The 71,015-nt window shown below is 39.5% G+C and overlaps 7 protein-coding genes and 1 long non-coding RNA gene across 10 annotated transcripts in view; 5 read left to right on the top strand and 3 right to left on the bottom strand.

Moving 5' to 3' along the window:
- The window catches only part of LOC126584003 (probable polyol transporter 4), a 3,408-nt gene extending 1,607 nt beyond the window's left edge, over positions 1 to 1,801 (top strand). The window contains exon 2 of the mRNA XM_050248572.1: positions 88 to 1,801. Within this exon, the coding sequence (XP_050104529.1) occupies positions 88 to 1,451 (1,364 nt within the window). The 3' untranslated portion in view covers positions 1,452 to 1,801. The remainder of the gene's footprint in view (positions 1 to 87) is intronic.
- A 3,636-nt stretch (positions 1,802 to 5,437) lies between these two features.
- On the top strand, positions 5,438 to 7,801 carry LOC126634657 (uncharacterized). Its single transcript, XM_050305192.1, has 5 exons — positions 5,438 to 5,605; positions 5,845 to 6,059; positions 6,434 to 6,604; positions 6,757 to 6,992; positions 7,334 to 7,801. Exons 1-5 carry the CDS (start codon positions 5,536 to 5,538, stop codon positions 7,581 to 7,583), a joined length of 942 nt encoding a protein of 313 aa, XP_050161149.1. The 5' UTR covers positions 5,438 to 5,535; the 3' UTR covers positions 7,584 to 7,801.
- A 2,738-nt stretch (positions 7,802 to 10,539) lies between these two features.
- LOC126634658 (uncharacterized) lies at positions 10,540 to 14,039 on the bottom strand. Of its 2 annotated transcripts, none has more exons than XM_050305193.1 (2): positions 13,923 to 13,940; positions 10,540 to 12,790 (listed from the first exon to the last, which is right to left on the bottom strand). In XM_050305193.1, the coding sequence occupies exon 2, from the start codon at positions 11,988 to 11,990 to the stop codon at positions 11,316 to 11,318; it is 675 nt and encodes a 224-aa protein (XP_050161150.1). In that variant the 5' UTR covers positions 11,991 to 12,790; positions 13,923 to 13,940; the 3' UTR covers positions 10,540 to 11,315. The 2 variants fall into 2 exon arrangements, 1 of the variants encoding a protein (XP_050161150.1); XR_007627413.1 differs by lacking the exon at positions 10,540 to 12,790 and adding an exon at positions 13,499 to 13,705 and having other exon boundaries at positions 13,923 to 14,039.
- Positions 14,040 to 22,206: 8,167 nt separating this feature from the next.
- LOC126634659 (uncharacterized) lies at positions 22,207 to 24,013 on the top strand. The gene is made up of 2 exons (XR_007627414.1): positions 22,207 to 22,646; positions 23,009 to 24,013. It is a non-coding gene; the product is annotated as an uncharacterized LOC126634659 (long non-coding RNA).
- Positions 24,014 to 28,463: 4,450 nt separating this feature from the next.
- LOC126633957 (uncharacterized mitochondrial protein AtMg00810-like) lies at positions 28,464 to 29,479 on the top strand. The gene is made up of 2 exons (XM_050304469.1): positions 28,464 to 28,589; positions 28,841 to 29,479. Exons 1-2 carry the CDS (start codon positions 28,464 to 28,466, stop codon positions 29,477 to 29,479), a joined length of 765 nt encoding a protein of 254 aa, XP_050160426.1.
- A 9,609-nt stretch (positions 29,480 to 39,088) lies between these two features.
- LOC126634656 (lanC-like protein GCL2) lies at positions 39,089 to 41,345 on the bottom strand. The gene is made up of 3 exons (XM_050305191.1): positions 40,645 to 41,345; positions 40,049 to 40,366; positions 39,089 to 39,625 (listed from the first exon to the last, which is right to left on the bottom strand). Exons 1-3 carry the CDS (start codon positions 41,230 to 41,232, stop codon positions 39,287 to 39,289), a joined length of 1,245 nt encoding a protein of 414 aa, XP_050161148.1. The 5' UTR covers positions 41,233 to 41,345; the 3' UTR covers positions 39,089 to 39,286.
- Positions 41,346 to 63,741: 22,396 nt separating this feature from the next.
- Positions 63,742 to 67,161, top strand: LOC126583449 (uncharacterized). Of its 2 annotated transcripts, none has more exons than XM_050247802.1 (5): positions 63,742 to 64,046; positions 64,145 to 64,317; positions 65,075 to 65,173; positions 65,261 to 65,412; positions 66,563 to 67,161. In XM_050247802.1, exons 2-5 carry the CDS (start codon positions 64,147 to 64,149, stop codon positions 66,948 to 66,950), a joined length of 810 nt encoding a protein of 269 aa, XP_050103759.1. In that variant the 5' UTR covers positions 63,742 to 64,046; positions 64,145 to 64,146; the 3' UTR covers positions 66,951 to 67,161. The 2 variants fall into 2 exon arrangements, with proteins under 2 accessions (XP_050103759.1, XP_050103758.1); XM_050247801.1 differs by having other exon boundaries at positions 63,744 to 64,000.
- A 3,038-nt stretch (positions 67,162 to 70,199) lies between these two features.
- Positions 70,200 to 71,015, bottom strand: part of LOC126583147 (B-box zinc finger protein 24-like) — a 2,113-nt gene continuing 1,297 nt past the window's right edge. Inside the window, exons 2-3 of the mRNA XM_050247442.1 lie at positions 70,765 to 71,015; positions 70,200 to 70,647 (exon numbers count right to left, since the gene is read on the bottom strand). The exon at positions 70,765 to 71,015 is cut by the window's right edge and continues 55 nt beyond it. Of these exons, the coding sequence (XP_050103399.1) occupies positions 70,411 to 70,647; positions 70,765 to 71,015 (488 nt within the window). The 3' untranslated portion in view covers positions 70,200 to 70,410. The remainder of the gene's footprint in view (positions 70,648 to 70,764) is intronic.

Here is a 71,015-nt window from a genome sequence, read left to right as displayed (position 1 = left end):
TCAACGTACCCCATTTTTTAAAGTGTTTGAACAAGGTGACTCTGAAGATATGTGATTGAATATATATATATTTTTTTGAATCGGCAGATGTTGGTGTCATGAGTGGAGCTATCATATTCATTCAGGAAGATTTAAAGATAACCGAGGTACAAGAAGAAGTTCTTGTTGGGATTTTGAGCATTGTTTCGCTTTTTGGTAGTTTAGGTGGTGGTAAAACATCAGATATCATTGGTAGGAAGTGGACCATGGCCTTGGCTGCTGTTGTCTTTCAAGCAGGTGCAGCTACAATGACCCTTGCACCTTCATTTGAAATATTGATGGTCGGAAGACTGTTGGCGGGCATTGGAATTGGCTTCGGTGGCATGGTTGCCCCTGTTTATATTGCTGAGATATCACCCACTATTGACAGAGGCTCACTCACCTCATTCCCCGAAATATTTATAAATCTGGGAATTTTACTCGGCTACGTCTCAAACTATGCATTTTCTGGTCTCCCAGCACATATAAACTGGAGGATAATGCTTGCAGTAGGAATTACGCCGTCAATTTTCACTGGTTTTGCACTTTTCGTAATCCCCGAGTCTCCAAGGTGGTTGGTCCTTCAGAACCGTGTTGATGAGGCAAGATCAGTGTTGATGAAAACAAATGAGAATGAAAGTGAGGTGGAGGACAGACTGAATGAAATACTAGCAGCCGCTGACAATTCCAGTGCGGGGAAGTATGAGGAGAAAAGTGTGACGAGTGAACTAATGAGTCCATCTCCTTCACTTCGTTGGATGCTTATCACAGGTTTTGGAATTCAATGTTTTCAACAGATAACAGGAATAGATGCGACTGTGTATTACAGCCCTGAAATCTTCCAAGAAGCAGGAGTTAAAGATAAACAAAATGTACTTGCTGCAACTGTTGCAGTGGGTGTTACAAAGACTGTTTTCATAATGGTCGCTATTCTCCTTATAGACAAGCTCGGAAGAAAGCCCTTGCTCTATATAAGCACGATTGGAATGACGATTTGTTTGTTCAGTTTAGCATTTACTCTATCTGTTCTTGGGAAAGGACAGTTTGGTGTTGTGATGGCAATTCTATCAGTTTGCGGAAATGTAGCTTTCTTCTCTGTTGGAATTGGACCTGTTTGCTGGGTTTTGACATCCGAAATATTCCCTCTAAGGTTGCGTGCACAAGCAGCAGCACTTGGAGCAGTGGGTAATAGGGTGTGCAGTGGCCTAGTTGCCATGTCTTTTCTCTCAGTTTCCAATGCAATTTCATTTGGTGGAACTTTCTTTATCTTTTCTGCAGTTTCTGCTCTTTCTGTTGCATTCGTCTACACCTTTGTTCCAGAAACCAAAGGAAAGTCATTGGAACAGATTGAGTTGCTTTTTCAAACTGATATTGATCGGAAAGGAGGTCAAGTGGAACTAGGAGATGTCGAGCACCTTGTGCAGAAAGGATGATTGATCGGGAAAGCTCATTCGATGAACAGATATATCTTCCACGTCTTACCATCCTTCAACCGGTTTTAAAAAGGGTACAGCGTTCACACCCCTGATGGAACTGTTGTGAGTATGAAGTTGCAGGATGTGAATTTCGAAAGAGAACCTCGAGCTTGTATAAATAGTTCTCTGCAACCAAATAAGATAGCTACCAGAGGGAGGCACATTACATGTTTGAATTGTATTGCGGTTTACAACTATTAGACTTTTCGGAATCAAATTCGTTCACGGTAGTATTCACTGTTCTTACTTATCTTTGTATGCAATTTTACATCAATGAAAAATATTAACATTTGAAAGTTTAGCACAAATATTTTATATGTTTTTAGTGCTTCTGAATTACGAACATCCTTGTTGACCCTAAAGCAAATTACAAAACCTACGTGACGCACAGGCTGGGTAACTATACGTTCTTCTATGGTTTGTTGATGCTGGCGTGCCAACTAGCTCATTATTGAGCTCGGTCGGGCAAGTGAGATGGATGTGGTGGTGTGGCGATGAAACACGTTGCTGACTTTTACATTGAGTAATTTTGGCCAAGGAAGGAACACTCTCGGCCTAATTCTGCTAACCTAAAGACATGAAGTTTAATAATGATCCAGCTTTCAATGTACAATGTGCCGAACACAAAGTAACTTGGGTAACATCTTGCTTCGTCAAGAAAGCTAATCAATTGACCTTGTTCAACAAAAGGTCAAAGATCCGACTAATTCTACGGCTCCAATGATGTTTAACTAAATGGAATGTGTCGTCGGTTGTTAACATAAATATGTATCCAAACTGAATATGTGCTGACGAATGTTAGAGCAGTTAATGTATTCTCAAAGTGTTAAGAAAGTTTCGCATAGAGTGTTGTGGGTTGAAAGTCCTTTTCATGTTGCACAGAGCTTTGTATTTATATGACTAAATCAGTACTGATGTTTGTCTGTTTGTACCGACGACGCAACTTTATTGGAAGACTTATCGACTAGATTTAGGGTGCGTTTGTTGCACTGGACTAAATCAGACTGTACTAGCTTTAGGAACTAAGCTGGATTAGCTTAGACTAGACTAAGATGGACTGATTTAGTGAAGCGTTTGGTAGAATGCCGGACTAAAAAAAAAGAATAGTTAACAACTATAATTTTATATCATTAAATACACATTTTATTATTAACTCAATAATATTTTATTTTTTATTCAAACTTTTTCTTTGTGTTTGTGTTTGGAACACTCTCCTCTCCCCGGGAGTTCATTCTTTTCTTCCTCGTTAGTGTCGTTCCCCAACACTCATTTTTTCTTGCAAAACAATATCCTTCAAAGCGATTTTTCCTACAAAATCGTCCCTAAAGCTACTCTCTCCTCTGCCTCTCCATTTTTCTTTGTACCAAAGCTACTCTCTCCCTTTCTCTATCCATTTCTCAGGAATTTTCTAGGAAAATAAATTTTTTTTTTTGGGAATTTTCTGGGAATTATTGGGAATAAGGAAGAATTTTTATATGGGGATTGTTGTTGTTTTGGTTTTGAATTTTTTTTTTTTAATTTTGGTGTTGAGATTTAGGCAGTGGGTGGGCTGGGTTTCAGATTTGGGAAAGAGAGAAGTAGATAGATGAGCAAGGGAGAGAGAAGCAGACGAAGCAGAGCAAGGGAAAGAAGTGGACGAAGAGAAGCCGATGGAGTGAAGCAGTGAAGGTCTTAGCAATCCGATGCCTTTCGATGAGACTCGCTAAGACGGTCTAGCGAAGTCCTTTGTCGAGGCAAGTCCCAGCTAGTCCCACTAAAGGTTGTCCTGCTGCGTAACAAACACGGTATTGTTCTGAGTTTTAGTCCAGTCCAGTCCAATCCCACCTAGTGAGGGCAAACAAACGCCCTTTTGGGTAATGCTAGGAATATCAAATTTTGAGACTAAATTTGCAAACTAAATGATGTGTCACCAATAAGAATAAGCACGTTTGTTAACGTGTAAGTAATATACTAATCATCAACTTCCATGTTTTTGAGTTTTTAAAATTTTGTCTACAAATTTAGTCTCCTAGCTTTATCACGATAAAGCCATCACACCCGCCCATCGGCCTTGAGATACCATCTTGCTTTCCAATGCCATCTTGCTTTTTCAAATACCATCTGTGGCGTGTGAACGTGCCGTGCCCATCAGGCTTGCTTTTTCAAATATGAGGATAAACCATCCCCAAAACTCATCATTATATCTATGCAATCCTTTTAGAATGATTAATTATCAAAAGGTCAAGATAAACTTCAACAAAATCTGGGAGATAACTACTGAGGTTATAAATAACGCAATAGTACCCGCGAAAATTATCTTGAAATTTTTTCAACCCAACGGCCTAAAACACATGAGCCGATGGCGGAAAAGCAGGTCGAAACAATCCTTTAGATGCTTGTTGGGCCTCCTATTGTACCACCCACTGCCATCGCCACTGCTACCTCCTGCCAAGACGGAAATAAGGCCAACAGAGGGGAGATAAGGAAGGTGTTAGGGGTGGGTTCGGTTTAATTCGGTTCGGTTTTTTGCCAAAACCGAAACCAAACCGAAATTTCGGTTCGGTTCGGTTCGGTTCATTTTTTTTTCGGTTTTTTTCGGTTCGGTTTTTTTTCGGTTCGTTTTTTTTCTGTTCGGTTTCGGTTCGGTTTCGGTTTTTTGTTTTTTTTTTCTTTCAAAAAATGAAAAACATTGAAATTTTAAATTTTAACGTATCCAACACAATCATAACACAAGCATTCTAACTATAATCAAAGACAATGAAAATAAACATTTAAAGTTGAACTAAAATCATCAATCAAGTCTTCCAAAGTCCAAACTAACAACATCACAACACAAAAATCGTACAAATGACTTAGAAAAGTTAAATTGTATGATGTTGTTCAAAGATCAGGGTTGTTTGCTTGTAACTGCATGTTGACAACTTGATTAGTAAAAGAAATGCGTGGGTGGATTTATTTAGTGTGTGTTGGATTCTTTTCCATCACAAATTCCCTAAGTAATCTACCCGAAATAAATGTTTATAGATTCTGTTACATGTTATATGAGAGTAGATTTGGAAAAGAAAGCTGAGACAAAAGTAGACAGTGCTATGGAGATGGATGTAGGTACTTCAGGATGAGGTTTGGCTCCGGAACCTTATATGGGGGATAAATAATAGGTTAGGGTTTAAAGTTTTTATAGGATTTTTTTTTAATATTTTGAGCTTAAAGTTTGGCAACACATTGGGTTTAGCATATTTTAACTTACAAATTGGGTTTAGAAAATAATATCCAAAACAAATAATTAAATAAAAAAATTAATTTAATTAATTCGGTTCGGTTCGGTTTGGTTCGGTTTCTAGATCACTAAAACCGAACCGAACCAAAAGAATTCGGTTCGGTTCGGTTTTTTCAATTCGGTTCGGTTTTTTTGTTCGGTTCGGTTTTTTCGGTTTCGGTTCGGTTTGGTTTTCGGTTTTTTTCGGTTTTCGGTTTTTTGAACCCACCCCTAGAAGGTGTACCGTCTCTTCCTTCCCTCCTCCCACTTCCACTTTTCTTCCTTTTTTATTTTTTATTTTGGGATGTTATTGAATCTAGTTCTATCCCGCATTTGAAGGAGCGCGATGCAATCTTCTCATCGATTTTGTTTGGTCATTGTTGTTAGATGCTTGTTTTGAGGTCATTGAGATGCCACACTCTAGATAGATAGACAACGAACTATCCCTTTTAAATTTAACACTTTGATAAAACAGAATGTAAAAACACTTTGATAGACAATGAGCTAACCCTTTAAAGTTGCCAACGTTATTTCATCCGTCTCCTTCCATTCTAGCTACAGTAAAGCGGGATCCCTTTAAGAAGAGTCTCGTACCAAAAAGTTTGTAACTCTGTTTTATTTATTATTATTTTACTTAGTGTGATTGAGGGTAAAATGACAGTAGTGTCACTCAACGTAAAGACAACACAACAAATGGTCTAAGCCCTGACATCATCTAACGACTTATTATTCCCTCTCCAAGTCTCTATCTTGTTCAATTTTCTCCTCACTCAAAGTCCACATTCTCCTTCTCCATCTCTCTCAATAATGGAAAATATCCAGCACAAACATGTGGAAGTAAGAGGACTCAAGCTTCACGTAGCCGAAATCGGAAGTGGTACGTATGATCCTTCCAAAAGTTGTGATTTGTTCTTAACATGACACCAGATGTTTTTGCGAACCTAGAACATAAGTATAATCATTCTTGTATTTGGTTTTATAATTTTCAACCGGAGGTCATACCTAGGGTTAGTTTTGATTTTATGGTTTAATTATCTGTTGAGGATCTTCTTTGTAATATTCTTTCTGTTGTCAAAAGGAAAAAGAAAACAATGAAATGATGATGGATTTATGCAGGTCCAAAGGCTGTGGTGTTCCTTCATGGATTTCCAGAAATATGGTACACGTGGAGGCATCAAATGGTTGCTGTAGCGGATAGAGGCTACCGGGCATTAACCATTGATTTCAGGGGCTATGGACTTTCCGAGCAGCCGGCTGACCCTGAGAAGGACACCTTCATCGACCTTGTCCACGATATCGTTGCCCTTTTGGATTTTTTGGTCATTAACAAGGTAATACTATTAACTGATTAATTAAACACTAATTCAGCTACGTGTTTGATAGAATATATACCATTAAAAAGGTAATACTATTACCAGTAATTGTTTCTGTTGATATAACTAATAAAGTAGACACATGAGTATCCCGTAATCGGAATCCAACTCGGTACTTTGATTCCAATTATTGATAAGTAAATATGCCATCAGTACAGATCTGCTCTCAGTTCTCTGCGGTATGCGATGTTACACTTTATTTTAGACAATACTTGCATCCACTTCGTAAGCGCACCGGCAAAGCGTCGTGTATATAGTAGATCTACCATACATAAGTCTTAACAAATTTGGTACATTTAGTCAAGAACTTGAAGTTAATTATATGGACACAGGCTTTTCTTATTGGGAAAGATTTTGGAGCATTTCCTGCATACATGGTAGCTGCTCTCCACCCAGAGCGGGTATCTGGCGTCGTTACACTAGGTGTTCCTTTCATGCTACCAGGTCCCTCTGCCATCCAAAATCATCTCCTTCCTGAAGGCTTCTACATGTCAAGGTGGCAGGTACGTAAATACATTCTTTTTTTCCATCAACACCTTCAGTTTTTGGCTGATAAAGTCCACACTGGCATGCTCCAATCATTCATAAGCTTAATTACTCGTCTATGACATATAATCGCAATGGTACTACTTAAGTTCTTATTACCTAATTTCAGGAGCCAGGGCGGGCAGAAGCAGATTTTGGCCGCTTTGATGTGAAGACGGTGATTAGGAACATCTACATTCTCTTCTCTAGAAGCGAGATCCCAATAGCTGCCCCTGATCAAGAAATCATGGACCTGTTTGACCCTGCAACTCCTCTGCCGCCAGGGTTTTCGGAAGAAGATCTTGATGTCTACGCATCTTTGTATGAGAAATCTGGATTCCGTTATCCATTGCGAGTTCCATACAGGTTGGTAACAAAAATTGATTCTGTTCTCACAAGAAATGATTTCTTTTCTTTAGTCTAGCAGTTAACTAAGATGCGATTATGTGTTGTGAAGTACTAAAGACATATTGTTCTCATATAATGTATGATGTTTATTTATCGAATGACGTAGCAGTATCTGATTGATCCAGTATCTCCCCACTTAAATTTTATTTATTAGTAACAAGATGCATGTTGTACGCATCATTTGGTGAATAAATTTGATGACTCTAGCGGTCCGACAGAGGCATGTATGATCTAGTTTTGTCTAAAAACAAAATCTCTCGCGAAATATCATCACATATATAGTACCCTTATTGATGCAGAACCTTGGCCGTGGATTGCGGTATAACCGATCCCAAAGTCTCGACTCCATCTCTGCTGATCGTGGGCGAGAAGGATTACGTCTTAAAGTTTCCGGGGATGGAGGACTACATCCGCACTGGGGCAGTGAAAAACTTTGTGCCGGATCTGGAGATTACATTCATCGAAGAAGGGAGCCATTTTGTGCATGAACAACTTGTGGAGAAAGTTAACCAGCTGATCCTCGCATTCCTTGACAAACATGCTATCTGATGAACATATGCTCAATGTTGCTAATGTGCCTGAGGAGTGAGGACCAATTGTCATGTGATGTAGTGATACATGCTTCTTCAACCAGAAAATATGTACGTTACAGGAGTACTTGAGAAGATATGTCCTTTTTTTGTTTTTGTATTTCCTTTTTCAAGAGGTGTAAGGTTTATGTCTTCTTACTCTATATATATATATATATTTTTTTTTAAGAAAGATAAGATTTATTTTCTTTTGTATTTTGTTTTTCTTGCTTTATGAGGGGGAGGGCGTCAGGTAGTCGACAGCCGGCACTCCATGATCACGTCGAATCCTTATGAAAATGAATCCAGAACAAAATCGCGCTAAAGCTAGGGCGTCACCCGTAAGTGGCGCGCTGTGTGGCCTGAGCACAGTGATAAGTGAGCAAGGGTCGCTGTATCTCCATCGGCACCCGGATGCAGTGTTAAATGAGCAAGGGGGCCATAGAAACTTCTTTTCGAACGACTCCACTCAAAGTTGTTTGGGAGCATATGCTCCTATCAACTTTACCCGGGACACACAAAAGAAGTACTTTGATCCTATTAGACGGGGGAGGGTGAAGAAGCTAGGACAGAAGGGTAGAGTTCAAGAGAGCAAAATGCGTTTAGGAACGTGGAATATAGGAACCTTAACGGGAAAATCTATGGAAGTAGTGGAAGTTATGGTGAGGAGAAGGATAAATATTATGTGCCTACAAGAAACTAAGTGGGTTGGTAGTAAGGCAAAGGATCTAGAAAACTCAGGGTTTAAACTTTGGTATTCGGGCACAAATAGAACGAGAAACGGTGTTGGCATCATCGTGGACAAGACCTTGGTACAAGATGTTGTAGATGTCAAGAGGGTAGGAGATAGAATCATGACAATCAAGATTGTAATAGGACAAGAACTTATCAATGTGATTAGTGCGTACGCACCTCAAGTAGGGTTGGATACGAGTTCGAAGGAGAAATTTTGGGAAGATCTTGGAGACTTGGTGCAAGGAATTGCTCAGACGGAGAAGTTATTTATAGGAGGAGATTTAAATGGACACGTGGGCAGGGAGACAGGCAACTATGGAGGTTTTCATGGTGGCCATGGTTTTGGGGAGAGAAACGAGGATGGGGAAGCTATCTTGGATTTTGCAATGGCATATGATCTCTTCTTAGCCAACACCTTCTTTAAGAAGAGAGAAGAACATGTGATCACCTACAAGAGTGGGTCGTCAAAAACACAAATAGATTTTCTTCTAATGAGGAAAGGGGATCGTATAACTTGTAAGGATTGCAAAGTTATACCAGGAGAGAGCGTGGCTAATCAACATCGCTTGTTGGTGATGGATGTACATATCAAAAGAGTAAGACAAAAGAACAAGACTTGGAAGTGCCCAAGGACTAGATGGTGGAATCTAAAAGAAGAAAAACAAGCCATTTTCAAAGAGAAGGTAATCACCCAATGTGTGTGGGATAGAGAGGGGGAAGCTAGCCAAATGTGGGATTCCATGGCTAGTTGTATCCGAAAAGTAGCAAAAGAGGTATTAGGAGAGTCCAAGGGCTTTGCCCCACACCAAAAGGAATCTTGGTGGTGGAATGAGGAGGTACAAACAAAGGTGAAGGCTAAGAAGGAATGTTGTAAAGCCTTATACAAGGAGAGGACTGATGAAAATGGTGAAAGGTATAGAAAAGCGAAGCAAGAGGCGAAGAAAGCTGTCAGAGAAGCTAAGTTAGCGGCTTACGACGATATGTATAAACGACTAGATACCAAAGAAGGAGAGTTGGATATCTATAAACTATCTAGAGCAAGGGAAAAGAAGACAAGGGACCTAAACCAAGTGAGGTGCATCAAGGATGAGGATGGAAAGGTTCTTGCTACAGAGAACGCGGTTAAAGACAGATGGAGAGGTTATTTTCATAATCTTTTCAATGAAGGACATGAAATGAGTGCTTCTTTAGGGGAGTTGAGTAACTCAGAAGAGTGTAGAAACTACTCTTTTTATCGTCGAATCCGGAAGGAAGAAGTGGTTGTAGCTTTGAAGAAGATGAAGCATAAAAAAGCAATAGGCCCAGACGATATACCAATCGAAGTGTGGAAACTTTTGGGAGAGACAGGTATAACATGGCTCACTGATCTTTTCAATAGGATTTTGAAAACGAAGAAGATGCCAAATGAGTGGCGAATGAGCACTTTGGTGCCTATCTACAAGAATAAGGGCGACGTACAAAATTGCATGAACTATAGGGGTATTAAGCTAATGCGTCATACAATGAAGCTCTGGGAGAGAGTCATTGAGCATAGATTAAGGCAAGAGACACGGGTTTCGGACAACCAATTCGGGTTCATGCCAGGGCGCTCAACCATGGAGGCAATCTATCTCTTACGAAGATTGATGGAAAGATATAGAGATGGGAAAAAGGATTTACACATGGTCTTTATAGATTTGGAAAAAGCGTATGATAGGGTCCCAAGAGACATTCTTTGGAGGATTTTAGAGAAGAAAGGAGTACGAGTAGCATATATCCAAGCTATAAAGGATATGTATGAAGGAGCAAAGACTGCCGTAAGAACTCATGAAGGACAAACCGAAAGCTTTCCCATAACTGTAGGATTACATCAAGGCTCATCCTTAAGTCCTTACCTTTTTGCGTTGGTAATGGATGAGTTAACACGACATATTCAAGATGATATTCCTTGGTGTATGCTTTTCGCAGACGATATAGTGTTGATAGATGAAACTCAGGAAGGGGTAAATGCAAAGCTTAACCTTTGGAGAGAAGTGTTGGAATCTAAAGGTCTTCGCCTAAGCCGATCAAAGACAGAATATATGGAGTGCAAGTTCAGTGCAAATGGAGGCCAAAACGAGTTAGGGGTGAGGATCGGAGATCAAGAAATACCAAAGAGCGACCGTTTTCGTTACCTAGGATCTATCTTGCAAAAGAACGGAGAATTAGATGGAGATCTCAACCATAGAATACAAGCTGGATGGATGAAGTGGAAGAGTGCATCCGGCGTGTTGTGTGACCGCCGTATGCCACTGAAGCTCAAGGGAAAATTTTATAGGACGGCAATAAGGCCGGCGATGCTGTATGGCACAGAATGTTGGGCGGTGAAACATCAACACGTACACAAAATGGGTGTAGCGGAGATGAGGATGCTTCGTTGGATGTGTGGGCACACGAGAAAGGATAAGATTAGGAATGAGGATATCCGGGGTAAAGTAGGAGTAGCCGAAATTGAAGGAAAGATGAGAGAAAATCGGTTACGGTGGTTTGGACATGTGCAAAGAAGGCCTACTGACGTTCCGATTAGAAGATGCGACTATGGGACAGAGGTGCAGGGCCGAAGGGGTAGAGGAAGACCTAGGAAAACTTTGGAAGAGACTCTAAGAAAAGACTTAGAGTACTTGGATCTAACGAAGGACATGACACAGGATCGAGCACAATGGCGTTCTAAGATTCATATAGCCGATCCCACTCAGTGACTTGGATTTTCCAAGTCTCCAACCGAGAAGTTTTCCTCATTCGGGAAATTAAGAGAACACTACCCCAACCTACATGCTCCACTCAGAAAGCTTCAACATACAAGCTTTAACAAAAGAAAATTCAAAGAACTTAGCGAAGAAGGCTTTGGTGTATTTAACACAATACGTTGAAATGAAGGAAAACTTATTTATTGATATCCCCGATAAGCTACAAATATGTACATATACATGAGTCAAAATAAGCACACAAGAGGGAGCCTTCACAAAGGTTGCTTAGGAGAAGTCTCAGCAGTCGGTAGAGCCCCAGAAAGAGAAGGCACCGGAGGGGGATCATTTGGAGCCTCAGTACTGGACAGAACCCTAGAAGGAGGAGGCATCAGAGGTTGATCATTTGGAGCTTCATTACGCGGTACAGCCCCAGAAGACGAAGGCAATAAATGCCTTTGGAACAAACCCACAAATCTCTGATGATCAAGTAAAACCTGACCATCAGTTTCCTTCATCTGGTCAAGCTTCCTCTTCATGTTTGTAGCATAGTCATGTGCGAGCCGGTGCAACTGTTTATTCTCATGCTTGAGCCCTCTAATCTCCTGTTTGAGACTCATCACTTCAGCCGCCAATGATTCAACTTGGCGGGTTCGAGCAAATAGGCGTTGGGCCATATTAGACACAGAACCTGCACACTGAACACTGAGAGCCAGCGAATCCTTAACAGCTAACTCATCAGACCGTTTGGAAAGTAGTCTGTTATCTTTGGGAGTGAGAAGGTTCCTGGCCACCACCGCAGCGGTCATATCATTCTTCATCACGGAATCCCCAACGGTAAGAGGACCAGTAGGGGAGACGAAGGATGGGCGCCATATGTTGTCTGGAGAAGGCGGGGCTGCCTCTTCAACAAGGTTCAAGTCAAAACGACGGTCGGAGGGGCCAGACATTTTCAAAGGTGTTGAAGAGAGAAGAGGTCGGACAAATCAAGATCTTAGAAGTGCAAGAATGAAGCTTCTACTGGTGGAGATTCAAGTGTGCTTTGGAACTTAATGCCAGCCCCTATAAAAATCTGCACTCGACGAAGCTTCAGAAATCGAAGAGGCGCCTGCTCAGAAATCGAAGAGGCGTTTGCTTTCTCAAAAGCTGGGCTGCTTAGAGATCACGAGGGTTGATCTCAGAAATCGAAGAGGCGTTTGCTTTCTCAAAAGTTGGGCTGCTCAAAGACCACGAAGGCCGATCTCAAAAATCGAAGAGGCGCTCGCTTTCTCAAAAGCTGGGCTCCCCAGAGACCACGAGGGCCGATATCAGAAATCGAAGAGGCACCTACTTTTCCAGCCTTTTCCAGCCTTGTCAGCACCTGTCACACGCACACTCAGTTTTGCGGAAATTATGGGCATTCTGTCAAAGACTTCTGGGGAAGTAGAAAACACATGAATCTTACTGTTCAATCACCCACTTCCCACACGCAACAATAGCTCATGGGTACCACATATAACTTTGCCAAAGTTCTCTGCCAAAGTTGAGCACGTGAAGCTTGCAGCTCCCACTACATCGCTCTGACCAAGAAGGGTAAAAGAATAGCAAAGAAACAGCACTAACAAAGTTTAGACCCATAAATTTTGAAGGTCTAGCTACCATATTATTACCCACAAGGGTAAAGGAACAGTACCACTGCTGGATAATTGGAAAGTCCCTGTGTGTCAACCTCTGTGCTTCGTGGCAAGGTAGACTAGCAAACATGCCCAACCTTTACTCACATTCGAGAAAACACTCCCAATAAGATTGCTTGCTCCAAAATCGAAGAGGCACCGTCCTCCGAATCTCGAGAGCCAGACTCCCAACATGACTACTTTCTTAAAAATCGAAGAGAGGGTAAAGGAACAGTACCATTGCTGGATAATTGGAAAGTTCCTGTGTGTCAACCTCTGTGCTTCGTGGCAAGGTAGACTAGCAAACATGCCCAACCTTTACTCACATTCGAGAAAACACTCCCAACAAGATTGCTTGCTCCAAAATCGAAGAGGCACCGCCCTCCGAATCTCGAGAGCCAGACTCCCAACATGATTACTTTCTCAAAAATCGAAGAGACACTGCTCCCCGAATCTCGAGAGCCAGACCCCCAGCATGATTGCTTTCTCAAAAATCGATGAGGCATCGTTCTCTGAATCAATCGAAGAGGCGCTCGCTTTCTCAAAAGCTAGGCTGCTCAGAGACCACGAGGGCCGATCTCAGAAATCGAAGAGGCACCTACTTTTCTAGCCTTGTCAACACCTGTCACACGCACACTCAGCTTTGCAGAAATTATGGGCATTCTGTCGAAGACTTCTGGTGAAGTAGAAAGCACATGAATCTTACTGTTCAATCACCCACTTCCCACACGCAACAATAGCTCATGGGTACCACAAATAACTTTGCCAAAGTTCTCTGCCAAAGTTGAGCACGTGAAGCTTGCAGCTCCCACTACATCGCTCTGACCAAGAAAGGTAAAAGAATAGCAAAGAAACAGCACTAACAAAAGTTTAGACACATAAATTTTGAAGGTCTAGCTACCATATTATTACCCACAAGGGTAAAGGAACAGTACCACTGCTGGATAATTGGAAAGTCCCTGTGTGTCAACCTCTGTGCTTCGTGGCAAGGTAGACTAGCAAACATGCCCAACCTTTACTCACATTCGAGAAAACACTCCCAATAAGATTGCTTGCTCCAAAATCGAAGAGGCACCGTCCTCCGAATCTCGAGAGCCAGACTCCCAACATGACTACTTTCTCAAAATCGAAGAGAGGGTAAAGGAACAGTACCATTGCTGGATAATTGGAAAGTCCCTGTGTGTCAACCTTTGTGCTTCGTGGCAAGGTAGACTAGCAAACATGCCCAACCTATACTCACATTCGAGACAACACTCCCAACAATATTGCTTGCTCCAAAATCGAAGAGGCACCACCCTCCGAATCTCGAGAGCCAGACTCCCAACATGATTACTTCCTCAAAAATCGAAGAGACACTGCTCTCCGAATCTCGAGAGTCATACCCCCAGCATGATTGTTTTCTCAAAAATCGAAGAGGCATCGTTCTCCGAATCTCGAGAGCCAGATACCACAGACCACTTTTTCAAAGTGCTCTGACAGAGTTAAAACATGTGAAACTGGCAGCTCCCATTACCGTGCTATGACCAAGCAGGGTAAAGGAATAGCATTACTACTTGTTGTTAGGGAGACTCCTATATATGTCGACCTCCATCCCCAACGGACAGGCAGACCTGCAAAAATGCTCAACCCTTCATCATATTTGAGAGGGCACTCCCAACGAAGCCTTTCGAAATATTCAGCTTTCTTTCCCCCCGATAATACCTCTGCAAACAAGCTATACTAGAGCAAGAATATCTCATATCATCAGGGTTAAAAGCAAGAGTATCCCATATCATGCTTTTTTCCTGTCTTTTCTTTTGGCCTTGTTTTTACCTGCAAGACAAGGAGAAAGAGAGCAATCAGTCAGCACTTGGAATCAAGCTTCCAGCCAGGAACTGACTGCCTGGAACCCCTTACCTGATTACTTACCTGGCATTGCTCTCGAGTACTCATCTTCAACATCTTATGTTTCCAGGGAAGATTCCGCATCTGCTTGAGGAACAGATAGGGCAAGTGCGAAGGATACAAGGAAGCATGTGGAGACAAGCGTAACAGCACACGTGCCGATACATTCATTACTCTGTCAAAAGCAAAAGTATCCCATATCAGCAGGGTGGAACGTACTCTAGATTTGATGGACTTGTTTTGACCCTCAAATTCTTCAGTCGGCCTTATACTCTGGAGGAAACCAGAAAACCCTCCAGCTCAGTTCAAGAATAAGCCTGTGGAAAGTTACTTCTTCAAAAGCAAAAGTATCTCATATCATCTCTTCTCATTTTTCTTCTCTTTATCCTTCATGCTGCTGCAAGATGGGGAGAAGGTGAACAATCAGTCGGAGCTCTGATTGCTTACCTTGTCTGTCACCTCTTTCAGCAGACCCCCTAGCTCGGCGACTTGGGGGACTCCTACTACATGGTTTGTATCGCGCTTGACCAAGCCTGAAACTACAAGTAAGCTTCAAGTGAAATTGATACATTACCTTGTGCATCTCCACCAGTTAAAGATACCACCCCTGGATGGAGGAAGAGTACTTCCAGAGAAGATGCCACATCTACCTATGAGACAGATAAGGCAAGTCAAGACGACACCACACTCCGATACTTAGAAGTTTCGTGATTACGAGATCATTCTCCCACAATATTTCCTAATGTCATTTGTACTAAATCATTCACTTGTACTCACTAAATGAGAGCTTGAACCTATGTACTTGTGTAAACCCTTCACAATTAATGAGAACTCTTCTATTCCGTGGACGTAGCCAATCTGGGTGAACCACGTACATCTTGTGTTTGCTTTCCTATCTCTATCCATTTATATACTTATCCACACTAATGACCGGAGCAATCTAGCGAAGATCACAAAAAGCGATCGTTTTCGCTACCTAGGATCTATCTTGCAAGAGAACGGAGAATTAGATGGAGATCTCAACCATAGAATACGAGCTGGATGGAAAGAGTGCATCCGGCGTGTTGTGTGACCGTCGTAGGCCACTGAAGCTCAAGGGAAAATTTTATAGGACGGCAATAAGGCTAGCGATGTTGTATGGCACAGAATGTTGGGTGGTGAAGCATCAACACGTACACAAAATGGGTGTAGCGGAGATGAGGATGCTTCGTGGGATGTGTGGGCACACGAGAAAGGATAAGATTGGGAATGAGGATATCCGAGGTAAAGTAGGAGTAGCCGAAATTGTAGGAAAGATGAGAGAAAATCGGCTCCGGTGATTTTGAACATGTGCAAAGAAGGCCGACTGACGCTCCGGTTCGAAGATGTGACTACGGGACAGAGGTTCAGGGCCGAAGGGGTAGAGGAAGACCTAGGACAACTTTGGAAGAGACTCTAAGAAAAGACTTAGAGTACTTGGATCTAACGGAGGACATGACACAAAACCGAGCGCAATGGCGTTCTAGGATTCATATAGCCGACCCCACTTAGTGGGAAAAGGCTTTGTTGTTGTTGTTGTTGTTGTTGTTGTATATCAATAAAATTTCCTCATACTGTCGAGGTTCTAAAAAATAACAATAAAGATAAGAAAAAAAATAAGAAGAAGAATTAATTAGATTTTAAAAAGAAAAACTGATGAAAAAGGACTTCAAAACTTTGAATTTTAACAAAAAAATCATCTGATAACTTTATTTAACGATAAAAACAAGAGAAAGAAGAAAAAAAATTATTACACCCGCACCAGGTGCGCCTCCTTTGCTGCTTTGTTCATCAAATGCCTGTGTTCATTATTATCAAATGCCTTTGTTCCTCAATATCAAATGCATGCTGCTTCTATATATTTATACTACACACACACACACACCTTATTATGTATTATATATTATGAACATATGAAACACTAAAGCGTACCTTGTGCAACTTTATTTATCAAGCCGCTACCTTTATACCTGTAATTTTGATTTGCATCATGAGCGCACGTACACCCACCCTCCTTCCACACTCCTTTTTTCTCTCATTGTCAGCTATTATTAAGAGATTTTTGTTTCTCTCTTCAAATTGAATTACATTTCCCAGTTTTATTTTGTAGTGTTGTTTTTCAATAGTAGTCAAGATGACGAGAGATTTTTCAATGTGCTCATAACACGGGATGGTACACCGCGTGTCTCTATACAAGTGATGAGATTCTCGTGTTAAAAAATTAATATCATAAAAAATAAAATTTCCCATCACTTACATAATGACACGTAGTGTATCACTTGTGTTACGGGAATAAGGAAAAATTTCCCACCACTTAAATAGTATCCATTATTTTAATTTAGTGATTGAAAACAGCTTTTTAGATATAATTACTAAGAACAAAAGGTTTTAATGTTACATCCCACATTACCCAGGGGAGTGGATCTTGTAAGCCTTATATGTATATTCCCATCTCTACCTAGCACGAGGCTTTTTAGCAACTCACTGGCTTCGGGTCCCATCGGAACTCTGAAGTTAAGCGAGTTCACGCGAGAGCAATCCCATGATGGGTGACCCATTGGGAAGATCTCGTGTGAATTCCCATAAACAAAACCGTGAGGGCGTGGTCGGGGCCCAAAACAGACAATATCGTGCTACGGTGGAGTCAAGCCCGGGATGTGGTGGGAGCCCGGGCGGGGATGTGACATTTGATTTAACGGATCACTTATGGGTTCATCGTTTTCGATGCAATGGGTGCTTTAACAAGACCAAACAGGGTCTAAGTTTCAAACATAGACACTATTTATGAAACGAAACCAAGAATTAGACACTATTTCTAAAACTAAACCCATAGGTGGACTATTTATGAAACTGGACTACACACTATTTATAAGATTGGACCAAGAACTAGACATTATTTATGAAACATAACCAAGAACTAGTTACTATTTATGAAAGTGGACTAATAACTAGGTACTATTTATTACATCAGACCAAAAAAGGAGACACTATTTATGAAACTGTACCATTACCATATACTATTTATGAAACTATACCATTACCATATACTATTTATGAAACTTGACCAAATAACTAGGCACTATTTATGAAACATGACCAAGAACTTGGCACTATTTATAAAATTGGACCAATAAATAGTGTAATATTGTTTTCATAAATAGTGTTTAGTTTCATAAATAGTACTTAGTTCTAATCCCTTTGTCATCTTCAGTTGTGCTAAAAAGATGGTAACCGCCACACAAACCCTTACAACCTCTTAGGTTCAATTCCTTGAGATGTGGGAGTTTTGAAAAGTTTGGTAATTCAGTCAGGTTATGACAGTCTCTAACCATGAGATACTTCAACTTCTTAGGCAACTGTAACTCAAAAAGAGAAAACAATAATAAAAATCAAAATAAATAAAAGAGAGAATGCATGATGATTACTGATGTTAATATTTACAAAGATATTGATAATTATATTGTACCAGGTCCAAATCCTCCCAAACTCACCATCTTGTTATGCCTTAGGTAAATATAAGCTAGGTTTTGTTGATCAAAATCTGCTGGTATGGCTTCGAGAGGAAATCCATTCCAATACAACAATCTTAACTCCTTGGAAAGATGTTTGTAGCTTCCAGTCAGCTTTACATTTACCAGCTTGAGAAATTTCAGACGTTACATTTTCTTAAATGCTTATGTACTGAAGCTTTGCTCGTCATCAGAATCTTCTAGCAAAACTAAGTCTAGTCCTTCAACTGCTTCTGTTCCTTGTTAGAGATTAAAAAATACAAGAAAAGGATAATATTTACACGAAGCAGAGCCTTTCAATTTACAGTGGATGAAAGCCCTTCCTTTTCTTCCTTTTCTTCAAATATACTATGTACGACATACATCATATATTTGCAGATATGCGTATATACTTCTCCTTCCTTGCATGTACTTAACATAACATCTTTTTATTGCAAAAGTACTTACAGATTCATTCCTTAGCACGCTTTTTGCATCTTCTGACATGCCCAACCTCGATATTCCGACTGCCACGTGGCCGTCTCTCCTTCTTCTCTCTCTCTCTCTCTCTCTCGCAGCTCACTTCCTTTCTTTCTCTCAAATTCCCCCGAGCCCTCTTTCTCATGGACCTCTCTGTACTCTCCCCTCTTCGACACCCACATCCACACACCCAACTAGACAAACAACGATGGAACCAACCTAGAACTGAGCCTAGAACCATCGGCCCAACATAGCTGACCAGGCCTGTTGACCCGGTTGACCTGACCTGGACCTGGACCCGTTGACTTTGACTTTGACTGTTGACTTTTTGGGTTTTGGACAAGACCCCTCCTAGACTAATTTCCATGTCCTGGATCTATTTTTGACATCTGTTTTCCCAAATTTAATCGCTTGAATAGAGTTTTATTAATTGGACACCTTTATGTGCTTAGGTGCATTTATTATGGCATTTCCATCTTCGCTAGTTTGCGTGGCTCTTCGGCAGCGAAGTATCTGTGAGTGTATCCCTTCTAAAATGCATGTTTTAATAGTAGAAATGTGTTGATGCACAAAACCGGAGGTTGGAACAACGTAAATCCGACCATGAATCTGCATGAAATGTAAATAACACAAGATGTATCGTGGTTCACCCCAAGGTTTGGGCTACGTCCACACTGATTATGTATTTATTTGAGGGAGAGAGAGCTTTGAGAGTGAGAGCTTTGAGAGGGTGAGGAGCCTTAGGAATTGGCCTCCTCTAATTGTGAGGGTGAGGGGTCTTTTTATAGAATAAGGACTCCTCACTTATTACATATTTGCCCCTTCCTTTATCACATAATTATATTTAAGTCCCCCGAGTATTTGTACGAGATCTAAATACGAGGCCCTAAATATGGTATAAACAAAATGCATACATGAAATGCATGATTTAATGATTACGTTTTATGAAATGTTTTATAAGATATTATGCTTACTAAGAATATTTTGGAATATCATATTTTATCAAACTGATGTTCCTTGTAGTATATATGATGGATGACTATATACTATTTGGAACATGCTTTACACGCTTCTTTGTAGTATATATGATGGATGACTATATGATATGAAGATTTTTTTAGATATATGTACCTATGTTTGGAAAGACTATGTTCAATGTTTTTGTGCGTATTTAGTGGTCACTGTTCTGCCTATGGGCGAGGGAGATATATGTCTGAGGGAGACATATGGCTGGCATGAGGTATATGTAGATGGCTTCGAGCCGAAAGATACTGATACTGATACCACTAGTTAGCACATTATATACGAGATATGTTTTATGAAGGTTTTATGGCATGCTAGGGTTTCGGAAACCTATTACATATTATGCTATGAGTTTTCATTAAACTTTGGGGGTTAGTATGTTGAATAACTATTTCAGTATTATATATATATATACATATATATATATATATATATATATATCAACTTGGTCTACTCATATTTGTTTTGCATCTTGTTCTTATGCATTCTATTATGACTTCGTCACCTTTGGGTGTTGGCCAGCACGTGCCTACCATGGTGTTTGAGAGAATATCTGGGTCGGGCATGACATCTTCACTATGCCACAATCGACTACGTTTTCTCAATTCCACATGAGATTCTGCCCGCACATCAAATCATGCATCCTCAATTTTATATCTACACCAATATCTAAGAGACATCGATCGCAGAGTGTGGTAATTTATGCTTCTACAGAAAAATGACTACAACCATGCAATATTGCCATGACAAAACTTGTATGCACACCAATAAAGAAACAAGATATGTCAACGAACACACCCTTCACATGATCATCACGTAGCCCATCGTAACTTAATTTAAGTGTTTCATGAATTTTTCCATCTGGAATATTTCTCAATTTACCAATGTACTTTTCCATATGCTTTTACTCTTTTTTGTAGCTGACAAACGACCAACAACTGTAAGAGCTAGGGGCAATCCTCCACAATAATCAACAATATCTCTTGCCAATTCAATATATTCTTTAACAGGATTATCATTTCCAAGGCATGCCAACTAAGGAGCTCAAGAGCTTTTTTTTTCTGTCATTGCTTATGCCTTATATTTTTTATCCACCTTTTTGTATATTCAGCACATGTTCATCTCTTGTTATTATAATAATTATGCTCCCTGGACCAAATGATTCATGTTCTATTGCCAATTCATCTAATTGGTCTGCATCATCTATGCCATCAACCACAACAAGTACCTTCATGCTTCCAAGTCTTTTCTTTACCTCTTTGGTCCCTTTGGCAACATTGCTTACCTTAATGTCAGGCTGTTTTAAAATATCTCAAAGAAGTTGTTCATGCAGACTAAACATCTTTTTCTTTTTACTCCTCACCTCTTCAAGGTAACATTCACGAATAAAACTATGCTGATAATTGCTACAAACTTCTCTGGCAAGCGTTGTTTTACCTATACTACCCATACCCCAAATTCCAATTATTTGAACATTAGGTGAACCTCCAACGTCTAAGTATTCAGTACTGCATTCTTGCATGCGAAAAGTCATCCAACTGAGTGCTTGGCTTCTAAGTATGTGGTTTTCAATAGTCCCTTGACGTCCCCAACAATTTTCTCGATAAACACTCCTTCACACCTACAAGTAGAAATTCCAAATTATGAGAGCCATACTAAATGCCTTATTCATAATGACTAGATATTTACATATTGAAACAAATTTGAATAAACTGGATTAATTGAGCTTAATTCAACCACGTATCTAATCTTTGATTATAATGTGAATACATTAGATCATTGGTGATTGGACTATTATGCAGTTGTAGATTTCAGTAATATAATTAAGAATCCAGTACAATTGGTATTTTAATTTGATAACGTGTGGAGCATTTGTCCTTCACACACCCATAAAAAAAAAGGGAACTTTAACGAAAAGCACCTGATACTGTTCACTTTAACGAAAAACCACATTTTTACACTAAAAAGTCAATCCTGGTACTATTCACTTTACCCTTTATTTTGTCCTTATCATTAAAACTCAAAGTTTTCAAGCCCTTTTCATTAGTTTTCCTAAAAAATAAAGCACGTACCTTGCGTTTCACTTCCTTAATTTTGACTGAAATTCTTATGCAAATGCTCTACCTTTATATATATCATTATTATTAAATTAATATTTTGCTTATCGTGTATCGGGCTACTCACGTGTATATTCGAACTAACATGTTATCTTAACAGGTACTTATCAGATTACTCAATAACGATCCGATTCGTTATTGGATCAACCCGATAGCCTATTAATTTCATGTCGGATTAACATATCGTGTCATAAATTGCCAAACTCACGTGTTATTCACACGGTAATGTAGTGACACGATCGACTTCAAAAGAATAATACTTACTACTCAAGTTGGTGACCCAATGATATTGATCAATAAGAATTTAACACGTAGTTTATAAAAAAAAAATTGCAAACCCACCCAAATTACACGCCGTTAAGTCGTTAACCTTTTAGCTTCTAAGTTACGCGTGCCGCTCACACTGAAATGATCAGAGGGTTTTGACTTTCTTTTCTTGAAAGCCAGCTGCACCAATTGGTCATCGATGGATACCAGCAGCACCGCCCGTGGAACCGCCATCGTAGCCTCTTTGTCTTCACCGTGCCGCTCAAACGGCTGGAAGTACGAGGTGTTTCTGAGCTTTAGAGGCGACGACACATGCACTAACCACACAGACAACCTCTCCTTTGCGTTACGCTATGCCGAAATCCACACGCTCATAGACTACTAGCTCAGAAGAGGGGAAAACATACAGAGTGAACTTGACCGATAAATCGAAGGGTCCATAATCGCCATCGTCGTCTTCTCCAAGGGGTACGCGGAGTCCCAGTGGTGCTTGAGGGAGCTGGCCAAGATCATGAGGTGCCGAGAAGATCAAGAGGGCAAAATAGTCTATCCAATATTCTATGCCGTCGAGAGGAAACAAAGTGGTGGTTTTGGGGAAGTTCGGAAGCATGAAAGCGATGAAAATCCAAACGAACAAGCAGCAGAGAAGGATCTTAAGGCTTCGTTCCGGCGGACGGGTATATTTCCTTCTTTAACTCCTTTTTACAATTTTTTTATGCTCAAATTTACTCACTTTACTCAAATCTTCTTTGCTCAGAAAATATCTGGTCATAATGAATGACGCATTTAGTTCATCTGAATCTTGAAGTTGCCTGATCAGTCTTATTTTTGTAAAATTTTGAAATTTAATTGCCCGGCGTGAAGGGTTGTTTATTGAGGAAATTGTTAAGGACATCAGATGACTACTGAAAACAACAGACTTAAAACAAGCCAAGTGCTCGGTTGGAATGGATTTTCTTGTGCAATAGTTCAGCACTGAATGCTTAGCTGTTGGAGATTTGCTTGATCTTCAAATAATTGCAATTTGTGGTATGTGCAGTATAGGTGAAACAACACTTGCGAGAGCTATGTGTAGCGAATATCATCATTGCTTTAGTGGTCAATGTTACCTTGAAAAGGTGAGGAGTAAAAAAGAAAAGTATCGTTGCTCTGCAAGAACAACTTCTTCGAGATGTTTTGAAACGGCTGGACATTAATGTGAGCAGTGTTGCCCAAGAACCAAAGAGATAGAGAAAAGACTTGGAAGCATGAAGGTGCTTGTCGTCGTTCTGGCATAGATGATGCTGGCCAATTAGATGAATTGGCGATAAAACATGAATCGACTACGTTTGTTAAGATTCAGCCCACCCAAATCTGCAGAAGCCTTAAGTGCTCAACCTCATTTGGATCTTCATCCCTTTCATGCTTCCAATATGCATTTCCAATAATACCACTATTTCCTCAAAGGGTCGACGTCGTACAATATTGGATAGACTATTTTCCCCTCTTGATCTTCTTGGCACCTCATGATCTTGGCCAGCTCCCTCAGGCACCATCCAGACTCCATGTACCTCTTTGAGAAGACAGACGACGGCCCTTTTATTTCTTGGTCAAGTTCACTCTGTATGTTTTCCCCTCTTCTGAGCTGGTAGTCTATGAGCGTGTGGATTCCGGCATTGTGTACCGCAATGGAGAGGTGGTCAGTGAAGGTAGTGCGTGTGTCGTCGCCTCTAAAGCCCAGAAACACCTCTTACTTCCAGGGGTTTGAGCGGCACGATGAAGACGAAGAGGCTGCGATGGCGGTTCCACGGGCGGTGCTGCTGGTATCCATCGATAATTAGTACTAGTGTTGAGAGACTAAAGGAAGTGCAGCAGGCTGTGCGGCTTGGCTTTCAGATAGCCAAAGTCAAGTCAAATGTCATCGCCTAAGTATTATAGAGAAACGAAATGCGTGGAGGGATATGAATATACATGTATATGGCATTGCATATATTTATGACAAAATATGGTAACACTTACTTTTTTACGTGTGACGTAAAATATATGAAATACTTACATTGCCTTACTTGTTTGTTTACACATTTTGTGAAATTTATATTGACATGGTACTATCAGTATTTGTCACTATCTGCTTGACAACATATGATTATGCGTTTCAATCAACGCTTAGGTTAGACTTTATCATGAATTCACAAAGGAGTGAGAATGAGGATCAACTAGCCCGCTTAGTTTATTTGATTCATTATATTCATTTGATTCATTAGTAAATACCGGAAAATCAAGAATCAACATAACGTATACATGGCTCCCCATATCGAAGAAAGAAAAAACATTGCACGTACTTAAAAGTAATTACACTCACAAATAACTGACTAATCAGAGCCAGACGTCATTAACCAGTAATGGGATTGTAATCCTTTCAATATTCAAATCAATTAACAAGCTCATAAGATGAGTTCAGGTTTAGGGTACCTCATCAGATGAGTGATGGCTAGCTTAGCTCCGTCTGCAACGTCAATAGTGTCGTCATCAGTGCATGTCTTCATCAGGCAGTATTCATGGTATAGTTTGATATCGTCACCAGACTAAATTTTTGGTACACGCTGATTGTGCACCTTCTTAAATTTTATAAATAAATGATCCATTTCCAGAATTCACACTTCTCCATCAGACAAATCCCATTTTGTGATATCCACTCCTGTTTTCTTCACCTTAATTTGATGATCATCCACTGCTCCATAAAATTTTGCTTGTACAAGAACCACGTCGTCCGCCTTTTAGATTGAGCTTCTTGTTTTGAAAAATGTCCCACCCAAAGGTAACATTCATAGGAAGCAGTTACAGTGGCCACAATTGACCAAATCAGAAAATGAGTTCGCTGGGTATGGTTAACAACACGAATGCATAGAGGCCCAGTACACTCAAAGTGGTACGCAGAATAAACTATGCAAATAGCCACCTCCTATATAAACATCAGTCCTTTGCGGCACTTCAAATTTGACAACTTTATGCTCGTTCGCGACACAGGCCAACCAGTAAGGAATATCATTTCCCGAGAGAAAAAGCTGGCCGAATGCGTTCATATTGGAAGAAGTATGTCAACTAGGGCTAGGTTGTATGTCCACTGTACAAAGTTGTTAACCTAGTTTTAGGGTGATAGTGTGATGTATCGTGTAGAGTGGCTAGTTTCTGCCACCTTCAGCATGGGTATCACCATTTGTCTCTTGTTGTCAGTCCCCTTAATTCAAGGGATGTGTATCTTACTTGTTTTGTTAGCTTTAGGCGTAAATCAATGAGGGGTAGGAAGTCTTGTTTCTTACCTCTAGCACATATATATTGGCTGTCTCTTGTACTTTGTTCTTTTATGATGAATATACAATTCATAAAATACAATATGGTATTAGAGCAGTGACCCTAACCGGCCTATCTCTGTGGATTTTCTTGAGAGTTTTGTGAGCTTCTTCTTGTCCTTCAAACATGGCTAAAGAGAGCTTAGTGAATTTGGAATGAGACAGCTACCATGTTGCTCCATCATCACCACATTCAGATGTTGATATCAACCCAAATCAACAACTTAGTTCTGTCTTGCTAAATGAGTTTAACTACCTTCCATGGGGGAGAGCAGTTACTCTTGCTCTGGGAGGACGATCAAAGCTTGGTTATGTCAATGGTGTTATCCCAATGCATGAGATTACCTCACCGGATTATGATGCTTGGCTATGTAAAGATCAGTTGGTTATGTCGTGGTTACTCAATTCCATGAATCGCAAGATTGCATAAATGTTCAGCTATGCTGAATCCTCCATGACTATTTGGAAAAATCTTAAGGAAATGTATGGAAATTAGAACAATGCGGCTTGTGTGTTTCAGTTGAAAAAGGATATTGCTGGCTTGCAACATGAAGGAAAGCCATTTGTGCAACATCTTGAAAAGTTGACCTCTACGTGGAACGAGTTGAATGTGTATCGACCATACTCCATCGACATTGCTGTGCTAATTAAGAGAGCCGAGGAAGACAATATATTCCAACTCCTAGCAAGCCTGAGCCCTGAATTCGAAGATCTTTGAAGCCATATCCTCATGAATCCCGACCTTCCTTTTTTTTCAAGTGTGTGTGCCATGATTCAAAGAGAAAAGGTTCAAAGGAAGGTCATGACCTTGGAAGTAAAGGAAAATATACTAGAAGCTAGGGCTTATTTCTCTAACCACAAACTTGATGAGGAGAGGGGCTACAAAGGAAAGAAAACTGGCTTAAAATATAGCCATTGTGATGCTGGTGGGCACTCAAGAGACCGATGCTGGATTCTTCATCCAGAGCTAAAACCAAAGTTTCCTAGGGATAAAAAGGGTGTCTTTAAAGGTTCGTACAACCCTTCTTACAAGGCAAATCATGTTGCCACAACTTCTTCCAAGGGAGCACTGAAGTTCACCACTAATCCAGCCGCACTGATCAACTAGTTTGTTGCGTTTCTTCACAAGAAACAAGGTATTGGAGATTGTGAATGACCACCAAATTAGTGTGACAACAATCAAACTGCACTACTAAGACAGTTTGCTGGCTTCCTGGCTGGAAATGAAGGCATGGTACAACGGGACATCCCATGTATCTTACACTCTTTCTCAACTGCTCTCAACATTGGTAATGTGCATGATTATTGGATTATAGATTCTAGAGCCACTGATCATATGACTAACAAGTCTACAAACTTGCATAATTTTGAAAAACTTTCAATTCCATCTCAAGTGTCAGTTGCCAATGGCAAAAATGTTGTGGTTGTAGGAAAAGGGAAAACGCATTTGATCTCAAGTGATGTCAAGTCTGAGGCTTTTTATGTTCCTTCATTCCCTTTTCAACTTTTATTTGTTGGCAAAATCACAAACTCATTAAATTGTCTAGCTATTTTCTCTTAAAAAAATGTGATTTTTCAAGATGTAGTCACCAAGAAGACGATTGGTGAATGATTTTTCTTAAATGGTTTCTACTATCTTTCCAAGCATATTCAAGTTCCCAAGGTTTTTCAAGTCACTTCAAGCTTAGCTCAAGAACAACTTTGGCACCAAAGACTAACACATCCTACTGAAAAAGTGCTATCCACCCTGTTCCCAAACCTATGCAAAGTTTCAAGTCCTTGTGATGTTTGTCACTTCTCCAAGTTTACTAGATTACCATTTACTCCCTCTTTGTCTAGGGCTAGTAATCATTTTGAAATCGTGCATTCCAATGTTGGGGACCAATCCTATAGTCTTTTGATGGATACAAATATTTTATAACCTTTGTGGATGATTTCACAAGGATCACTTGGTTGTACCTTTTGAAATTTAAAAGTGAAGTGATGGAAGTTTTTCAAGATTTTCATAGACTTGTAACCACACAATTTGCTTCAAAAATTCATGCTTTATGATCAGATAATGGCACCGAATATATGTCCCATAACATGTCACACTACTTGAGCACGCATGGTATATTACACCAAACAAGTTGTGTTGGAACACCCTAACAAAATGGGGTGGCCAAGAGGAAGAATAGAGATTTACTTGAGAAGACTAGAGCTCTTATGTTTCACATGAATGTGCCCATGAAATTTTGGTCCCAATGAGTTCTTATTGTGGCATATCTAATCAATTGATTGCCAAGTAAAGTGTTGAATTTTAAATCACCTTATGAGATCTTGAAAAGTCTTTGAGTGTACATGCTTTGTTCACATTCAAGCACAAAATCGTGACAAGCTAGACCCAAGGGCTGCCAAATGTGTCTTTCTAGGTTATTCATCCACCCAAAAAGGTTACAAGTGCTACAATCCAACAACTTAAAAAAAGGTTGTTTCAAGGGACGTTAAATTTGAAGAACATGTCCCTTACTTCCTACAATCACTGGATTACTCTAGACAGGGGGAGCATTTTCTAGATTTATTTCCAATTTCATATCCAAATGGAGAAGATACAACATGCATTCCTAGTGATCATGTGCCTGATGATGTTAATCTTCACTCGGTGGCACATGTTGAAGATGAAACCTCTTTTTCATCAGAGACTCAACCTGCACCCTTCAGTAATCCTTCCAACCAAGATATTGTTCAGTTACCTACAACTCAATCTCCTCCAGTTAGTCGCAATCTTGCCCGTGAGAGGAAACTTCCATCCAAGTTGCATAATTATGTGACCTACACTGCCAGGTATCCCATGACTGCTGTTATTGATTATAGCAAATTCTCACCTTCTTTTGCCACATTCCTAAGTGTCATTAATGAGGCTCGCGAACCACAAAGTTTTCAAGAAACCAATCTTCACAGTGAATGGAGAATTGCTATGGCAGAAGAGCTTCAAGCTCTCCATGAAAATAACAGACCATAGTGAAACTTCCAAAAGGGAAAAAGGCAGTAGGAAGTAATTGGGTGTACAAAACTAAGTTTCATTCAGATGTCACGATTGAAAGGAATAAGGCTCACTTGGTTGCTCGAGGTTTTACACAAACCTATGGGGTTGATTATAAGGAGACATTTGCTTCCGTGGCAAAAATGAACATTGTTACGGTGTTGTTGTCAGTTGCAATTAACAATGCATGGCCTCTTTTTCAAATGGATGTTAAAAATGTTTTTCTTCATGGTGAACTTGAAGAAGAGGTTTACATGAAGCTTCCCCAGGTCATCCTCAATCAAACAACCTAGAAATGGTGTGCAAACTTCTTAAATCCATTTATGGTCTCAAGCAAAGTCCAAGTGCATAGTATTCCGAGCTCAGTTATGTTCTAGAAAGGGTTGGCTTATGTCGAAGTACTTCGAATTCCTCCCTATTTGTTTGCTCTAGCTCAGCGGGTAAACTCGTTGTGCTCATTTATGTTGACGATCTAATTATGATAGGTGATAATATGTTAGAGATTAATGCTCTTAAACAGTATCTCAACAAGAAGTTTGCTATCAAGGATCTTGGCACTCTCAAATACTTTCTGGGCATTGAGATGGCACACTCACACAAGGGTTTCTTCCTCAACCAACGCAAGTATGTTATGGATCTTCTTCACGAAGCAAAAATGACAGATTGTAAGCCTGCTCGCACCCCCTTGGATAGCAACTTAAAGCTGAAAACTCAAGGTGATCCTATTCCCAATTTAAGCTACTATCAAAGAATGGTTGGCAAACTCATTTATCTGACTATCACACGTCCTGATATATCATATGTCGTTAGTCTTGTTAGCCAATTTATGCACTATCCAAGCATGGATCATTTGAAGATTGTTCATCATGTGCTTCGTTATCTTAAAGGTTCCATTGGTAGAGGAATTCTTATGCACAACAATAGTCACACTCACATCTCAGGCTATACCGATGCTGATCGGGTAGGAAATTCCCTCGATCGCAAGTCCACCACTGGGTTTTGTATGTTTATGGGAGGCAACCTAGTCACCTGGAAAAGCAAGAAACAAAGTATTGTTCTGCATGTGGCATATGCTATAGAGGTTGGACGCTACGTTACTTGTTTGGGGAATAAACAAACTTTTGCTCCTGTTCTTCTATCTTTATTTCCATATGAGTAACTTTTCCTTCTGCAAATATATTTTTATGACCCTTGATTTCCTGTACCCCAAGCATTTCGACGGCTGGATATGCATGCTCAGAATATGATTCACTACTTATAGTTTGTGTTCAGATCCTATCCGATAGAAGACAAAAAATAATCAGTTTGCAATATATAAGGTTTGACAACATTCGATATCAAGAAAAAAACCAACTTATGAGCATTATTTATGGTTTGATACAGACTCCTAAAATGAGTTGTTTATAACACAAAACAAGGCCGAGAAGAACTTATAGTGGCTCGTATCAAAAATGAGAATTAAGCCACACCCCCTTATTAGCTGAATTACCAGTGGAAGAAATTTAAATCAGTAGTACATACCAAAAGAGAAACGTTGAGCACGTCTGACACCAATTGCAGTTCATTCATTTTACTTGACAATCAATGCCAGACGCTTCAGGATTTTGGCATTATATTTCTACGCATGGGTTTCATGCTACCAACTCCGCCCATGTCTTACATGGCCGGTCCCAAGCCCGGATAAAGGAGGAGGGGGAGGGCGTCAGGTAGTCGACAGCCGGCACTCCATGATCACGTCGAATCCTTATGAAAATGAATCCAGAACAAAATCGCGCTAAAGCTAGGGCGTCACCCGTAAGTGACGCGCTGTGTGGCCCGAGCACAGTGATAAGTGAGCAAGGGTCGCTGTATCTCCATCGGCACCCGGATGCAGTGTTAAATGAGCAAGGGGGCCATAGAAACTTCTTTTCGAACGACTCCACTCAAAATTGTTTGGGAGCATATGCTCCTATCAACTTTACCCGGGACACACAAAAGAAGTACTTTGATCATATTAGACGGGGGAGGGTGAAGAAGCTAGGACAGAAGGGTAGAGTTCAAGAGAGCAAAATGCGTTTAGGAACGTGGAATATAGGAACCTTAACGGGAAAATCTATGGAAGTAGTGGAAGTTATGGTGAGGAGAAGGATAAATATTATGTGCCTACAAGAAACTAAGTGGGTTGGTAGTAAGGCAAAGGATCTAGAAAACTCAGGGTTTAAACTTTGGTATTCGGGCACAAATAGAACGAGAAACGGTGTTGGCATCATCGTGGACAAGACCTTGGTACAAGATGTTGTAGATGTCAAGAGGGTAGGAGATAGAATCATGGCAGTCAAGATTGTAATAGGACAAAAACTTATCAATGTGATTAGTGCGTACGCACCTCAAGTAGGGTTGGATACGAGTTCGAAGGAGAAATTTTGGGAAGATCTTGGAGACTTGGTGCAAGGAATTGCTCAGACGGAGAAGTTATTTATAGGAGGAGATTTAAATGGACACGTGGGCAGGGAGACAGGCAACTATGGAGGTTTTCATGGTGGCCATGGTTTTGGGGAGAGAAACGAGGATGGGGAAGCTATCTTGGATTTTGCAATGGCATATGATCTCTTCTTAGCCAACACCTTCTTTAAGAAGAGAGAAGAACATGTGATCACCTACAAGAGTGGGTCGTCAAAAACACAAATAGATTTTCTTCTAATGAGGAAAGGGGATCGTATAACTTGTAAGGATTGCAAAGTTATACCAGGAGAGAGCGTGGCTAATCAACATCGCTTGTTGGTGATGGATGTACATATCAAAAGAGTAAGACAAAAGAACAAGACTTGGAAGTGCCCAAGGACTAGATGGTGGAATCTAAAAGAAAAAAAACAAGTCATTTTCAAAGAGAAGGTAATCACCCAATGTGTGTGGGATAGAGAGGGGGAAGCTAGCCAAATGTGGGATTCCATGGCTAGTTGTATCCGAAAAGTAGCAAAAGAGGTATTAGGAGAGTCCAAGGGCTTTGCCCCACACCAAAAGGAATCTTGGTGGTGGAATGAGGAGGTATAAACAAAGGTGAAGGCTAAGAAGGAATGCTGTAAAGCCTTATACAAGGAGAGGACCGATGAAAATGGTGAAAGGTATAGAAAAGCGAAGCAAGAGGCGAAGAAAGCTGTCAGAGAAGCTAAGTTAGCGGCTTACGACGATATGTATAAACGACTAGATACCAAAGAAGGAGAGTTGGATATCTATAAACTATCTAGAGCAAGGGAAAAGAAGACAAGGGACTTAAACCAAGTGAGGTGCATCAAGGATGAGGATGGAAAGGTTCTTGCTACAGAGAACGCGGTTAAAGACAGATGGAGATGTTATTTTCATAATCTTTTCAATGAAGGACATGAAATGAGTGCTTCTTTAGGGGAGTTGAGTAACTCAGAAGAGTGTAGAAACTACTCTTTTTATCGTCGAATCCGGAAGGAAGAAGTGGTTGTAGCTTTGAAGAAGATGAAGCATAAAAAAGCAATAGGCCCAGGCAATATACCAATCGAAGTGTGGAAACTTTTGGGAGAGACAGGTATAACATGGCTCACTGACCTTTTCAATAGGATTTTGAAAACGAAGAAGATGCCAGATGAGTGGCGAACGAGCACTTTGGTGCCTATCTACAAGAATAAGGGCGACGTACAAAATTGCATGAACTATAGGGGTATTAAGCTAATGAGTCATACAATGAAGCTCTGGGAGAGAGTCATTGAGCATAGATTGAGGCAAGAGACACGGGTTTCGGACAACCAATTTGGGTTCATGCCAGGGCGCTCAACCATGGAGGCAATTTATCTCTTACGAAGATTGATGGAAAGATATAGAGATGGGAAAAAGGATTTACACATGGTCTTTATAGATTTGGAAAAAGCGTATGATAGGGTCCCAAGAGACATTCTTTGGAGGATTTTAGAGAAGAAAGGAGTACGAGTAGCATATATCCAAGCTATAAAGGATATGTATGAAGGAGCAAAGACTGCCGTAAGAATTCATAAAGGACAAACCGAAAGCTTTCCCATAACTGTAGGATTACATCAAGGCTCATCCTTAAGTCCTTACCTTTTTGCGTTGGTAATGGATGAGTTAACAGGACATATTCAAGATGATATTCCTTGGTGTATGCTTTTCGCAGACGATATAGTGTTGATAGATGAAACTCAGGAAGGGGTAAATGCAAAGCTTAACCTTTGGAGAGAAGTGTTGGAATCTAAAGGTCTTCGCCTAAGCCGATCAAAGACAGAATATATGGAGTGCAAGTTCAGTGCAAATGGAGGCCAAAACGAGTTAGGGGTGAAGATCGGAGATAAAGAAATACCAAAGAGCGACCGTTTTCGTTACCTAGGATCTATCTTGCAAAAGAACGGAGAATTAGATGGAGATCTCAACCATAGAATACAAGCTGGATGGATGAAGTGGAAGAGTGCATCCGGCGTGTTGTGTGACCGCCGTATGCCACTGAAGCTCAAGGGAAAATTTTATAGGACGGCAATAAGGCCGGCGATGCTGTATGGCACAGAATGTTGGGCGGTGAAACATCAACACGTACACAAAATGGGTGTAGCGGAGATGAGGATGCTTCGTTGGATGTGTGGGCACACGAGAAAGGATAAGATTAGGAATGAGGATATCCGGGGTAAAGTAGGAGTAGCCGAAATTGAAGGAAAGATGAGAGAAAATCGGTTACGGTGGTTTGGACATGTGCAAAGAAGGCCTACTGACGCTCCGATTAGAAGATGCGACTATGGGACAGAGGTTCAGGGCCGAAGGGGTAGAGGAAGACCTAGGAAAACTTTGGAAGAGACTCTAAGAAAAGACTTAGAGTACTTGGATCTAACGAAGGACATGACACAGGATCGAGCACAATGGCGTTCTAAGATTCATATAGCCGATCCCACTCAGTGACTTGGATTTTCCAAGTCTCCAACCGAGAAGTTTTCCTCACTCGGGAAATTAAGGGAACACTACCCCAACCTACATGCTCCACTCAGAAAGCTTCAACATACAAGCTTCAACAAAAGAAAATTCAAAGAACTTAGCGAAGAAGGCTTTGGTGTATTTAACACAATACGTTGAAATGAAGGAAAGCTTATTTATTGATATCCCCGATAAGCTACAAATATGTACATATGCATGAGTCAAAATAAACACACAAGAGGGAGCCTTCACAAAGGTTGCTTAGGAGAAGTCTTAGCAGTCGGTAGAGCCCCAGAAAGAGAAGGCACCGGAGGGGGATCATTTGGAGCCTCAGTATTGGACAGAACCCTAGAAGGAGGAGGCATCAGAGGTTGATCATTCGGAGCTTCATTATGCGGTACAGCCCCAGAAGACGAAGGCAATAAATGCCTTTGGAACAAACCCACAAATCTCTGATGATCAAGTAAAACCTGACCATCAGTTTCCTTCATCTGGTCAAGCTTCCTCTTCATGTTTGTAGCATAGTCATGTGCGAGCCGGTGCAACTGTTTATTCTCATGCTTGAGCCCCCTAATCTCCTGTTTGAGACTCATCACTTCAGCCGCCAATGACTCAACTTGGCGGGTTCGAGCAAATAGGCGTTGGGCCATATTAGACACAGAACCTGCACACTGAACACTGAGAGCCAGCGAATCCTTAACAGCTAACTCATCAGACCGTTTGGAAAGTAGTCTGTTATCTTTGGGAGTGAGAAGGTTCCTGGCCACCACCGCAGCGGTCATATCATTCTTCATCATGGAATCCCCAACGGTAAGAGGACCAGTAAGGGAGACGAAGGATGGGCGCCATATGTTGTCTGGAGAAGGCGGGGCTGCCTCTTCAACAAGGTTCAAGTCAAAACGACGGTCGGAGGGGCCAGACATTTTCAAAGGTGTTGAAGAGAGAAGAGGTCGGACAAATCAAGATCTTAGAAGTGCAAGAATGAAGCTTCTACTGGTGGAGATTCAAGTGTGCTTTGGAACTTAATGCCAGCCCCTATAAAAATCTGCACTCGACGGAGCTTCAGAAATCGAAGAGGCGCCTGCTCAGAAATCGAAGAGGCGTTTGCTTTCTCAAAAGTTGGGCTGCTTAGAGATCACGAGGGTTGATCTCAGAAATCGAAGAGGCGTTTGCTTTCTCAAAAGTTGGGCTGCTCAAAGACCACGAAGGCCGATCTCAGAAATCGAAGAGGCGCTCGCTTTCTCAAAAGCTGGGCTCCCCAGAGACCACGAGGGCCGATCTCAGAAATCGAAGAGGCACCTACTTTTCCAGCCTTGTCAGCACCTGTCACACGCACACTCAGCTTTGCAGAAATTATGGGCATTCTGTCGAAGACTTTTGGGGAAGTAGAAAACACATGAATCTTACTGTTCAATCACCCACTTCCCACACACAACAATAGCTCACGGGTACCACAGATAACTTTGCCAAAGTTCTCTGCCAAAGTTGAGCACGTGAAGCTTGCAGCTCCCACTACATCACTCTGACCAAGAAGGGTAAAAGAATAGCAAAAAAACAACACTAACAAAGTTTAGACCCATAAATTTTGAAGGTCTAGCTACCATATTATTACCCACAAGGGTAAAGGAACAGTACCACTGCTGGATAATTGGAAAGTCCCTGTGTGTCAACCTCTGTGCTTCGTGGCAAGGTAGACTAGCAAACATGCCCAACCTTTACTCACATTCGAGAAAACACTCCCAATAAGATTGCTTGCTCCAAAATCGAAGAGGCACCGTCCTCCAAATCTCGAGAGCCAGACTCCCAACATGACTACTTTCTTAAAAATCGAAGAGAGGGTAAAGGAACAGTACCATTGCTGGATAATTGGAAAGTCCCTGTGTGTCAACCTCTGTGCTTCGTGGCAAGGTAGACTAGCAAACATGCCCAACCTTTACTCACATTCGAGAAAACACTCCCAACAAGATTGCTTGCTCCAAAATCGAAGAGGCACCGCTCTCCGAATCTCGAGAGCCAGACTCCCAACATGATTACTTTCTCAAAAATCGAAAAGACACTGCTTCCCGAATCTTCGAGAGCCAGACCCCCAGCATGATTGCTTTCTCAAAAATCGATGAGGCATCGTTCTCCGAATCAATCGAAGAGGCGCTCGCTTTCTCAAAAGCTGGGCTGCTCAGAGACCACGAGGACCGATCTCAGAAATCGAAGAGGCACCTACTTTTCTAGCCTTGTCAGCACCTGTCACACGCAACAATAGCTCATGGGTACCACAGATAACTTTGCCAAAGTTCTCTGCCAAAGTTGAGCACGTGAAGCTTGCAGCTCCCACTACATCGCTCTGACCAAGAAAGGTAAAAGAATAGCAAAGAAACAGCACTAACAAAGTTTAGACACATAAATTTTGAAGGTCTAGCTACCATATTATTACCCATAAGGGTAAAGGAACAGTACCACTGCTGGATAATTGGAAAGTCCCTGTGTGTCAACCTCTGTGCTTCGTGGCAAGGTAGACTAGCAAACATGCCCAACCTCTACTCACATTCGAGAAAACACTCCCAATAAGATTGCTTGCTCCAAAATCGAAGAGGCACCGTCCTCCGAATCTCGAGAGCCAGACTCCCAACATGACTACTTTCTCAAAAGCGAAGAGAGGGTAAAGGAACAGTACCATTGCTCGAGACAACACTCCCAACAGGATTGCTTGCTCCAAAATCGAAGAGGCACCGCCCTCCGAATCTCAAGAGCCAGACTCCCAACATGATTACTTCCTCAAAAATCGAAGAGACACTGCTCTCCGAATCTCGAGAGCCAGACCCCCAGCATGATTGCTTTCTCAAAAATCGAAGAGGCATCGTTTTCCGAATCTCGAGAGCCAGATACCACAGACCACTTTTTCAAAGTGCTCTGACAGAGTTAAAACATGTGAAACTGGTAGCTCCCACTACCGTGCTATGACCAAGCAGGGTAAAGGAATATCATTACTACTTGTTGTTAGGGAGACTCCTATATATGTCGACCTCCATCCCCAACGGACAGGCAGACCTGCAAAAATGCTCAACCCTTCATCATATCTGAGAGGGCACTCCCAACGAAGCCTTTCGAAATATTCAGCTTTCTTTCCCCCCGATAATACCTCTGCAAACAAGCTATACTAGAGCAAGAATATCTCATATCATCAGGGTTAAAAGCAAGAGTATCCCATATCATGCTTTTTCCCTGTCTTTTCTTTTGGCCTTGTTTTTACCTGCAAGACAAGGAGAAAGAGAGCAATCAGTCAGCACTTGGAATCAAGCCAGGAACTGACTGCCTGGAACCCCTTACCTGATTACTTACCTGGCATTGCTCTCGAGTACTCATCTTCAACATGTTATGTTTCCAGGGAAGATTCCGCATCTGCTTGAGGAACAGATAGGGCAAGTGCGAAGGATACAAGGAAGCATGTGGAGACAAGCGTAACAGCACACGTGCCGATACATCCATTACTCTGTCAAAAGCAAAAGTATCCCATATCAGCAGGGTGGAACGTACTCTAGATTTGATGGACTTGTTTTGACCCTCAAATTCTTCAGTCGGCCTTATACTCTGGAGGAAACCAGAAAACCCTCCAGCTCAGTTCAAGAATAAGCCTGTGGAAAGTTACTTCTTCAAAAGCAAAAGTATCTCATATCATCTCTTCTTATTTTTCTTCTCTTTATCCTTCATGCTGCTGCAAGATGGGGAGAAGGTGAACAATCAGTCGGAGCTCTGATTGCTTACCTTGTCTGTCACCTCTTTCAGCAGACCCCCTAGCTCGGCGACTTGGGGGACTCCTACTACATGGTTTGTATCGCGCTTGACCAAGCCTGAAACTACAAGTAAGCTTCAAGTGAAATTGATACATTACCTTGTGCATCTCCACCAGTTAAAGATACCACCTCTGGATGGAGGAAGAGTACTTCCAGAGAAGATGCCACATCTACCTATGAGACAGATAAGGCAAGTCAAGACGACACCACACTCCGATACTTAGAAGTTTCGTGATTACGAGATCATTCTCCCACAATATTTCCTAATGTCATTTGTACTAAATCATTCACTTGTACTCACTAAAGGAGAGCTTGAACCTATGTACTTGTGTAAACCCTTCACAATTAATGAGAACTCTTCTATTCCGTGGACGTAGCCAATCTGGGTGAACCACGTACATCTTGTGTTTGCTTTCCTATCTCTATCCATTTATATACTTATCCACACTAATGACCGGAGCAATCTAGCGAAGATCACAAAAAGCGACCGTTTTCGCTACCTAGGATCTATCTTGCAAGAGAACGGAGAATTAGATGGAGATCTCAACCATAGAATACGAGCTGGATGGATGAAGTGTAAGAGTGCATCCGGCGTGTTGTGTGACCGTCGTAGGCCACTGAAGCTCAAGAGAAAATTTTATAGGACGGCAATAAGGCCAGCGATGTTTTATGGCACAGAATGTTGGGCGGTGAAGCATCAACACGTACACAAAATGGGTGTAGCGGAGATGAGGATGCTTCGTGGGATGTGTGGGCACACGAGAAAGGATAAAATTGGGAATGAGGATATCCGAGGTAAAGTAGGAGTAGCCGAAATTGTAGGAAAGATGAGAGAAAATCGGCTCCGGTGATTTGGACATGTGCAAAGAAGGCCGACTGACGCTCCGGTTCGAAGATGTGACTACGGGACAGAGGTTCAGGGCCGAAGGGGTAGAGGAAGACCTAGGAAAACTTTGGAAGAGACTCTAAGAAAAGACTTAGAGTACTTGGATCTAACGGAGGACATGACACAAAACCGAGCGCAATGGCGTTCTAGGATTCATATAGCCGACCCCACTTAGTGGGAAAAGGCTTTGTTGTTGTTGTTGTTGTTGTTGTATGGGTTTCATGCTACCAAGATTCCATGTTATTCATCGTCATCTACTTTCAGAGGCTGCTATGTTTTAAGAAGGTAGGTGCAAAGATATAGTCATTATCACTGTCACATCATTTTCATTTTTTTCACTAGGATGAAACCTTATCCGCTAAATTTGATTGTCTAAGGCTCCAAGGATTGTGCATTATTTGTTATCTGTAGTTCATAGTACAACCTTATATCCAGTATTCATAAATACAAAGTCAATGTAGAAAAGAAACAGAAAGGATGTCTATACGCATCACGTACCTGTGAACAATACTGCAACAAAAAAATTGCCCCAACGATGAACCACCAATCTTTGCAGTGCTGACCTGTTTGTCCACAAGAACTAACAGCATGGTGAATTTGCACGATCCTGGACGTCCCAAGGGCAAAGTTTTTACATACATTTCATTTCTTCATAGGTAACTAAGGTCGGTCCTCCTTCAGAATTCCAGACACTTAAATAGTACGACTGCATTTGTATAGGGTTGGTCATGTACAGTGCTTACATCAACGTGTGCATAATTAAAAAAGAAAAGACAAGAAACGAAATTCATGTAACCGTCCTAGCAATGCAAGCATATTACACCAACCCATACATTAAGAATATTTTCTAAAGTAGACAATAAGAGAAAAAGGTGCCGACATGATGCAATCATCCTGCTTTCATTTTGGTATAGATTGTCCCTTCAAGCTGATTAGTACTTAGCAATATAGACCTTCAACCAGGTTACAACATTGAACCTGAGGCCTTTCAGCCTATATCTGGATTCTCTAGGATGCATAAACCAGTAAGCACATTAGGTCATAAACAACCATAAATTTAAAGAAAGCTAGATAGAAGGATAGTAACAAATTAAAGGATTAAAAAGAACCTAGACCATAACGGATATATAATGTACATGACTTCATTGACATTTGGTGAAAGGATTGAAACAACCTCCAATTGATCAAGCTAATAAATTTTATTGCTAATGATGGAAGATTTAAACATACAGATTATAGAGAGGTGACTGAACTAAATGGAACCATATCTTCGGGTTCCTGGACAGAAAGGTTTGCACATATTACATATACTCAGTAGTAAATTACAATGAGTGATGGTAATTTCTACTCCTGATGCTTCCCCTTGTACAAACATCTTTTAGTGTTCGTAAGCAGGAAACTTTGCCTGAGAAGGTTCAAGCATGTCCAATAAAAGGTAAGCCATACCTCCAACTCCTTCAAACAAGGAGTAGGGGCTATCGCCTCTATGCATCTCACCCTGCAATATAAGCTTGTGAGATCTATCGAGTAGGAAACAAGCAAAAGCTTTGGCTCTGTATAAGAACACTACATTTCCTGTCAGTTGGTAGAGCGAGAGGAACACATATGCATTTCCACTAATGCCATGGCAAATCCCCACTTGCTTTAGCAGTCCACGTTTCCAGACAACCTCTGCCGCATCAGCAGCTGCTTCCAGAAATTCTTTATCTCCAAAAACCTGGGATTTACCATATCTTTAATAGTAGACAGACTAAAAGAGGAGACACAATACAAGTCGACAGTGAATAATTTGAAGATTCGGACAATTAAAGCCGCTTGCTCATGTCAGCGTGAGGTTTATAATGCAACTTCTATGGAAGAATGACACAAATTCTATACTTCCATCACACAATGTGTGCTTTAAGGAGAAGTTTCTTTGGGAAAAAACTTCGAATATAGCTCATTAATGTTAATGAAATGTATTCACGGTCAATACTAATAAACAGTGTTCGATAAATGTCTAGAGAACAAATTATAAAAGAATCTTAAACGTTTAAATCCAAAACCAGTTTGAACAAGAAATCCACATGAAATTTATTAGCAAACAATTGAAAAGAAGCCCATGAAATTCTATACATGAAAAGAGCATTCAAATTCTTACCTTAGCAGCTTTGGCAAGTGTGAGGGCAATCCCAGGAGCCCCATGACACCAGTGTACTAGAACATCTCGATGTCTATCTTCTTCGCTAGCAGGGTAGTTACCACTAGGAAAACGATTGTTAATCATGTACTTGAGAGTGCCCTTGACATCTTCAACCTCATCAGGCTTCAATTCCATGTCCATCAAAACATGCATAATCCCTGCCAATCCATGTGCAGCCCCCCAATACTTCTCCCCATACCACTCAAACATCAATGGACATCTTCCTCCCTTACCCAATGCTCGACCGTTCTTGATAATTTCATCCACAACAGCCCTCTGCACACACAAATCCAAAATACAAGCCGGCCATACACCCATTAATAAATTAATGCACTACATACATACACACACAATTTGAACTTTTTTTCTTCGTTTGAGCGATATTTTAATCTAATCCAAACTACGGGAGGGGATTTCCAACTTAGGTGCAAAGGGTAGTACACCGCTCTCGCCAACTTCGACTTTGCTAATAGTGTACTTAACCAAAAGGACTAAAATTTAAACTCAATTGGGTTCAATAAAAGTTATAAAACTATTGCTAATAGTGTACTTACCATGTAAGCTGAAGAAATTGTACCATCCCCCAAATGTTTGTTCAGAAATAAGCAAGCCCACAAAAACCCAACTTTCCCATACAACAATTCATCAGGGAGACTTCTGGAAAGCTTAATCTCCCTAAATTGTGCCAAATAATAACTCAGAGAAGCAGAGTCGCCGCAGTGCTTCGCCGCAACCGCGCCAAGAGCACAAACACCCGCCCTCCCGCACATAAATGTGACAACATCCCTCGAACCCAGAGAGGCAGAGTCGCAGGCCTTGACGATCTGAGCACAGAGAGTGATATCGTTCGCGTCGCCGGTGACTTGGTACGATTTGAAGAGGAGAAAGGCGGTGCCCAGAGCGCCGGAATAGAGAGTGAAGTCGTGAAGGCTTTGTGCGGCGGCGGCTCCGGCCCACGTCTCTGTAAGGATGGTTTGTTTGAGGTCCGAGGCCGCGCGTTTGAGAAGGTGTGAGAGAGATGGGCAGGGCGTGGAGAGGAGGTTCATGAGCGAGTCATTTCCGTGTTCTGCTTGTGGAGGTGATGGGGTTGGTGCTTCGGCTACCATGTCTGGCATTATATTTGGGAAGAATCGGTCTGCCATTGTCGAGTGCGACTGCTGAGTGCTGAGCTTGTTGGGTGGAAAGTTTACTGAGGAAGAGTAGATCAGGAAGGTGAAGCAGCGTCTGAAAGCGCAAGCGGATACGGATAGCTGTGCTTATTACACGTCGAAGGCGGCGGGGTAAAACGTGTCATAACATACTGTAAAGACACTCGAAAAACTTATTTTCACTTATATTTAGATCATCTCCCAACCTTAGCTCAAAAATTATTTTTCTGCTTCAACATTTTTAGCTTAAAATTTTAACTTTAGATTATTAAAGAATGAATTTGTTTGGATCTGATTTTACACTATCGATCTGGTGGCGTTGAAATCTTTAAATAACTCCAAGACTAAATAGATTTTTCTTGATATTACTGTTAATTTTAATCATGGTAATTATCTTAAGAGAGATCTTTTGAGTCTGAGGAGATCGGGAAAGATCAAATGGGAGTAATACTGTGCGAGAGTTGTGAAAGCTTGTGATGTCATGCCTTTTTGCTTGGATAAAGGATTAAACTAATTGTATTTGATTTGAAAAGCATGCAGCATGTGATGACTTGATTGACTCACATTCAAACTCAGTGGGTTTGTGATTTTCCATTTGAATTAATGGAGATAAGCATGCATCTGAGACAGTAACAAGCCCACGTGGCTTCTTGTTATCAACCTAGAGTTTCGTTTGAGATAAAATACATCTCATCAAGCACATGGCCTTATCATGAAATATTATTTGGTTTTATGCATGCACAGAATAAAGTCGTAAACATTGGAAGAGATGAGCGACCAGATGATGGGTTGAGTGAAGGATTATAATTGAATTGCGACTCTTTACAGAGTTACATGGATGTATATGCGCATATAACTTGGGAGATGGAGTTTTGGTTGGGAAAAAACACGTCATCCAATGGGTTTACAGCCAATATAAATACAAAGTCGTAGGCAACATCCAGGGGACCTCCAATTCAACACACAAAACTGTCTTATGTAAACTCTCTCAACAACTTTGAGATTTTTTTTATTTTCTTTTTCGCTGACACATCTTCAGTTGGCATAAATAGCACTGTGGAGGCAACTGGTGATATCTTCAGTTGGCATAAACAGCACTATCGCTGCAGAATTAGCCGATCCTGCAGCATTTTCAGTTGGTATAAACAGCATTGCGTCAAGGCCGACTGGTTACCTATCCAAGTCTCGGTCAAGAAGGATTTTCAAATCCTTGTTGGCCAAGGTCATCTCATCAGCCTTCTCGGCGAAGTGAGGTGTTACGAGTTACTACATTCGGCACATTGGAAGCTGAATTTGATATTGAACTTCGCTAAGTTAGCAACCTTGTCTTTAGGCTTTAGGATTCGAAGGCCAAGACAAGTTCCTTCCTCGGCCGCAGTCGCAAGATCAAGAAGTCAGCAGCGCACCCAACACGACATCAACATATTTTACTCATCAACCGAGCTCGGCCAACGAGTTGGCTGATAGGAGCATATTTATGCGACTTAGTTAGCTTGTTCTTGTGCATTTATGTTGTTATTTCTTAGTTAATTTACTATTTCAAGCTATTTTCGTGTGTTTGTAGGCTAAAGTGGCAAGAAAAGGCATTTTGGTGCCTTTTGGTGCAGTTTTGGATTGAATTGGAGTGCATGCATGGGGAGCAAGTTGGATGGACGTTTTTGGTGCTTAAATGAGGTTAGAAACATGCTACAAATCTGGAGTGCAAGTTGCAAGAATGGTTGGTGAACTCATTTAATCTGCCAGATTTGAGTTGTTGGTGAACTCATTTAACCTACCAGATTTGAGTTGTTGGTGTACTCACCTAACCTACCTAAATTGAATGGAATGTGCACTCACCTAACTCACCTAATTCATACTTTCCCTATAACTAGCCGTACATTTCATTAGGAAGAGGCATCAATTATTCACCATTCTACACATCCATTCACTCCCATACACAATTCCAACCATTCTCCTTTCCTTGCCGCAGCCCCATTCAACCTTTACACATCTCTTACCCCTGCAATCAGCCATAAACATACATAGTCACTTGTGCCGCAGCAAGGTGGGGGAAGAAGAAGGGCTTTTGACACTTCAAGCTTGAGGATTGAAGCGTTTTAGGTGTACTTCGTTCTTGTTTTCAATGTCTACTTTATTATTCCCTTATTTTGTTGTAACTATGAGTGGCTAAACCCCTACTTAACTAGGGGGAAGTTCAAAGCCATGAACATCCTTGAGATATGAATTGATTTCTTCCAATTGTGATTTGATAGGATGTGAATGCAATTCAATTAACTGTTTTCTTCAAAACTGATTCTTGTATGTTGATTAAGGATGCATACTTAGTTTTCATGCATGAATTTGATGCTAGAATATAAATGAGTTTCACCTAATCGTTACAAATTTATATTCATGAGTAGTGAAGGTTGCTGGTCATAATCGCATTAATTGAATTCTTAGCAAACGTATCATGCATTCATAGTTACGAATGTCTTGTCAACACTTATGATTTTCATGGAATGTAATGATCTCTGATTGTATCTCTATTATGCATTCATGTAGGGGACATTTGGAGAATGATTTGGGTTGTCGCATGTATTCATCCAATTTAATGAGTAAAGGAAAATCTGAGGGTTAATTAGTGCATCACGGTTAATCTGGGGTGTTGCGCTTCATAATTTATTGAAAATCAATTGGAAATCGATTCATGTACAAGTGTGTCATGTGTGAAGAATGGACCTCTAGCTAATCCATCAACCATCTTATTTCCCAAAATTCGTTTTACAATCTGTTTAGTTTTACAATTTGTTTGTTTGTTTCAAATTCATCAAAACCAAATCCCCATTTAATTTAGAGTGTCAATAAGTTAGAATCTGTCTTAGTTTGTGGTTTTAAGCTGTTTTGAGTCATTCTAGTTAGTTTTGAGTCTTTTCAGTTTGTTTAAGTCCTTTGAGTCTAGTTAAGTGTTTTCAAGCTTAGTTTTGTGTATTAAAGTCAGATTAGCAATCCCTCATAATTCCCGGTTTAGAACGATCCATACTTATCCATACTACAATTGTCAACAAGAGGGTTTAATTTGTGTGTTAAGTTAATTTTCGCATCATTGGCACACCCCATATACAACCGAAGGACGTAGTTAGCTCATAGATTACTCGGCATCCGCGCCATTTAGGCTTGGTAGTTTTTAGGGTCACCAGAACTTAAGCTATTTTTTTTAAATTAGGTAAAATATCGTAAATTAATTTTATGAACATTTTAATCTAAAAATATTGAAATTCCGATAAATATTGAAAAATCACATATAAAAGGTGTTTGTACCATACTTGACGAATCCCGAAACTACTGAGCACCGGTCAACGTTATACAGTTAAGGACCCAGAAGAGTTTCCCTCCAACCAGGAGGCCAATCACAGTGCGACACGTGTTAACATCAGAAGCCAATCACAATACGACACGTGTCAATGTTAGAATGAAACTAGAAACTCTCTTCTATAAATAGAGATCATTCTCTCATAATATTTCCTAATGTCATTTATACTAAATCATTCACTAGTACTCACTAAAGGAGAGCTTGAACCTATTTACTTGTGTAAACCTTTCACAATTAATGAGAACTCCTCTACTCCGTGGACGTAGCCAATCTGGGTGAACCACATACATCTTGTGTTTGCTTCCCTGTCTTTATCCATTTACATACTTATCCACACTAGTGACCGAAGGTCACAAACTTAACACTTTCTGTTGTAACAAAGTCCTCACTGATTTTGTGCATCAACATTTGGCGCCGTCTGGGGGAATGACACTTATTCCCACTATTTTCAGCTTTGCCAAGCTGGTTTCCACCATTCGTACACTCTTTTTTGACCAACATCCCTTTCTAACATGGGGAGCGAAGGAAGCCACAACACACAAAATGACAACCCTCTTGCACCTAGTGTGAAACAGCGAAAGAAAGAAGGAAAGAGGGTTGCTCTTCAAGCTAAAGTCGATGAGCTAGAAGATTAGAATAACAAGATAGCAATGAAGAATGAGGTCTTCCAGGAGCAGTATGAGAAGCTCTTTGAGACGCTCCAAGAAACTAGGTGTACTTAAACACGCGAGCTCGTTGCCCCTGTGGACATCAACCATCATTTGGGTGCCTCCCAACATAGAGGGTCACCTCCCTTCGACATGGGTATCCCTAATGAGGATCGAGTTAATCATCAAAACATTGATCAACATGAGACTTCTTTCAGCCCAGATGCTTCGCCCCTAAGTAAAAGAAGTTAAGGAAGACACCTCCTTACAGAAGGGTTGGAAGGATCGAAAGTCGTTTATCGTGACTGTCGAGACTTCTTAAAGCAACGTTGAGACAATCTCATCCATATAAGCTCGAAGATCAATGACCCAAGGGTTTCTGAAAGACTCGGTCCCTTTCCACGACCCAGACCAGCTGCCAATCTAGGGAAGGAATGACAGGTCCCAAAGGAACATGAAGGTACAAGGGACTCTGAGGTATTCCGACAGACTCGCCCTAGAAGTCAGTACGGCGAGTCCAAGAAAAAACCACACACCCATGCTCAAACTTTCCTACTTCCAAGAGGTGATGGAGACTTACGAAAGAAAATTCCAGTGGTACATAACTCTACTCATGACCCCATTGTCCTACAGCTCCTTGAAGAAGTAAACAAGTTGAAGGCCGAACGTCAGGCCGAGATACCTAACTGAAACCAACCCAGGCCTGACCCTCTCACAAGAAGGATCATCGACACCCCCTTCAAGCAAAGACAAAACAAAAGCTTGGTTTACAGCTATATACTGGAAGGGATGACCCAATTGAACACCTTAACCTCTTTGAGTCCACCATGACATATCGGATGCACACCGACGAAGAGCGATGTTTTCTCTTCCCCTCCACCATCTCTGGCGGAGCTCTAAACTGGTATTGTCGTCTTCCACCTGAGACAGCAGACTCATTTGAGGAATTGAGGAAATTGTTTATCTCTCAACACATCTTCCAGACCGATCACTTGCATTTTGCAGATGACTTGTACACTATTCGCCAGAAGCCGGACGAGTCACTACGAGAGTATACAGGTCGTTTCAGCCATGAGTATTCTCGCTGTGCTGAGGCAGATGATAAGACCACACTCAAGGCCTTCAAGGCAGGCCTACATGATTGTTTCTTCAAGTACATGATCAATGCCAACACTTGGAAGACTTACTCTGAGGTGATAGCACAAGTTTACAACCACGCCTCCGCTGAAGCAAGGACATACCAAGGGAACCCCCATATGGTTAACCCCTATCAACAAATGGGAAGTGGAAGTCAAGTTCTACCAAGTGAAGAGGAATTGGCCATTCAGACACCCATTACATCATCTCCTGCCTCATTTAGCTACTCACTAAGTCATAAAACGTATCTGTTTCTTGGTAAGAGGAATGATTTTTACTCTCAGCAAGCCTATTACAACAAGAGGGATAAAAGTTCGTATCAAGATAACCAAGGGTGAACGTACCGTCGACTATTATGACTATGGGGCCAAGCCTCACTCTTTCAAAGTGAAGGACTAAGTACTGAAGGAAATGCTATTATAAGAAGGCATACACATTACAAATGTTTTGACTCTCAACTATTTAAGATCTTTTGTCACACAAGCCATTCGACAAATATTTAAAGAAGGGGGAATTCAGACAACTTCTTCTGAGTCTTTTGCGTTCCTAGCACTGGAACACTTGGTCTACGTTAACCTACCCTTATACTCCAACTTAGAGCTTCAACATGCGTACTTTGACACAAAGTATGTGATACTAAGTGTTACAACCAACATGGTTCACATATCAAAAGCATGGATCCCATCATGCATATCAAAACATTCATAAGCATCACTCATATCAATCAACATAAACATTATACATTCCAACACATTCATACATAAACATCATACATTCCAACACATTCATACATAAAAATCATACATTCCAACACATCCATACATAAGCCAATTGTGCTTCGAAAGGGTTCAACATATCTTCGACACTTGCTACAATATGCCTTGACACCTTGCCCTTATTCTCACCAACTAAGTGATGAAATGTGAAGAAGGAACTCATTTTCATGCCACCAACCAGGTGATGAAATGTACAACCCGTACTCTCCTTCATGCCACCAACCAGGTGATGAAATGTAAAACCCGTACTCTAATATCATTTGGCAACTTGCCACTCATGCCACCAACCAGGTGAAGAAGTAACTCATCTTCATGCCATCAACCAGGTGATGAAATGTACAACCCGTACTCTAATATCATTTGGCAATTTGCCACTCATGTCACCAACCAGGTGAAGAAGGAACTCATCTTCGTGCCACAAACCAGGTGATGAAATGTACAACTTGTACTCTCCTTCATGCCACCAACCAGGTGATGAAATGTACAACCCGTACTTTAATATCATTTGGCAACTTGCCGCTCATGCCACCAACCAGGTGATGAAATGTACAACCCGTACTTTAATATCATTTGGCAACTTGCCGCTCATGCCACCAACCAGGTGAAGAAGGAACTCATCTTTATGCCACAAACCAGGTGATGAAATGTACAGCCCGTACTCTCCTTCATGCCACCAACCAGGTGATGAAATGTACAACCAGTACTTTAATATCATTCGGCAACTTACCATTCATGCCACAAACCAGGTGAAGAAGGAACTCATCTTCACGCCACCAACCAGGTGATGAAATGTACAACCAGTACTCTAATATCATTTGGCAACTTACCATTCATGCCACCAACCAGGTGAAGAAGGAACTCATATTTATGCCACCAACCAGGTGATGAAATGTACAACCCGTACTCTCCTTCATGCTACCAACCAGGTGATGAAATGTACAACTCGTACTCTAATATCATTTGGCAACTTGCCATTCATGCCACCAACCAGGTGAAGAAGGAACTCATCTTCGTGCCACCAACCAGGTGATGAAATGTGATGAAAGGTGATGAAGGAACTCATCTTCGTGAAGGAATATTTTAGGGAAACATGTTCATTTAAGCAACATCAATAAGCATGCAATTAACAATTAAAGGCGGAATCATGCTAGCATGCACTTAAAAACAAAACATTAACCAAGAAATTCAAAGCTTAGTAGATTGGTGAACCAAAACTCAACTCAAAACAAAGTGAGTTGAAATTGTACCTTTGTAGATTCCTCTTTGCATAAGCAAAGGCTAATCACCCAAAGAGAGGGCCTTCATTCCTTTCATAATAAATATATGGATTTGGATGGATGAATAGGTTTCTCCAAGTTCCCAAAATAGGGAACCTCTAAGTCTTTTCACCAAGGAGAGATTGGAGAAGAAATGAGTGACCTTGGAGTAGTGGGATTGCAAGATGCACCCCCAAGGTGGCCGGCCTCTTTAGAGAGAAATGGAGAGACATGTTCTCTCCAATTTTCTCCAAAACAAACCCTAAATGAATTTTGGCTATAAAGTCATATTTATACCTTTATTCATTTGAGTGGCAAACTTGTAAATAAGTCCAAGTTCACTACCCTAAACAATATGGCCGGCCATTAGGATATTTTGGACTAATTGGGCCTTTGTGAATCATTATTCATTAAGTTGTCATACAACTTAAGTTAATGGGCTTGACGTTCGAAGCTCATTGGGCCTTAAGGTCCAAAACTATCCCGAGGTCTTTAACGAACTTATTCGTTTGATTAATTAACATATTAATTAATCCTTGCCATAAATAAATGATTAAACCATTTAATCATTCTTACTCATCTCCATTGTTTCTTCAATCTCCACCTTACACGGTGTGCGATCCATTAGGTTCCTTTTAGCGAGGCAGTGGGCGATTAAAACCATTTTATATCGATTGTGAATTGAAACTTACTTTCAATTCTCCCTTTAGTGATTACACACGTTTAGGGCTTCCACAAACCATGAGTGACACCTTGCAGCATATCATGGTTACCCAAGCTAATCAGAAGAGGTAGAGAAAACCTATTCAGTTTGGGATTACAAATGCAATACGGTCTTTCTCTAATACAATACTCTTGACCACATTGTTTGGTTTGATAGTTTATTTATTCATGTCTACTATCCAATGTGATTCGTGTGCTTATATGATTACCTTGAATGTGATTTAGAACGACTTTTCTAAATCTCATTCATACTCTGGCCAGAGATTCTAAATCATATCATAGAGTATTCTCCCTCAAACAGTTTGAAGGTTAAAGATCCCTTGTTGCGCATTCACTTGCCTCCATGGCTAAGTGGCTTAACCCCAACGATGCCGTGGACACTCCAATGGAATGACGTTTGACGTAATCAAAGATCAAGGACTTAACCACAAGACAACTGTGATGACTCAGGTCAAAATACTACTTTGCATTATCCCAACCATGAGTTCTCATGTGACATGAGTATGAGAACTCTTCGTTGATCGCGTTCAGTGAACTCATTCTCTACTGAGCACCTACGTACTTGTCTTGATGTCACACACACCAATGACTCGAGACTAGTCACTCTCCCTAAGAGAAGACATAGCACGTACCGATCTTGACGGACCGTCAATGCCCAATTGGCAATCCTATGATCAGGAACATTTAGGATGTGTCAACGAAAGAATGGTCTCATGAATCTAACTTCATTAGATTGCATTCTCCCAATCACATATTCCTTGGACTTTATCGTTTAAGCATATAAAATTTATATGAGACGGCTCAAACAATAATATTTGCCCTTTATATTAGACTAGATTAGTTTAACATGTGAAATGTCCGTAAAGTATCATCACATGATTGGTTTTAGGGCACATTTCCAACAATCTCCCACTTGCACTAGAGCCAATCAGCTTGGTCATCAGTGATGATACCTCTTCTGTAGTCATTTCATAAATGGCTGAATAGTAGGCCTAGACAATGGATATCTATATGTTATCCATAGAAGCAACCTTGAGAATAACGACGTCACCATTATACATGATTCTTAATCATGTGGTTCAGTCTCTCATTTGAGTTCGGACCTTGATGAGACCTTGATTCCCTGGCTTGAGCTATCGCCCCATTAGTGTCATACACTTTCTGGTTGGAACCGAATAGAGAGTTCATAAATGAACTTTCCCATCCAAACAACATTGTTGTAAACTTCTATATGGCAATATATTTTGCATTCATAATGGAACACACTAAAGTCATTACTTTAATGTTTCCATCCAAATATCTCTTTAGTCATAATAAAGAGATATCCGTTTATCTCTTCATTCATAATGAAGAAACATCCAATGATGGATTAGATTCATAATCTAATACATTTACACTTCCATTACGTTACTCTAATTCTTCCTCGTTCTTTGAGGAATCTATCCTTTAGTATTTCTTAAATACTTAAGGACTCACTTGACAGTTGCCATGGTTCTGATCCTGGGCTTGCACTGATATCGTCTTGTACCTGTTCTAGGTACAACTCATATCAATGTTTTTCATACAATATGAAATACATAAATCACCTTTATGCGTATGCATAAAGGATTCTATTTACGCATTATTTCTTTGGGAGTCAAAGAGGGCACATTCCCTTTGAGAAGGGCAACTTGCTAGTCACACTAGAGTCATCCTTCTAATTGAAGTTTATCATCATATGAGAAACTTCCTAGCAACTTTTGTCTATTATTAGGGATTGATATAATCAAATTATATCTTGAAATCTATCAATATAGATTTCCATCCCATGTATATAGACCATGTCTCCCATATACATTCTATCTTCATATAATGTTTAAAGTCATAACTTTAACGAAGAAATATTCTTTTCATTTCCAAAATTAATATATCATATATACATTCATATATATCACATATATATATATATATATTTAGGAATATGATTAACTCCCACTAATCTTTTGTAAACCTAGTAAACAAAAGATTCATTTACATCTTTATGAGAAAGCAAACGATTTGACCTTTCTCTCATAAGACGCTTAGGGTGCGTTTGTTTGGCCTCATTAAATGGGACTGGACTGGACTGGACTACAGTCTCATGTTTGGTAGGTGCTAGGACTAAGTTAAGTGGGACTAAAGGGGACTCGTTCCGACTAGAGAGCTCGCTAAAGGGTCTTAGCGAGACCCCCCAAAATGAAGCGGACTGCTAAGACGTTCGCTCTTCGCGTCGTCTGCTCCACGACCTTGCCGTCAAATCCTCACAATCCTTCCCCGCATGGATCTTCCTCTCTCTCCCTTGCTCTATCTTTGCACTGACATCCCCGCATGGACCTTGCCGCCAAATCCTCACAGTCCTGCTAGATGCCAAGCCGATCTGCATGACCCAACCTCGATGTCGAGCCGATCTGCAAGACCCAACCCAGATCACGTCCTCTCCCTCTCTTTCCGCGTCCTGCTCGAATCAGAGTGTCGTTGTTGGGTATACAAGGAACGCAGCTGCGATTTCGATTTCGATTGAAATTGAATTTTTGATTGTTTATGTTTTGGGAGCTTTATCGATTCAAATGGAGGAGAAAGATGTGGTTGCAAGTAGTGGAATTTGGATGGAGAGCTTTATCAATTGAAATGAAAAAAAGTTGTGATTGGAATCTATGGAGTTTGGACGAAAAAAAATAGACAGAACAGAGGTTTCAGGCAGGAAAAAGAAATAGAAAAAGAAAAAAAAAGAATTAATTTTATTATTTTTATTATCCTACTTCTAATCCGATACTGCACCAAACGCTTCACTAAGTTAGTCCTGCTTAGTCTAGTCTAACCCAGTCCAACTTAGTCCCTGAAGCTAGTCCAGTCCGAGATAGTCCGGTGCAACAAACGCACCCTTATAGCTCCCACTAGCTTGCTAAGATCCATGATGGATGGATCTCTACAACTTACATGTCTTGTGATTCATAGTTTTAGACATATATTATCAAGACTATCTTAATAATGGTTTCGGAAACCTATATTATGTCCAAACATTGAATCACCATTTAATTGTAGCTAGCAATCTTCGAATTAATTGAAACTAAGACTACGTAAAAAATGGTTCCTTCAAAGTCAACCATTCTCATTGATTATAGTCACCTTAAGCTACCAATTAGCTTATGAAGGTTTCATTATTTCGGGTTAAATGGTACTTTACCATTTCCTTGAGTATATGTCATATATACACTCAATGTAGTCATAAGGATTTTCATTCTTATTTCTTTCGAATTAAGTGGTGCAACTCTATGACATAGTCATAAAGTTCAAACCATTCAACTGAGACGGTTTATAAATCCTTCTCGACTACCTTGGAGCTTTTGGTATAGGAGCTAGGTTGTTATATTTGTTGATTAATTTCTTGTCTCTCAAAGAACCCATTCTTTGAGTTCTATCTCTCGTTCATTTGCTCTTAGGCAAATCTCATTGTAGGATTACAATGAACTATCCAACAAAACAACATTTGTTAATTGGTTTATAGAAGTGATATCCAAAAGTTAATTTAAGGATATCCCACAAGATTGTTATCAAACAAATATTGCTTATTAGCTCACAACCCCAAATCTTAACATGCTTAAGATTTGTCTTTCTTTCCAACTATATCTTATGGAGTCATGAAAAATTTGGAAGATCTTCTAATTGACAATCACATTGTTTTAGAATTATATATCCTATATATGGGTAATAGATAACATCTAACGAACTAAATCTTATTCGAGTTCGTTCTTCTCCTTAATGGAGAAATTTATTATCTTATGATGCTTCTTTCCTTGATATCTTTCAAGGAGACTCATCTAAAGTGTTTCTTTTCCTTGGATCAAATCTAAGGAGGTAAATACTTTAGACGTCTTACTCATCAACTTACATTTCTTGAATTCTTTGAAACCTTTTCTCAAAGTATTCGGATTTTTGTGTTTATTCAAAATAAACTATAGTCCAACCGAGAGTGATCTTCGGTGAATGTCATATAACATGAGTAGTATTATGTTTGTGGACAAGTGCCACTAACATCTAAGTGAATTCACCTCAACAACCTTGTGATTCTTTCTTCTTTCCAAAAGAATAAAGATTCGAACATTTCGCCTCTATACAATTTTAACAAGAAGGCATTGGATCCGGATCTAATGATCCAAAGCATCCATTTATTACCAACTCGTAATTTATGTTTTAGAGGTATCACAACTTTAGTTGGGATTAGTCACTATCTTGCAACCTTTTGGGTTTTAAGCATCATTGTATTCTAAACAGTTAACACTACCATATCATCTCTACTATAGAGATAATTAATTAGATTACAATAATCTAATCATTCATTAATAAAGAACAATGTTTTGTCAAACAAAACATTTATCCATTTCACATAGTGACGGAATTTAGTTCCTTAAAATTGGAATATAAACACAATCTATGTTTCTCCAATTTCTTTGGTAGTTCATATGAGGAAGTAAGTACCATCTGCTTTCGCAGAGATCTACATTTGATTCACGTTTCGAATGTGAAGTACTTTCTCTTCTCTCATATATCTTCTACTTCTTATTAGTCACACTTTTACAACTATTGTAAAACATAGTTACTAATACGGAATCAAGCATTCAAGTAGAAGAACCAACTGTTTTGAACTATTCAAGAACAATTTACAACACCTTCGAAAGGTGTGTTCTTGACACTTGCAAGACATTTCTTGCAAATACCCCTTCCAATGTCCATCCTTTCATAAAGAAAGTTTGTTCCCTTGGAGTTAATTCTTATCTTCTTCATTTGACTTTCACCTTTGACTACATTAGTCATGGTCCCTAAACTCCCACTATCTCTCTTGAAACTTATTTCAATTGTGTTGTACACATCAAACATTTTGGAGAGCATGTGGTTATTGTTCACTACATAGTTTACAATAAACTTAGTGAACCATTAGGATAGAGACACATAGGTGAAGTCCTTGCCTAGTTTCCGTCTCGTTAAGTGGTTTATCACTTCAACACTTAATGATTCAAAATCATCATAAGTCCATGTTAATGGACTATTTTTGTCAACCAACCATTATGTTCTAAACATAATTACAAACTTTCAAGAGTTGTACAAGGCAACTCTCATTTCTTCATACAACAATTTGTAAGTGAAGAATCATGGCACATAAAGTGTCCATGCCTTTGTGCTTTCTTCTCAAGTTCTTTGTTCATATAACAAAGAAACAAGCACTAAGTGTTTGCATTGACTAAGGGTTGTTCAAAGCAACTCATTATTTCTTCATACAACGATTTGTAAGTGAAGAACTAATAACACTAAAAGTGTCCTTTTCTTTATGCTAATCTTCGTAAGTTCCTTTGTTCATATAACGAAGGAATAAGCATTGGTTGTTTGTGTTGTTCTCTTCATGATAGACTTTTCTAACATGTTCTTCCAATGATACATTATCATTAGGAAGATTGTGAGGATGAGACTACTTAGATACATATGCAATCCTTTTAAGACATTCTTTGGGATTGTGGTACCAAATCCGGAAACTAAAACATTCGGTTTTTATTTGTCAAGTTTTGGATAGCGTTTGCAAATATATTGGTAAACAAATACATAACGAATATAAATTGATTGATTTTAAGCCATTTGATTCGGGTCTTTAAATCAAATAGCACCACCTATTATTTTTGGCAAATTCCATATCTCTCATTGGAATTCGAGAGTTTTGGATGAAACTCTTAGTAGGTTATGGGAGACTCACTATTACCAAGCCCACCTCACAATGATATGATGTTGGCTAGCATTAATAATAATGAGAGAGTACACTTACTCATTTGCAACTAATGCAAGTACCCATCTTATTTGGCCTCTAGAGAATGTCACCTCACAATGATATGATGTTGGCTCCATTGCACTTAGTTAAGTCATTCCCACCATGCTTAGTTCGTGAAGGGGTTCAAGAATAGCCTCACGATGATACGATGTCGGCCATCCTCGTTGCCTACACTAACCTCATCATATGTTTATGGATTCCTCCTGAGTATAAGCATGCACTTTGTACTCCCCCATGATAGGGTGAAGCTGGTGTACAAGTCATAAACGATTGGAGCCACCACGGTGGAAGGCCTACGAAAGAGTGTTCTAAGCACTCTCACGCTTATCAACTTAATAATGGTTTGGTTGAGGGTTTTAGGTCTCATCACATACAAATATTCAATTTTAATCTCTATTAAAACAATTTTGGTCCTATTACAATTATTGGTCCATCTTATTGTTTTTAGTTGTATATAATACTCCCACTATGCTTATAAAACGGTTTTTAAAGCAAGAGTATATGATACTACTAACATAACCTTTGCATTCATTTGATGGACTATATAGTTGCCTTAGGGCCTTAGGATGATTATGAACCTTTGTTTAGATTCAACACGAGCCTTGTGTTGAATCTCGGTCTAGGGATGGTGATTGATTTTAGTTACGCGTTTAATCACATTAAGGTGTGTTGTCTTAGGGGCGTTGGACCCAACTACTTCATTTTCATGCATATCAAATAAAGCAAGAAAGAAGTACTTCAAAGTAAAGGTGAGCTTATGCTCATTACAACATTTGCATAAAACAAATTACTTTAAAGTAAAGAAGAGCTTAAGCCCTTTTACAACATTTGATCAAATCAAATTACAACCAAAATCTAATCTACTCATTCCCATGGTTCAAACAAATTTGAAACGGCCTTTCACATAGCTCAATTATATTAGGCTTAGGTTCATAATCACCCTTTAATTAATTAACACTTTAACTAATTAAATTGAATGCAACATTTTCATTTGGTTTTTTGTATCCATAAAATTGATTTAAATGGAGCTAAACAAAATGAAAATCCAATTCTCATTTAAAGAGACAAAACAATTTTGTTCTCTACCTTATTTGGGCCATAAAGCAATTAACCTCAACTTTTGGGCTATATTGCAAAACTTTTGGGGTCACTTTGTAAAGACACAAAAGTCCACTACTTCATGTAATTACAATAGAACCCAAAATTTAATCAATGTAAAAACTTCATTAAAGGAGCAAAACAATTTGTCCTTTAGCGTTTTTGGACCTAAACGTAAAAACGTAAACTTTTGGGCCAAAGTGCAAATACACAAAAGTATCAAAACTTTATGTAATTGCATAAAAGACCCAAAAGAACCCTAATAATAGGGTGGCCGGTTTTGGAGTGTTAGTCCACAAAAATTTTGAAATTTTTTTCAACAAATTCATAAATACATGCAAGTGGTTTGTGACATAAATACATGCAAGTGGTGTGTAAGGTGTGTAAGGTGTGTAAGTCTTACACACCCATCACAATTTCTATCACCTTTCAAAAAATAAAAATGTTTTGATGATAGATATTTCACACCAATCAACACAAAACAAAGACTTTATGAAATTAATCAAAACTTTGAATCAAAACACAAACCTTTTTGTTCTTGGCAAAAATGTCAAGAACAATGAAGAACATTCATGAAAAACCCAAAATTTTTCCATGAACTTTTTCCACCCAAAAACATTCCAAAACCATTCAAGCTTTAGGGAAATAACATCTAACCAAACTAGGGTACATAGGGGTTCCAAAAGTCACCTTAAAACACTTTTAACAAGTCAAACAAGAACCCAAAAAATCACCCTATGGATTTGGCCGAAAATCCCCAAAGTCATGGCACCAAATTTTAGCTCCAATATTCATGCTCATATGAACTACATCTACAACATTTGAGATGGCAAATTTTTAAACAAAATTTACATTCAAAGAAGCAAGAATAAAGCTTGTAACAATTACAACTTTTAAATCACAAACTATGAACTACAAAACCCAAAAGGATTCACCAACTACTAGACCTAGGCTCTGATACCACTTGAAGGAATATTTTAGGGAAACATGTTCATTTAAGCAACATCAATAAGCATGCAATTAACAATTAAAGACGGAATCATGCTAGCATGCACTTAAAAACAAAACATTAACCAAGAAATTCAAAGCTTAGTAGATTGGTGAACCAAAACTCAACTCAAAACAAAGTGAGTTGAAATTGTACCTTTGTAGATTCCTCTTTGCATAAGCAAAGGCTAATCACCCAAAGAGAGGGCCTTCATTCCTTTCATAATAAATCTATGGATTTGGATGGATGAATAGGTTTCTCCAAGTTCCCAAAATAGGGAACCTCTAAGTCTCTTCACCAAGGAGAGATTGGAGAAGAAATGAGTGACCTTGGAGTAGTGGGATTGCAAGATGCATCCCCAAGGTGGCCGGCCTCTTTAGAGAGAAATGGAGAGACATGTTCTCTCCAATTTTCTCCAAAACAAACCCTAAATGAATTTTGGCTATAAAGTCATATTTATACCTTTATTCATTTGAGTGGCAAACTTGTAAATAAGTCCAAGTTCACTACCCTAAACAATATGGCCGGCCATTAGGATATTTTGGACTAATTGGGCCTTTGTGAATCATTATTCATTAAGTTGTCATACAACTTAAGTTAATGGGCTTGACGTTTGAAGCCCATTGGGCCTTAAGGTCCAAAACTATCCCGAGGTCTTTAACGAACTTATTCGTTTGATTAATTAACATATTAATTAATCCTTGCCATAAATAAATGATTAAACCATTTAATCATTCTTACTCATCTCCATTGTTTCTTCAATCTCCACCTTACACGGTGTGCGATCCATTAGGTTCCTTTTAGCGAGGCAGTGGGCGATTAAAACCATTTTATATCGATTGTGAATTGAAACTTACTTTCAATTCTCCCTTTAGTGATTACACACGTTTAGGGCTTCCACAAACCATGAGTGACACCTTGCAGCATATCATGGTTACCCAAGCTAATCAGAAGAGGTAGAGAAAACCTATTCAGTTTGGGATTACAAATGCAATACGGTCTTTCTCTAATACAATACTCTTGACCACATTGTTTGGTTTGATAGTTTATTTATTCATGTCTACTATCCAATGTGATTCGTGTGCTTATATGATTACCTTGAATGTGATTTAGAACGACTTTTCTAAATCTCATTCATACTCTGGCCAGAGATTCTAAATCATATCATAGAGTATTCTCCCTCAAACAGTTTGAAGGTTAGAGATCCCTTGTTGCGCATTCACTTGCCTCCATGGCTAAGTGGCTTAACCCCAACGATGCCGTGGACACTCCAATGGAATGACGTTTGACATAATCAAAGATCAAGGACTTAACCACAAGACAACTGTGATGACTCAGGTCAAAGGACTACTTTGCATTATCCCAACCATGAGTTCTCATGTGACATGAGTATGAGAACTCTTCGTTGATCGCGTTCAGTGAACTCATTCTCTACTGAGCACCTACGTACTTGTCTTGATGTCACACACACCAATGACTCGAGACTAGTCACTCTCCCTGAGAGAAGACATAGCACGTACCGATCTTGACGGACCATCAATGCCCAATTGGCAATCCTATGATCAGGAACATTTAGGATGTGTCAACGAAAGAATGGTCTCATGAATCTAACTTCATTAGATTGCATTCTCCCAATCACATATTCCTTGGACTTTATCGTTTAAGCATATAACATTTATATGAGATGGCTCAAACAATAATCTTTGCCCTTTATATTAGACTAGATTAGTTTAACATGTGAAATGTCCGTAAAGTATCATCACATGATTGGTTTTAGGGCACATTTCCAACACTTCGTACCACCAACCAAGTGATGAAAGCAACTCACCATTCATTCCACCTACCAGAAGACGAGTGGTACAACTTGTAGATGTTAACTCCTAGCATTCACAAATAATCAAAAACCCTCAAGCTTGATAACTCAACTAGAGGAGCACTTATGCCTAACAAGAGTTATAGTCACCAACAAAGTCTTATTGCAAGCCAACAACAACTTCAGTGCATGGTATACGAAGATCAAGCTATTCAGCCCTCTTGCATCTGCTTTAGACATTTCCCCTTTGTAACAATGCAAACACTACAACTCGTAGAAAGCTTCACACTCTTGATCAAGACAGTGTGAAGCAAAACCAATTTATGGTGCCAATAAAAGCTTCATAAATGGAGGGCAACCACAATTCTCAAAAGCTTCACACACTATTGATCAAGACAGTGTGAAGCAAAACAAATTTATGGTGCTAACAAAAGCTTCATCAATGGAGGGTAACCATAATTCTCAAAAGCTTCACACACTCTTGTTCAAGACAGTGTGAAGCAAAACCAATTTATGGTGCCAACAAGAGCTTCATCAATGGAAGGCAACCACAATTCTCAAAAACTTCACACACTCTTGATCAAGACAGTGTGAAGCAAAACCAATTTATGGTGCCAACAAAAGCTTCATCAAAGGAGTTTAACCACAATTCTCAAAAGCTTCACACTCTTGATCAAGACAGTGTGAAGCAAAACCAATTTATGGTGCCAACAAGAGTTTCATCAATAGAGGGCAACCACAATTCTCAAAAGCTTCACACTCTTGATCAAGACAGTGTGAAGCAAAACCAATTTATGGTGCCAACTAAAGCTTCATCAATGGAGGGCAACTACAATTCTCAAACCTTCGAGGCAAATTCAAGACTGTTCGAAGCAAATTCAATTTATATGGTTCATCCAAACCTTCGACTACTACAAGGTATGGCTTAATCGAGGTAAGTAAAAGAGTTCAAAAACAATTTATAGAATTGAAATAAAGGTTCTTAGGGTTTCTCGGAGTTTACCTAAGCCATGAATGGCCTGAAAATAGTTGTATCGAACTCGCCAAGTCTAACCTTCCGAGTTGGATGTCCAAAACTCAGTCAACACGTGAACCAAGGGTATGGTTGAGTTCCTGGGGTCGAGATGAGCATGATGGTGCAGTTTGTTTGTCACATTTGCAGGTTGTGAAGAGAGTTGGGAAACTTGCAGAGAAGAAATGGAGCACGGCAAGGAGAGAGATAAGAGAGAAATGTGAGGGTTTTCTGATTGGGTGCCAAAATAAAAGGAGGGATGATGATTGGTAGTGAGTGAAGAAGAGGGTTTTGGGGAAAAGGTGAGACATGGATCCCCTTTTTTTAGGGAAAAGATGGATTCTTTTCTGATTTTTTACACTTTCAATGTATAAATCATGCATCATTACAGTGTTCCAAACACTGATGAATTTGTACATGCACATAAAAGTTTAAATACGAAAGAAATTAACATAAACGCATTCACGTCGCTTGCCGTTAAGGGCATGATAGTCATTTTACACACTCAGGGAGAAATTACATAGGAAAATTAGGGACGGGTCGTCACATAGTTTTGCAAAATTTCCTTTTGCTTACCACGTAAGAATTTTTTTTCTCTCTGGAATGTATTTGGTTAGGTCCTCCATCATGAAATTAATTTTGAACGTCTCTTGCTCCGTATCACCTCAAACAATCCTTGAGGACGTCCCAAGCATGATGCAACTTAAAAGGTTGATTTTTTGGTGTTACTCTTGTCTTATAAATTGTCATTGCTTTGTCACTCTATGGAAAAAATACATAAAAATAATTAGTTGCAAAATAATATTATGTACATGACAAATAAAATATCAACAAAAAAACTCACAATTTATGCGGCGCTCCTTCCACTAGCCATGCCAACCACGGCTTTCTCCAATCTTCCCTTCCATAAAATGCATGCTTTGTTGATAACCTTCCACCGATCGTAAACACCACCACCTTCCCTCCCACTGCCGTTGCAGTTTTCATGAAACTTATCAATGATTTTATCCCACAAAAACTTTTTAATTTGATTCGTGCCAACTGCACCATCTTCACTAATAGAAACTCATGCCAAGCATAAAGCAACATCTTCCTCACAGGTCCAATTACGACCTCTAATATGCTCTCTTACCATCTTGAAAATTTTGGAAATGGGAAGAAATGGTAGAAAGAAAAATTGGAAGAATTGTAGGAGAAAGGTGAATTTTGTGTGGATGTTTGAACAAATACATAGATATTTATAGAGTTTTTTGGTGAATTTTGAGTTAAATAAATTTTTTTAATTATTTTAACCGTTGGTTTTAAAATTGGGCCGTTGGATCTTTTTTTTTTTACCCTTAGATTTGATTATATTTGATCTCAGTTGTTAGATTCCATGTATTTTAAAATTATATTTTTTTATAAAACAAAATTTGAATCTGGACTATTGGATTAACCAACGGTCCAAATATATCAATCGTCTGATGTAAATTAGAGTCATTGGGCTCCTGCAGGTGGCCGATAGATGCCTTGATGGTGGGCCTCCCTTGTCGGGTGCTAAAGGCTTCAACTCGCATGGGTGTTATTGGGGCGTGTGTTTGGGCTAAGACTGGGCTGGGTTTGGGTGAGTCCATGCGCATCTGGGCTAAATCCTGGGTGGTATTTAGCTTTCTTTTGAGTTTTAGATTTTAGCCTACACATTTAGCATGGGTTGGGTTAGGTTGGTTTTTTTTTTTTTGGGGGGGGGGGGGGTAGACCTGTAAATGTGTTGGGTTCAATATAACCCATTAAGTTAACAGGTCACATGAACCCAACATGTTTCACCCGTTAACAATCGTTAACAATTATTATTATTATCATTATTATTTTGCATAGAGTTTATTTTTTATTGTTAAGACTTTACTAAAATTACTAAAACATCCCCAATTAACAAGTGCTAACGGTTCTAACGGGTTAACCCAAAGTAACCCGTTATTTTACGGGTTGTTAACGGGTTCACCTGTTAACGACCCGACCTGTTAAGCATCCATCCAAATACTAATATTAACGGGTCGGGTCGGGTTAACGGGTCAGGTCCAAAATGCCAGGTCTAGTTGGGGGGGGAATAAAACCTAAAAATAAGCATTTAGCCCATGGTTGTGTTTGGTCTTAACACGTTTAACATTAAAAAGTCTCTTTAGAGAGATTTGTCAATGTAATCGGAACACAGAGTGGTTCACCAAGTGTTATTATATAAATGGTGGGATATGTGTGTTAAAAAGTTATTAACTTAAAAAATAAAATTTTCCATCACTTATATAAAAACACATGGTATACCATCCATGTTCCGGTCACAATAAAAAATTTCTCCTCGTGAGCATCAAATATTTTTTTTTTATCAGAAAGAAAAAATTATTTTCACTGCCTTGAAGTGGTCGCAATGCTCATGCCCAATTAATTTTTATTAGATGAATAAAAATTTCAAGACTTGTATGTAGTAGATGAAATAAAACAATCTCGTCTTACGACTATCAGAAAAGTGATAAGCATTAACACCAGTTGAAGGTGGTGAGAAAAAAAATTTCTCAAAGAATAAACAAGATTTCCATGACACCGGAGAGGATACTACGATAGTAGTGTATAATAATAGAACATCTGGAGATGCTAAAATTAGTAGTTTCTTAAACCAATAACGCGATGTCTTGTAGTAATATTGAAATATAGGATGACAAGTGACAACATATTATTAGCATTAGCAGTCGCAGTCGCAGTGATGGATGCATTAAGGGACTTGGGTGGTCCCGAGACCACTCAGAAGCCCAAATAAGTGACTGTGAGGACCTCCTAGGACCACCCAAGTTTGGGCATGTAATGTAGGAGAAGAGTGTAGTTGCAGACCATTCACTGCAGGTTTTGCAAGTAATTAACAAAGGAGAAGAAGACTATTCTATTTTTGTAAAAGACTTGGCCAAATAACTCCATTTTGAGCCAAGTTGTTAAAACATTAATTAAAAGCATGTCTTCATATTAAGCCACGTGAGAGAGACCCTTTGTAATTAAATAATAAAGAGAGTCGATTATCTTTCCTCCTATCTGAGATCTCCACCAAATTTATTTGGCATTCACTTTCTCCAATTAGGTGATCCCCAAATTTTCCCTCTAACCTCACCTAACCGATTCCTAGGCCACCACTAGCTGCTTTACGCCTCCACTTGTCTCCTCTTCACGACCACCACCTGGTTCACTTCTCTCCAGTCTCCACGGCGACTTAACCCCTTAATTTCTGAATTTAAGTAAGCTTTTATTATTTTAGTATAAATTAATCATACAGAATGTTAATAATGATGTGTATTGGATGAAGAATTTAAATTCATAAGAGATTATAGTTCATGTTAATTTGTTTTAAATTCATAATTGATATGGTGGACAAATTTGTAGTTTGTAATGTTGTTGGTACAATAATTATAAATGAAAAATTGATAGTTTATTTTAATTTTTTCAACGTTATTTTTGTCTAATTTATTTTAAAACTTTTACATTACAATCACTCAATGTTAGAGCTTTTATACGATTAATGGACAAAAGGAAGCCTAAGCAATTTCAACTATATTTTGTATGTAAGTTGGAAGTGGGGTGTTGTTGCTCCATTAGACAAATTGATGGGGATTGCATACAGGCCTGTAAATTGGGTCGGGCCGTCCCAGGCCTGAGGAGTAGTGACCCAAGCCAATTTCTTGTATACCGCCAGCTTTTCACATTAATTTCTAGTCTTTAATATTCTTTAATTTATTCGATCCGATAATAGAAAATTAAAAGTATGTGTAAAAAGATAAAAAAAAAATGTATAGATAGTACACCCGTTCACATTATCATTGCCACATGATAATTCCCTATTGGCCGAGTGATGAAAGTTCAGACACACACACACAAAATATAAAAATAATAAAATAATAAAATAATAAAACTGAGAGAGATCGCTTGAACTACAGGCTTTTCTCTAATATTCTTCCCGTTCTCTCCCAAATCCGACGCCGACACTGCCAATCCGGGGCAGAAATCGACGCTGCCTCAACATCCACCCTCCCATCTCATCCGTCGTGACCCACCCGAGGCTTCTCCTCCGTAGTCTCTTTCTCTCGGTCCAGCGTCGCCACCGCCTCAACCTCCAGATTCAGGTCTTATACAAATCTTACCGAGCACCATATATTTCCTCCAAGTAGTGTGAGTCAGAATTAGTAACGCCGCCGGGTGACTTCAATTAAATATAATCATCTCCAATGAATCTTCATCCCCCCCTTTCTGTGTGTGTTTAATTGCAGAAATGTACAGTAATGTGGGAAGACAGCCTGGGGCGGCAATGCCGACGGCATCCCCGCGGCCGAATCCGTTTGAGAATTCGTTGTACGGTGCTAGTTCCGGACTAATCCGTGGTGGATTGGGTGCATATGGAGAAAAGATTTTAGGATCGAGCTCTGAGTATGTACAAAGCAATGTAAGTAGCCACCAACTATTCCATTATGGATTTATGATCTTGCTTAACTCTAAAAGATAAAGACTTTAGGATCAAATTGTAAAGTTTTTGAATAAGTGTTAATTTTTGTAAATTATATCAAAGTTTGGATGATTTTAATGTTAGCAATTAGCATGTTTAAGGGGCTTCATGAATCATTTTTCCCCTAAGGTTTATTAATTGTTATCAAATTAGCATGCTTTTAATTGTTTGTGATTTTTTTGGAAAATTTGGTTTCAGTGATGCTTGATATAAAATGAAGTTTGACATTATTGAATGAAACATTTCTGAAGGGCTTAATTCTGATTGTGCAACTCCTTTGTCTCTTTGTTTGTCCTCTGGTGCTCTTCATCGAGCGAAAGGTGGAGGATCCATTAATTAGATCGGTGTATTGTATTTGTACATATGGTCTGATGCACAAGTTAGGATTTTTTTTTTTTAATTTTTTTAATTTTTTAATTTTTTTTTTAGATTGTGCAATGTGTACTTCAATACCATAGATGCCTTCATCTTATTATGCTGCCTAAAACATTTTGCATTGATCTCTAATTCAGTTAAATTATATAAACTGCTTTGAACACAGTATTCACCTTGTAAGATTGGCTTCAATTTCAAATGACTAGATTTTCCCTTTTAACTTCTAGTACTCTTTAGATGTTAGACGTGGCTATCAGTTTGTAATTAGTTCAAGGTAATTGAGTTCTATTCTGATATTATTTTTTTTGGTTGAAATGAGCAGATCAGTAGGTATTTCTCTGATCCGCAATACTACTTCCAAGTGAATGACCAGTATGTGAGGAACAAATTGAAGGTCGTTCTGTTTCCTTTTCTCCACAGGGTAAGAGCTAACATTTTGGTTTTTGCTTGTGGAATGAAATTATCCTGCTACAGAACTTACTCCTTGCCCTTCCCTCTCATGTTTCAGGGCCATTGGACTAGAATAACGGAGCCAGTAGGAGGCAGGCTTTCTTATAAACCCCCAATCTATGACATCAATGCACCAGACCTATATATTCCATTTATGGCATTTGGTACCTATGTGGTTCTGGCTGGCTTCTCATTGGGTCTTCAAGGAAAGTAAGTTGATGAAATTTCTACATGTACTCTAAGCGGTTTTCTCTTTTGTTCGGGTTGTGCTGTATTGGAAATCATTTGATATAAGAATGAAGATTGGGTTTTCTTTTAACTGTAGAAGTGAGCTATGCATCCTTTTCTTTTGCAGTTATTTCCTCTTTTTCCAATTCTGTGTCCTACTATTAGTTTTCTACTTTCGTCTCCCTGTTTGGGAAAAAAAGGTTCTATTTAGGACAAATATATTTGGTCCTTTTGTTTGTATAGGCTAGCCATTTAGCTTTTCTCTTGTTGAGGATCTTCCTTCATCTCAGAATTATATCCATGCCAGCTGTTACTATAATGATAACGATAGTAAATAGGTTAGGTCAAGACTGAAATGTGAAGCTCTAAACACATTGTCTTTTAGTTTTGTAACCCTAAACCCTGATTTCTAGATTATGCCTGTGACTTGTAAGTTGGAGTATTACATATGACCAAAAAGTATGCTGCAGATGAGACCACTCTTTTAGCTGGCCATACTGTTCTTAGGGCTGGTTTGGTATTGTTGTGATTTGAAAAAAACTGCTTTTGCTGTGCTGTGGGAATAAGCTCATTTTTGCTGCTTCACGTTTTCAGCTTTTTTTTTTCACCCAAAACTATGAAAATAAGCTGTTTTTAATTGTTTACCAAACACCATTTTGAGCTCAGTTTTTTTTTTATACCCACTTTTTATAAAAGCACCTCAGTACCAAACCAGTACCAAACCAGTACTTATACTGGTTAATCTGTGGCCAACTTTAGCTGTTGTGTTAGAGAAAGCAGGACCCCTCTCGATGCTTTAGTTTCCTGTTTCCTTCGTCTTTCTTTTTCATTTTCTTACTGTAGCAAAAGAAATATCTTTCACTTGGACATCAATGTGAAACAATTAGCTATTGGATCTTTTCTCAACCTCAAAATATAATCACTGTCATTTTTTTTAATTGTTGATTGGTCGCTCCCTCAGCTCTTCATGAACTGCATCACGGTTCCATTTTGAGATTTTCTTTAAGGGGTGTGGTTTTTGTTTTGTATTTAATATTTATGATTTTGGTAATTCAGTCTGTTAATGTCAGAGACTTGTATATCTCTTGGCACTTGTGATATCTTAAAATTGTTTTTGTTAATTTCCTACCAGGTTTAGCCCTGAAGCTCTAAACTGGTTGTTTATCAAGGGCTTGCTTGGCTGGTTTATGCAAGTTGCACTACTGAAAGTATCATTGCTTTCATTGGGCGGTGGTGAGGCACCGTTGCTGGACATGGTGGCATATGCTGGGTATGCTTTCACGGGGTTGTGCTTTGCTGTACTTGGACGGATTATGTTGAGCTACTCATACTACTTTTTGATGCCTTGGACGTGTTTATGCATGGGAGTCTTCTTGGTGAAGACAATGAAGAGAGTTCTATTCGCCGAGGTGAGGAGTTATGATTCAAGCAAGAACCATTACCTGTTGCTGTTTATTGCTTTGGCTCAGTTACCTCTGTTTACATGGCTTGGCAACGTTACTGTTAATTGGCTCATATAAGACAGCTTATTTTGTACGAGTTAGCACCATTTCTTGTTTATAGAATTTCCCGAAATCTTGTATACAGTTTCTTTGTATTAATTTCGGGCCACGACTTTTGCTCCCTGATTTAAGAATTGTTGGAAATTTCTTTTGAGTGTTTTTAGTGCTGGGATTATCAAGTAATTGTAATCAAAAGCAGTAATCTGACTTGAAAATTTGTCACCGAAAATTTATTATTTGGCTTTTTGAAAGGGGAGATCCTATAGGATCCTATCCAAAATTTTCTTTTGCTAGGATCACTAAGGCCGATTTTTGTACTTGCTCGACAGGGTGGGTCTTGCAATCAAGCTCCCTTCTGCCTTTGCACTCGAGGGCCAAACATAGAGTTATTACGCATAAGTGCTAGTGTAGGACAATCCACTTATAGAATCTGATGTTACACTGTTGCTCAATACCTTAGAGGATCAACTCTATCACATTAGTGGATTTACCCAAAACTCCCATTAATAAAAAAAGGGAAATTCTTGCAATGTACAAAAGCTGAATACAAACGTTTCTTTCCCCCCACATGAATAAGAAGTAGATAAACTGGAGGGCGGTAGGTTATAGAAAAGAAAAAATGGAAAAGAATGATAAATAAATAAAGGAATTATTGATTGTATCGGGAATCAAATTTTGAGTTCAGTATGGATAAAAGATCGTCCTATGTTATACTATTCAATTCTTGACGATGAATCGATTTGATAACTTCGATATTGTTATTCATGATATTGATCCGATTGAAAAAATTGAAACCATTCTTATTGGTTTATCATGATACTTCCCAAAAATCTACTTGGGATCCTATGAACAAAGACATGGTCTCTTTGGATCCCATCAAATTTCATTCGGAGGAGGAACCTTATAAAGATCGTATTGATTCTTATAAAAAAAAATATAGGATTAATTGAGGCTGTTCAAACAGGTATATGTCAACTAAATGGTATTCCCTTAGCAAGGAAAATAATAGAAGAAGCATTTGACTCCTTCATGCATGCTCCACTTGGCTTGGGGGGATATAGCTCAGTTCTTAGAGCCCTTTGTTGTTCAAAATGAATGGTTTCGTTTTTGTAATTTTCTAATTGTTCCAAAGTCTTATAAGTGGAATTAATCAAATTCATTTTTTCTCCTTCTATTTCAGAATATCCATTCATTCAAAGCTGATCGGCTTACGCAAAAAGGAAGAGACTTATAGAATGGCAGAGGCAGATAGAGCTTTTGCACATTGTCGTTAATCCGTGAACAGGATCTATATAGACACATAGACCCATGGATCCAACCTATTCTTGAAATAAACAAGTCGCACACACTCCCTTTCCAAAAAAAAAAAGAAAAAATCAACACACCAAGCACTACACTTAGGAAGTTATGCAAGGGCATCCCATATTACTGAATAGGGTGCCTATGCTGCATGGATTAGGCATACAGAAACCATACAATCAATCGAAGGGGTGGATTCAACCCAAACAAAAAAGAAAGATTTCTTTTAAACAAGGAATTAAGGAACCGTTGGGCATAAAGGGGGAGGTCATAAGTGTCTATACCGTAAAATTGATTTTCAAACACACATGTCTATTTCACCGAGCCTCTCTCCGAGGCAGTGCCCAGATCATTACTACAGGAATCGCTTTTGCTTTCTTTTCCTTTGGCTACTAAGATGTTTCAGTTCGCCTGCCCATAGATTAAGCAGCAGTTCGAAAGGTTAACCTATTCAGGAATCTCGGGATCTACACTTATTTTCAACTCCCCATCATCCATACATAACAAATTGGTGTGGTATATTCATATCATAACATATGAACAGTAAGAACTAGCATTCTTATTGAGACTAGAAAGAATAAAAATCCGAAAGCTCTTCTTTGTGGTTATAATGCCAAAAAATCAAGTCGGCTCATTTGTCTAGGAAAAGCATTTTGTTTCTATCAATCTAAAACAATTTGTTGATGTCTCTAGTAAACCAAAGACATTGTTTAATAGCCATTTTGCTTCAACTTCCGTAATACAAATTCCAAATTAAAGATTTAGTTACGATTAGAAAGCCACTTTCTATCTTTATCCATAGATCCTTTACTCATACTTATTCATGGATAGATCACCCAGGTTTGGATCCATAAGCAGTGACAATTGCCCTATGAAGCAGGGCCGGCCCAGGCCCAGTGCGGGCAGGGCGACCATCCAGGGCCCAAAAAAATTAGGGACACCAAAATTATTAGTGTGGTATATTTATATATGTTTTCATAAGAGTAAAAATTTATAAAATTTGGTTTAATGACAAGGAAATTTAACTAGAACTGGTGATTTTGTTGTTTGAAATTAATGATGAGGTATTGGGTTCAAAACACCATGTGTGCTTATTTAAATTCCAATTTTTACAAATTTCTTTTCATAATAGTATAAATTTATAAAATTTGGCTAAATGATCAAAAGTTTAATTAGAAGCAATGATTTTTGTATTTAAAATTAACGAGAAGTCCTAAGTTCGAAATGTTGTGTGCATGTTTTTTTTTTTTTTTTCAATTCAAGTCTAATAGTAACTATGCGGGTTCCTATTTTTAAACATTTGTTCCAATTCAAGTCTAACTTTTAACAAGGGGTAATGCGTAGACTAAATTTTTAGACCAAATTTGCAAATCATATGACGTGTCATCAAAAGGTTTAATTTGGTGTCCATTTATTACTTATACATATCCTTAAAGACTCGAAAATATCATTATTTTTTTAGTCTTATATTGACGAGGTTGGTAAATAAGAAAAAACACCTCACGATTTATACAAAAACACTTTAAAAGTTCAGATGGAAGATAAAACTCATAATCTATCTAATTGTAAGCTTGAAGTTTTTTGGTTTTCTTCTCTCGATACAAAATAAATTAGTTTTTCCGTGTTTTTAAATTACTGAGTTTGAAGTCCTTTTCTAAATAAATAGTTTTTTTTTATATGAAGTGAGGGCACATTTTTTGGTGTCGCCCCGGGCCTCAAAAATCTCTAGACCGGCCCTGCTATGAAGACTACCTCGAGCACACGCAATGGAGCCGTTGATAGTCAAGTGAACTCCAATTGGAAGTTAACCCTTGTCTGTCCTTGTTGGGCGAGGAAAGAAATATGTCTGACTAGAAAGGAATGAAATTTCGTGAACTTCACGTGAAAGGGTTAATCGAATGAAGAAATTTTTAATTGTGACGGAAACACGAGTGGTATACCACATGTTTTTATGTAAGTGGTGGGAAATGAAGTACAATAACAGGCATGTCCCTATGGATTGTCTTATCGCCAAGTAGGCGAAATTACATGCTTTGATGTATCAAATAAAACGGTAAATCCCGAAAATGCTTTATACGTTCTTATATAAATACATAAATACGTACAGGTAGGTACTTAGTATGAACATGTATATAATTCAACTATCAACTAATACCATGAAGTTGATACATGTCTAAAATCAGCCAAGATCAGGGACGGTAAAGTGATCATCGTCGTCCTCCAACATTTCGATCCTAGGCTTCTTGTACGGATTGTTCAATTTAGCGGGTCTATACGAGGTGAAATTAGTTGATTGTGACACCAGAAGCTTAGGAACTTCAGCTACTGCTGCCATGGCTTTTTGAGGAAACTGCTCTTCGCCGAAAACACCCATGTCTGCTATCCATTCAAGTTCACCAAACTCGAACGACTCTTTCTGATGAAAGAAAATGCAAATGACATCTCTGTTAGAATGTGAGCATCCTTACGCGTGGGCGCTTTTTGCGCGTGTACAACTAGATAACAAGCAAATACACAGAGGGATATTTCTAACCTTGTCGGAAGATTCAAAATCTGATAACTGCAGCAAGTCATCAACACCCCAAGGGGATGAGATACCAGAAGCCTGTGGTGTTGGAATTTTTGTTGAAACGATCTTGTGTGAGCTGTGACTACTGGGTGGCTCCAAGCTACTCGGTTCAGTGTCATTAGAACAGCCGGTGCTCAATGCCACTCGGATTCCAGTGGCGAGGAACCTCTGGTGGTTCGCAGAGCGGCTATTTGCCGAATGAATCAATTCATCGC

The sequence above is a fragment of the Malus sylvestris genome, chromosome 9 (genome assembly GCF_916048215.2).
Source record: "Malus sylvestris chromosome 9, drMalSylv7.2, whole genome shotgun sequence".
NCBI classification, from domain to species: Eukaryota; Viridiplantae; Streptophyta; class Magnoliopsida; order Rosales; family Rosaceae; genus Malus; species Malus sylvestris.
Note: the sequence above shows the minus strand (reverse complement) of the source record. Positions and strands in the feature narration are given on the sequence as shown.

Coding starts and splice junctions, on each gene's coding strand:
- LOC126634656 (XM_050305191.1), bottom strand. CDS start 41,232: ATGGCAGACCGATTCTTCCCAAATATAATGCCAGACATGGTAGCCGAA. Junction 40,367..40,644: donor CAATTTCTTCAGCTTACATG/GTAAGTACACTA, acceptor TTGTGTGTGCAG/AGGGCTGTTGTGGATGAAAT. Junction 39,626..40,048: donor CACTTGCCAAAGCTGCTAAG/GTAAGAATTTGA, acceptor GGTAAATCCCAG/GTTTTTGGAGATAAAGAATT.
- LOC126634658 (XM_050305193.1), bottom strand. CDS start 11,990: ATGTCTGGCCCCTCCGACCGTCGTTTTGACTTGAACCTTGTTGAAGAG.
- LOC126583449 (XM_050247802.1), top strand. CDS start 64,147: ATGTACAGTAATGTGGGAAGACAGCCTGGGGCGGCAATGCCGACGGCA. Junction 64,318..65,074: donor CTGAGTATGTACAAAGCAAT/GTAAGTAGCCAC, acceptor TGAAATGAGCAG/ATCAGTAGGTATTTCTCTGA. Junction 65,174..65,260: donor TGTTTCCTTTTCTCCACAGG/GTAAGAGCTAAC, acceptor CTCATGTTTCAG/GGCCATTGGACTAGAATAAC.
- LOC126634657 (XM_050305192.1), top strand. CDS start 5,536: ATGGAAAATATCCAGCACAAACATGTGGAAGTAAGAGGACTCAAGCTT. Junction 5,606..5,844: donor CGTAGCCGAAATCGGAAGTG/GTACGTATGATC, acceptor GGATTTATGCAG/GTCCAAAGGCTGTGGTGTTC. Junction 6,993..7,333: donor CCATTGCGAGTTCCATACAG/GTTGGTAACAAA, acceptor TTATTGATGCAG/AACCTTGGCCGTGGATTGCG.
- LOC126633957 (XM_050304469.1), top strand. CDS start 28,464: ATGAACATTGTTACGGTGTTGTTGTCAGTTGCAATTAACAATGCATGG. Junction 28,590..28,840: donor TTTACATGAAGCTTCCCCAG/GTCATCCTCAAT, acceptor GCTCTTAAACAG/TATCTCAACAAGAAGTTTGC.